This window comes from Acipenser ruthenus, chromosome 6 (assembly GCF_902713425.1).
Source record: "Acipenser ruthenus chromosome 6, fAciRut3.2 maternal haplotype, whole genome shotgun sequence".
NCBI lineage: Eukaryota > Metazoa > Chordata > Actinopteri > Acipenseriformes > Acipenseridae > Acipenser > Acipenser ruthenus.
In genome coordinates, this window is record NC_081194.1 from 36,957 (window position 1) to 108,540 (window position 71,584).

The following is a 71,584-nucleotide window of genomic DNA, read 5'->3' on the forward strand; positions in this document are numbered from 1 at the left end:
AACGCTGTGGCACTTTTAAAGGTAAGGTAATCATTTCGTAATCTCCCAATCCACAGCACCTGTTGATGGTGTTGATCAGCTACGCTAATTAAGCATCTAAATCAGGGTATTTTAGCAAATCAAGCCCTAATGTTCACTGAATATATTAAAATCAGTAGCATCCTCTACACATGCATTTCCTTGAATCCCTACTGCGTTCAGTTTGAGAATTAACAGTGGTAAATGCAATTTAGTTTTTCAATGCAGATTCCTTCTTCAAATATATTAAATGATTAGTTTTCACAAGTTTTTACAAAGGAGGATACAGACAACATTCCCCACATGTCGACCTGTTCCTATACAGTTTTAAATAACTTTAGCATAACAGAGGCAGAAGTGTTAAAGGGACTAGGAGCTCTTAAAATAAACAAATCCCCTGGGCCAGATGAGATCCTCCCAATAGTACTCAAAGAAATGAAAGTTATTTACAAACCGCTAACCAAGATCATGCAACAGTCTCTTGACACAGGGGTTGTACCGGCAAACTGGAGAATTGCTAACGTAATACCGATCCACAAAAAGTGAGACAAAACCGAACCAGGTAACAGCAGACCAATAAGCGTGACTTCTATTATATGTAAACTTATGGAAACTATAATAAGATCCAAAATGGAAAATTACCTATATGGGAGACAGTGAGCATGGTTTTAGGAAAGGGTGATCGTGTCTAACTAACCTGATTTTTTTGAGAATGCAACATCGACAATGGATAACTGCAAAGCATATGACATGGTTTATTTAGATTTCCAGAAAGCGTTTGACAAAGTCCCGCATAAAAGACTAATAATAACAAAAACAATAAAATCCACTAAAAAGACCACATCCAGTATGACACGCACTGTATTATTATTTATAACTCGCCATTTAAAAAAGACCCGGCGATTATTGGAAGTTTTACGGTGACAGAAATAAAACAAACAAACTACAGGAAAAGTAAAGGCATATATATATATATATATATATATATATATATATATATATATATATATATATATATATATATATATATATATATATATATATATATATAATTGTACAAACATAAGTTTAAAAGGTAGTTTTAAAAAAGTATGTTTTGAGATGGCTTTTAAAAATATTCAAAGGCTCAGATTCCCTGATCACTTTTGGAAGATCATTGGATTTTTGGATCATTTAGTACAGGTACTGTTTTCTTTAAATTCATTGGATCTTATTTGATTTCTAAAGCACATGATTGGCCCAAATTTGTACGTGCAATAAAAATAGTATGTGTAGTTAACAAAATAGAACGCTTAATGTCACAGTACTACACGTAGTAATTTATTTGAACGGTGTACTTTTTTTACCCAGATGGCCTTCCATAGGGATAAGGTAAATCTCATTTACCCGTGAGCATAATGTCAAACATGCGAAATACATGCCAATTCTCGTATGGAAATCCGCATTTCACGTAAAACTGTCCACTGCTCCCAATCCACACAGCTTTGGGAGCATATATGGAAGGTGTCTGACACAGATCTCTATAATCCCACGTCTCCGCTGCTTTTCAGCCATGGTGATCTGCAATACCTGGGTTGGACAGTTTCATTATATACCTCTGGGTTAATTATTTCCTTTTTTATTTAATTAATAAGTCGTGTGATAAATTACTTGAAATATTATTCACTACTAACGATATGCCACCCACCAATGGACAATTTAGGCAAGAGCAGTAAAACGTATTATTAAACAACCAGGCACGAGGAATTTATTTATTTATTTATTGCATTTATATAGAGCTTTTTATACAAAAGTATCGCAAAGCACTGTACAGTACATAGCAGAAAAAAGAACACGCCACAATACATTTGTATTTACAAATCACAGCTTTATTACATGAGCTTTACACTGCTTTTGAGTTGCATTCAAACAAGATGTCACCTGACAACCATGGATTACCAGGCGAGATTCTCTCCTGTATCTGTTCTCTGTGCATGGAAACCACGTTTTCCAGAGCAGTCTGCAAAAACAGCACGAGAACGCTACGCATGGCTAATTTGCATATCGATATCGGCTAATTATCAAATCTCTTTACTCACTGAGCTGAGACGGGACAAAGTAGGCTTACCTCTTTATATATATATAACAGAGAAAATCCAGCTAACAGCTTTGTAGGAAAGGACAAGACACAAAATATTCTATTCACAGTAACTGTTATTTAAATATACAATTTCAAGAAAAAAATTGAATTACAGATGAAGTGGAAATGAGAATGTTGAAGGAGGGGTGTCAGTAAGGCCAGGTCTTGCCCCTGAAATACTGAAGGTGATACAGTGTGAACCTATGTACTCAATGAAGTCTGAGACAGTGTGTACTCAATGAAGTCTGAGACAGTGTGTACTCAGTGAAGTCTGAGACAGTGTGTACTCAGTGAAGTCTGAGACAGTGTGTATTCAATGAAGTCTGAGACAGTGTGTACTCAGTGAAGTCTGAGACAGTGTGTACTCAGTGAAGTCTGAGACAGTGTGTACTCAATGAAGTCTGAGACAGTGTGTACTCAATGAAGTCTGAGACAGCGTGTACTCAGTGAAGTCTGAGAGTGTGAAGTCTGAGACAGTGTGTACTCAATGAAGAGTTAGACAGTGTGTACTCAGTGAAGTCTGATACAGTGTGAACCTGTGTACTCAGTGAAGTCTGAGAGTGTGAAGTCTGAGACAGTGTGTACTCAGTGAAGTCTGATACAGTGTGAACCTGTGTACTCAGTGAAGTCTGAGAGTGTGAAGTCTGATACAGTGTGTACTCAGTGAAGTCTGAGACAGTGTGTACTCAGTGAAGTCTGAGGTACTGCCATTACATTCTCCACCTTTGTGACCACATTACTGATTGGGACGCCAAAGTGTAAAAAGACCTCTGATCCAAATGAAACTGCCCTCACACAAGACTATCAAACAGTTCTGCATTACCAAGCAGTTTTATTAGTGCTGAAGGAAAGTGTGAGATCTTGTATCAGACCTCACAGTTCTGCACAAACACAGCCACGTGGTCACATTGATGGAAAATGTAATGACGGAACCTCAGGCTTCATTTTGTACGCTAGCTTCATCATTCAAATTGTGGGAACATTCAGACTTATTGTTTCATGAATTCTTCAGGGGCCCAATCCAGACTTTATCGGCAGTCTCCCGTCCTTTAACAGCAGTATCATTGACACAGTTTCAGTGCATCCGTAGAGCACGACAGGAAGGGGCAATGTTAAAATGTGATGTATAGTTCAGACCCTCCTCCAGTACTGTAACTCACTCCCAAGGGACTGGTAATCACAAACACTGCAGGATGTCAGCATGCAGGACCAGGTTTTTCTGGGTTATGTTTTGACATTCCCCCTTGCAAAGCTACCGCGATCGACTGCGTCGGTGAAACAGATTTTCAACCCCTTATTTGCTCTTATTTAACCCTCTTCTTTGCGTGTCGAAAGCTTCTGTTGTTCACAGCAGGGATTCTCAATGCAGGACACCATGGAAAGCAGACTGAGCTGTCTGGTAACTACAGGCTCCCAGACTGCATGGTGTCTACAGGCTCCCTGACTGCATGGTGTGTACAGGCTCCCTGACTGCATGGTGTCTACAGGCTCCCTGACTGCATGGTGTCTACAGGCTCCCTGGCTGCAGGTGTGTACAGGCTCCCTGACTGCATGGTGTGTACAGGCTCCCTGACTGCATGGTGTGTACAGGCTCCCTGACTGCATGGTGTCTACAGGCTCCCTGACTGCATGGTGTCTACAGGCTCCCTGGCTGCATGGTGTGTACAGGCTCCCTGACTGCAGGTGTGTACAGGCTCCCAGACTGCATGGTGTGTACAGGCTCCCTGACTGCATGGTGTCTACAGGCTCCCTGGTCCACTCACTTCACCAGGCTCGTACTCTGTGGGAATACTATGAGTTACCCTGTGAAAAAACCCCACTACCTCACATAGACAATCTCTCTCTGATTAAACATGGGCAGCTCTTCACTGGCTGTGGTGTACACTATGCTTCAGATGGATAGCCATGGGGTAAACCTCCCACAGAGGGAGGGTGGCGCTTATCGGGTTAAAAATCCATTCCTCATCTCTGAAATGAATCACAATGCAGTCACACAAGGGAATATGATACACATTTCATGAAAGAACGGGTTCATTTAGTTATTTGTGTTGTTCCTGTTTTCTGACTGAGGGTATTTCACATTGCAAAGCAAACCTTCTAGCTTTAAAGCAGAACTGTTTTATATCCCGGTGACGGGCTGAGAGCTTATATTAATGAGTGAGTGGCCGTGGGGGAATTACAGTCTATTCAATTACAGTGGGATGGATTAGAAGAACCAGATTTACAATATACACAGGTCTCTGGTTGACAAGAAGTCATGCTTTTTGCATTTATATTTTATACAGCATATATATATGTAAATATATTCATGTAGGCTCACATTCTACAAGGTGTAAAATACTTGTTCACTTTTGTGTGCAATTAGTTTCCTGGTTGTCTTGCTTCCCTCCCGCTCTCTGATCAGGGATTGGTCCCCCAGGCTGTCACTCCTCAGCTGACAGTGGCGACGGTCTGTGCCTCCCCTCCCCCGGCCTCCGCGTCGCTGTCCACCTGGTTCGACTTCGTCATGGACTTGAGGCCCTCGAGAAACGAGCTCACCGTCTCCTTCACACTCTTCTGCAGCAGCCAGCCTTCACTCTCACTCTCTGGGTCCTCCGGGTTCGACAGGCTCTCCAAGGAGGTGTGCAGGTACCGCAGCCCCACCATCACTGCCCCCTGCAGGTGGGGAGGAGCAAACACACGCGTGTTACACAGAGAGCCAGCAGGCAAACACATCCATTCCCCCGCCTCCCCAGCTGCTCCCCCCTCCTCTGCTTCCCCCACCCCCCCACTCTCTGCTCCCTCACCTCCTCACTCCCCACCTCCCCCACTGCTCCGCTCTCCATTTACCCACCTCCCCAGCTGCTCCCCCTCTCTCTGCTTCCTCATCTCCTCACTCCCCCGCCATCCCAGCTGCTCCCTGCTCCCCTGCTCCTCTGCTTCCCCCACTCCCCAACTCTCTGCTCCCCACCTCCTCACTCCCCTGCCTCCCCAGCTGCTCCCTGCTCCCCCGCTCCTCTACTTCCCCCACTCCCCCACTCTCTGCTCCCCCGCCTCCTCGCTCCCCGCCTCTCCAACTGCTCCCCTCCTCTCTGCTCCCCCACCTCCTCGCTCCCTCGCCTCCCCAGCTGCTCCCCCACTTCCCGCTCCTCTGTTTCCCCCACTCTCTGCTCCCCTGCCTTCTCACTCCCCCGCCTCCCCGCTCCCCCGCTCTCTCTTCCCCAGCCTCCCCACTCTCTGCTCCCCCACCGCTCCCACGATCCCTACTCCCCCCTCTCTGTTCCCCCACTCCTTGCTCCCCCGCTCTCCTGCTCCTCTCTCCCCCGTCGTCCGCTCCCCTCACTTCACCACTCCCCCGCCTCCCCACTCTCTGTTCCCCTGCTCTCCAACTTCCCGCTCTCTGCTCCCCCCACTTCTCCGCTCCCCCGCTCTTCAGCTCTCCCGCTCCCTGCACCTCTCCTCACCTCCAGGAGCAGGACAAGCAGCACCAGGATGCCGATGGAGTTCAGCATGCCGCTGTAGTAACTGAGCAGCGCCTCTCGACAGCCCCGAGTCCAGATGTTCAGCTCCTCGCTCTGGTGGTCGTAGCTGTAGTGGGCAGAGTTGTTGGTGATCTGGTACTGGATACAGGGCCGGGGCGAGCTGGGGTTACAGCAGCTGAAGGGGACCCCGTCCATCAGATACTTCCCATCCACGTTACTCTTAATGCGGCTGGAAAACAACAGTGAGAGAAGGTGAGATGCGACGCCCAGCACACGCTACACTGGAGCTGCAAAGACAACTAGAGCTTAGACCTACAGCGTGCCTGCGGAACAATATTTAACAGAGCCAATTGAACACATACATGATTAAGATTTAATTGAATTAGAAATAAATATAGCGTCCCTTAATTTATTGCATTGAAAATTTTACTAAATGGTAATTGAGCTCCAAGTGTGATTGGCTAACCTACAGAGGTAATGGGGCTTTCATTTTCTAACAGACAGATAATGTCCTCTAAAACTTCCTTTATTAATGGTTGTTTCTACTGTTATTCAGCTGACAGTCTTCGGATTGTCCAGTTGTTTTGAATTATGTGTATACTGTTATTTAAATGGTCTGTTTGTGGCAGTTGTATGTGTGACATGCTATACAAATGTATTGTGGTTTGTTCTTTTTTTCTGTACTTTACAGTGCTTTGCGATACATTGTATAAAAAGCACTTTATAAATGCAATAAATTAATTAATTAATTAATTAATATAAATAGGGAACACACATTCTATTACGAATTTAATTGGGATTCTTGGTCACGAATGAAGGCACAATATTCAGAATACAGCGAAGTGAGCAGCAGCACATAAGCTTCCTTGCAGAATTCAGAATATTACGCACTTCACGTAACTTTGGAAACTAAAAGGAATTCGTTATGCATATAACATAGACAACACCAACAAGCTAGCTGTGTTGAGAGGACCCCCTCCGTGAACAAGCTAGCTGTGTTGAGAGGAACCCCCTCCGTGAACAAGCTAGCTGTGTTGAGAGGACCCCCTCCGTGAACAAGCTAGCTGTGTTGAGAGGAACCCCCTCCGTGAACAAGCTAGCTGTGTTGAGAGGACCCCCTCCGTGAACAAGCTAGCTGTGTTGAGAGGACCCCCTCCGTGAACAAGCTAGCTGTGTTGAGAGGAACCCCTCCGTGAACAAGCTAGCTGTGTTGAGAGGACCCCCTCCGTGAAAAAGCTAGCTGTGTTGAGAGGACCCCCTCCGTGAACAAGCTAGCTGTGTTGAGAGGACCCCCTCCGTGAACAAGCTAGCTGTGTTGAGAGGAACCCCCCGTGAACAAGCTAGCTATGTTGAGAGGACCCCCTCCGTGAACAAGCTAGCTGTGTTGAGAGGAACCCCTCCGTGAACAAGCTAGCTGTGTTGAGAGGAACCCCTCCGTGAACAAGCTAGCTGTGTTGAGAGGACCCCCTCCGTGAACAAGCTAGCTGTGTTGAGAGGACCCCCTCCGTGAACAAGCTAGCTGTGTTGAGAGGAACCCCTCTGTGAACAAGCTAGCTGTGTTGAGAGGAACCCCTCCGTGAACAAGCTTTATAAACATCACAGTGTATAAACATATAAACATACGGTATCAAACAACACTTTTTATATAAATACAAAGTTACATGTTTTGTTTGCTTTTAATCTTTACGAAAAAAAGGAAACAGTTGATAGAAGTTGAACAAAACATTAGGCTCTTTGTGCAAGATATCCTAATTGTGCCATGAATAAAAAATAAAAAGAGGTTCAAACCAGCCATTGACACACAAACACATCCACCTGTTCTAACGGATCTAAAGCCTCCCAGCCGATCACCCAGCCTTCGATGTCATGAGAATATTCACAGGCTGACTGTGAAACAGTTTTATAAAAACATGAAGCCAACATGAATGCCTTCTACATTGGAGCAATACACTGCAACACAGAGCATCAAACAAGAAGCATATTAAAATACACTGCAACACTGAGCATCAAACAAGAAGCATATTAAAATACACTGCAACACAGAGCATCAAACAAGAAGCATATTAAAATACACTGCAACACTGAGCATTAAAACGAGAAGCATATTAAAATACACTGCAACACAGAGCATCAAACAAGAAGCATATTAAAATACACTGCAACACAGAGCATCAAACAAGAAGCATATTAAAATACACTGCAACACTGAGCATTAAAACGAGAAGCATATTAAAATACACTGCAACACTGAGCATCAAACAAGAAGCATATTAAAATACACTGCAACACTGAGCATCAAACAAGAAGCGTATTAAAATACACTGCAACACAGAGCATCAAACAAGAAGCATATTAAAATACACTGCAACACAGAGCATCAAACAAGAAGCATATTAAAATACACTGCAACACTGAGCATTAAAACAAGAAGCATATTAAAATACACTGCAACACAGAGCATCAAACAAGAAGCATATTAAAATACACTGCAACACTGAGCATCAAACAAGAAGCGTATTAAAATACACTGCAACACAGAGCATCAAACAAGAAGCATATTAAAATACACTGCAACACAGAGCATCAAACAAGAAGCATATTAAAATACACTGCAACACAGAGCATCAAACAAGAAGCGTATTAAAACACCCTGCAGGAGAAAAGCAAGAATAGGAACCTGCCTGGAGCTGCCAAGACCTCAATGCTGTTTGAGGAAAGGACGTGAAGCAGCATTTAATACAACTAATACTATAGTAATAAGAGAGGCACTGAAACAACACACACACACACACACATTACTAAACACAAAAATGAATGAATCCATGCATAGCAAGTGAACTGTTATGTATCAATAGATAATGTGTTAAAAGAATGCACTGAGCTTTCTACAGACCATGCACCTCTAGCTCTGGGTTTGTTTCTGAATCACTAATACAATATTTTAACATTCTACTCGTTTAATGTAATATCCAAATAAAACAACACTAGATGAATTGAGCTGCTCATGGCAAACAGCAGAAGAGCAGGAGGGAGACTTACTCTTTGACCTCCTTGGAGCTGAAGTCCAGGTAGCGGTTGCTGATCCACTGGATCTCAAACCAGTCCTTGTAGTTATTATTCCCGCAGCAGCGGAACTCGATCTGCATCATGTCCAGGGTGGTCTTCATGAAGCAGCGGCCGGGCGTGTCTGTGTCCTTGTAGTAGCGCATGCCGCTCTTCAGCCCGTGCATCAGCGTGCTCTCCAGGGCCAACCGCATGGTGAAGCACAGCCCAGCCGTGAGGAGCAGCAGGATGTTGAAGATGAAGCAGGTGGCCAGGAAGGGCTTCAGGAACGGCTTCCACTTGCTGTACTTGGCCAGGTCCAGGGAGTCATAGCAGATCTTGCCCCCGAAAGCGTTCAGGGCGCAGGCCAAGATCCCCACGCAGATCAGGGAGTTGGGGACGAAGTGGCTCTCGGCATTGTCCATCATCTCGCTCCGTTTGCGCAGCTCCACTTTGAGAACCAGTCCCAGGCTGAAGACCAGGACCCCGGCCATCACAGAGAACCAGTTCATCAGCCATAGTCCCTGGGCAAGCGTCACCCTCTTCTTCAAATCGAACTTCACCGTCATGAGCGCCATTCTGCCTTTCCACACTGTTCTCCAAAAATATGTATCTATATATTTATATATGTATTCTTTTAATTAAGAATTAAAGAACAAGAACAAATATAAATAACAAAGTGGCAGGGAAATCTAATTAAAAAGAAGTTTGTAATCCGTTCCATATAGCAGCTGCAAAAGGCAAGACTTGTTTGAAGTCCCAGGCTGTCCATCCATGCTGACCACCCAGTTTCTCGTAACCTAGAGCACAACAACCAAAAACTTATCACCCCCCCGAAATTTTTTTTTTATATATGCAGTATATGTATTTATTATTATTATTATTTTAATACATATAAAAGAACTGGCCAGTGGGCTTTACAGCTATTTCAGGTCCTTTTCCAGCAAAGGAGAACGATTGTCTGGGATCCAGATGATGAACCCTGAGGTTCAAGGACGTCATCCTAATTACACTAATCAGCCTCATCCCAATTACAAAAATCCCTGTCAGCAGATGAGCCAGGAAATCCGGTTTTACTGTTTAACTAGTTTGGTCATCTTGGTCACGTGGTCATCCTGCCTGTGCTGTAGGAGCGCACAGACCGTTTACAGCGGCTTGCTGAAACAGAGCAGTGGTTCTCAAACTGGGGCACGGCAGCTCTCGTCAGGGGGCACGCGAGAAAAATCCACTAATGGAGGACAACACATTTTCTTACCACGTTGTAGAACTGTAGAACATAGCAATCCAATCAACAATGTTGAATCTCCATTGAAATAAAACCACAGCCGTACTGGTGAACCTTTCCTTTCTGTTGTGTGAGGTTCACTCTGGTCGCGTTCTTGTCTCCCAGAGCTGGCTGCGCTTGCTTCTCCTGGCTGCTCTCTGTTTGACGTCACACGCAGCTACTAGATGAATGCCTTCACAGAGCTTGCTGCGCGTGGCTGCTCTGTTTGACGTCACTTTGCTACTAGTAACGCCTGCTCCAAACCTTTGGGAAACTAGCAACATCACCTATTTATACTCTAGTTGCATAATTAATTACTTATTCTATTTGTCTGATGTATATAATGAAACTGAATTACATGTAATTATTTCATTTATCACAATGTCACACATGGGGATTGCATTCATTTGCAGTGCATTATAACTTAGTTTTAATTTTTACACGGTCTATAGTTAGTTTCTGGCTTATCAGACTATACAGAGTCACTTTGATGTCATTGTTGAAGATTAACTTTATTGAAATAGTATACATTACTTCTCATGGATTAGTACATTATGTTTAATTTACTATTAATTTCTATTTTATATCGATTCATTCATTTATTTATGTAACACTTTCAAATAAGTGTCTGTGATTCATGATGAATTACGTATGAACTCATTTATCCGCATGATGTAATTTTTCATGCATCTCCTGAGAGCAGATTCTGCGCAGATCGCACATCTCCTGACAGGGCCTGCGCTGGAGCAGCCCCGGCTCAAAACAATAGACGAGCGTTGGCTGACAAAGAAGTATGTAGCAACCAGATGCAATCCTCACTCCATGTGCTACTGCCACCTAGCCAGGGGGTGTGAATCACCTTCCAGTCATGTCATTAATTATCTTATGAATGATGTGTAATACAAATTAAAATGATTTGACTCTTTTTCCACAGTTATTATACTTTTCAAATTTTCAGATATTTATTCTAAAGGTTTAAACATGTAAAAAAAAATAAAAAAAAATAATAATAATCCTAAATGGCTGAAATGAACCTAAAACCGCTCTGTTATTTTCAGCAGGTGTATGAAAGGCTATCAGGGACAGCAAATAACCTACTTTGAATTAAGGAAAATAAATCAGCTTTAATAACAGGTAGTTGAAGTGAGATATGTGACCATATGTGCAAGTATCTGAACTATTTCTGTCCCAGATCAAAATACAGTACTGTCTAACAACCCCTTAGTGAGAGGGTGGGGGGGGTGGGGATATCCTGCCTGTTATAATACTTATTAATTTCTCTCAACACCATCCCCATTTTGGTTCTGCTCAGAACTGTTGTTCATCTACCAAAGCTGTCCACGCTCCGTCTGCACAGACCGTGACGTTACACGCAGACTCCCGTCTGCAATCTAGACGGCAAAAAAGTGTTGTGAACACACCCATTGTCTTTTTTGGTTCACAGCCATGGAGAGCCTCCCGCAGCTACTTTTCAAAGCTGCACCTGGCTGTGCTGGATCTGCAGATTTTGTAGGGTGTAGCTTCGTGACGTCATGCAGCATGCCTCGCACAACGGGATTCTGTGCAGAACTGCAGATCTGTGGAAATCTGTGCTCCAAGAATGCACCCCCAGCCGGCTGCTGACAGTGAATGAGAGTTGAGCACACACATTGCTAATTTACATATTATAGCAGGGTGGTGGGACTGCAGTCTGTGGGCTAAAAACAAACAAACAAACAAACAAACAAAAAAAAAACCTCAAAGACTGTCATTGTATGATGTTGCTTCTTTTAAATGTGTAGTATTTACTAAATAAGATTACTCTCTGGAGTTTAAATGTTGAGTGTTAGTAGTTTAATCACTTCAGTGTTTCATCTACCTTTACGTTTTTAAAGAACAGTGTTATTGAGTTGAGCAGGCAGCTGGGCCGCCCTAGACAGTGAAATCACTCACTCGTTCTGCGCTGGAGCTGGAGCAACACGCCTGTTATCTTTACTTGCAATGCTTGCATGTGGTTTTTCATTATTAATTCATTTGTTGAAGAACTCCTTTTTCGTGTGAGTGCATTACCGTACGCCTTATTAATAAAAGCAAAAGCACGATTATTATTATTATTACAAAAATTGATTCCTGGTATTCATTTTTTTTTTTTTATCAATCCCGAAATCCTGGGATTGGGAAGTGTCCGGAATTGGATTTCCTACTCCAGACACAAGACACACAGCATTTTACATTGTCTCAGCTCAAGTGTTAAACGAGTTGAATAAAATTAAAAAAGCCTGTATTTGAACTTAAAAAAAAACAAAAAACAAAACAAAAAAAATCTGTTTTCTCTCTACACTTCTGCATTTGTTGGAAGAAATGCATGTCTTTTGTTGAGAATTGCGTTTTGATTTTGCTTTAACTTGAAATCTTAGTTTTGTTTTTCAGAAGCAGCACCTGTTTTTGGACTCATTTCAGCAGTTATTGGAGTCTGGGTTTTGAAATCATTCTTCATGCCATTTTTCTCATTTCTGCAGTTATTGGAGTCTTCATGGCATTTTTAGTTGGTGCATTTGCACCTTGGTTGTTAACTAATTGTATTTTATTTAGTTTGTTTTTAACAGCAGTTTTCCATTTACAGTACTTCATCTAGTAATTAGAAAAGACCAGATTTGGTCCTGTTTTCATAAGTATATTATGACCCCATCTCAGATGGGGGTACGTGGTAGGCTAGATTATTGGAAATGGGTACAGGGCCTAAAAAGTTCGGAAACCATTGAAACAGAGGATATGAGGGAAAGCCAGGCCATGTCTCAGTATATTAGACCCAGAGTAGTGAGCTGCTGGTTAGTTAGAAGGGTATCAATCAAGTCACTGTGACCTACAAACAAATCTGTTCAATAATTACTATATACTTTAAACCAGGTCACCATGACCTACATACACAGATATAACAAATACTCACCATACAATTCCATCAAAGCTGACAGATGGTTCTCAAGATGCAGCCTTCAATAGTTCAACCAATCAGCACTATGCAGCAGTTCCCCATACCTACACCCACAGTATGAGGAATAAGTAACAAACATCTGTGACAAGTTGCATCAAATTTGGGAGGATTTTTTTAGCCCAATTAATCAGGCAAGATCATTAGGTTTGAATCCCTGGATTTATAACCTACTTTTACTTACTTTTTACAGCCACCTCAGAGCTACAGCGTTATAGGACAACACAGCTCTGGACAGCTTACAAGCAAGCCCGCAGGCGCCTGGGCAGACTACAGGGGTCGCTGGTGCGATTGCTCTGGACGTTTGACCGAAGGGTTGTGGGTTCAATCCCAGGTTGGGGACACTGCTGCTGTACACTTGAGCAAGGTACTTTACCTAGATTGCTCCAGTAAAAACCCAACTATATGAATGGGTAACTGTATGTACAAAAAAAAAAAAAAAAAGTGATATCTGTATAATGTGAAATAATATATAATGTGATATCTTATAACAATTGTAAGTCGCCCTGGATAAGGGTGTCTGCTAAGAAATAAATAATAATATATATATATTTTTTACATCTGATTGTTTCATCATATATGCCATCAAATATCATTAGATTTGACCACTCCACAGACAGGCCAATCAACATCATTAGATTTGTCCAGTCCACAGAGGGTTGACAGGCAGTTGCAGTGAACTGTGAGGGATTTTTCATAAAGCACTCAGAACTGTGAAAGGCATTGAAATTCTCAGCATGTCAGTGCTATAATAATATTAGTATTGTTATTCAGAGTACTGACGAGCGTCTTCAGAATGCATGTAAAACTAATGTGATATCTTGTAACAATTGTAAGTCGCCCTAGATAAGGGCATCTGCTAAGAAATAAATAATAATAATTATTATTAATTGCAGCATTAAAGTAAAAGTTATATTGAAATCTTTAGCCTTTTTATTTCACATACATTTGATGTTTTTTATTATTATTTGTTTTCTCCAGAGATGAATCTGTACATCTGCTGAAGAGAAGTATATTGCACAAAGCAACACTTAAATATATGAAATAAAACACATAAGAAGTTACTCAGTGGAACAGACATCCGTCTCATTTTTAATTTAGTCTCTAGGAAGGACACAGTCAATGAGTTAACAAGTGACATCATCAATAACTACATAGCGCAAGCAAGCAGACATTTTTTTAATGGATTTCTAAAACAGTCGGTATATATCGTGTGTTGAATCATCACTGGAATAATTTGCTTCTAGTTTAACACTGAACAGCCAGGGAGTTTAGGGTTAAGCTGAGACATGAATACACACTCCAAGCTGCTTCAAAGCAAGTAACTACCATTGGCCACAAGTCACAATCCTACATGAGTTCAAGGTGTTCCACAAACATATTATTTGAGAATATTCTATACAGAACTGCTGCATATTATTAAATCCATATTATTTTTCAGTCCTCTGCATTTACATCACATAAACTGTATAGATCACTACATGCCAAATCAGCCAGTCGAGAGACATTGAATCAATCTAGTGTGACAACATGATCAGAGCTTGTCAATCTGTCATACTGTATGCTCAGAATTGCACTTTCCTATCTTAGTGACACACAAGCATGAAGAGTGATCATTAACCCATGAAAGCGCACAGAGTTCTAGAATGATATCCTTGAGAATGTCATCACATTATACTGAGATGGTGATTTAGAGTCAAGGAAAAACACATAGTACTGAGTACTTCTGGAAGATTCATATTTTACCAAATAGATACATTTGTATCATTTGCTTGAATATGCAAGGCGTAGGTTATACAGGGTTTTCATTATCAAAATAATATGAATAAAACAAAAGTGGGTTTGCACATTATTTTTTAAATATGAAGGACTGAAACAAATGAATAGCTACATCATACACTAATAAATAACGCTTTCATACAAACTCAAGTAGAAACAAACAATCAGGGTTTGCATTCATTCTAGTTCACAGGTGTGTGTGTGTGTGTGGTGCTCAGCAGTCAGCAGGTGGGTCTGCCTGCCGCTTCAGTGACAGCACAACACAGCAACTCCAAAGCGCTTGCGCTGTCTGGTCCATTACCTGAACAGGTTCGTGTTACTCTGTGGCATCCTGAAGTGCATACATGTTGTCAGGTGTAGGGCCCCTGGTATTGAAACCAGGTAGTGTAGCCATTCGTTTGGGTTTTAGTGCAACCCCTTTGCATGGCTTTAAACCCAGATAGTTTTCCTCTCCTCCTCGGGAATAACACTCCAGTTGGGAGAAGGGGCGTCACTCGACAGCCAGTTGAAATCGTCCACCTGGGTCCAGTTGTTTCTCTCCCTGTCTAACCCCGACACCTGGAAGTCTTCCTCCAGGCCCGGGTAGCTCCAGGTAAAGGGCGCAAACCGCACCCCGCTGCAGTCCTCTACAATGGCCCGGCTGGTGACGTGCAGGTACGCCCGGCTGTCGGTCGTGTTGTGGGTACGCAGTTGCTGGCACGGGAACGCGAAGGTGCAGCCCGAGCAGTGGTCGATAAAGACGGAGCTGGACACGGGCCCGCACAGTATGGTGGAGTCCCTGACGTGTTTGATGTGGAGGGTGCTCGGGGCTCCGAACAGCTTCACCGTGCAGCTGGACAGGTGTGTGAGCAACACGTCCCTCTGATTAATCTCATCCGCCCTCTTGATCAGAACCTGCGAGACCACATTGGAAAAGCCGCACAGCGCGCTGACATCATCGCTGTTACCTGGGGACGCCGTCACAGAGGCAGCTGTCAAATCAATGGGTCTGCTTGCTTGCTCGCCCCCCTTCCTAGGTTCGGGGGTCTCTTTGTTTGTATTATTAGCCCCGACATTGCGCGATCGGAAGGCAAACTTCTTCTTCGGCAGCAGCTCGCCTCTCTTCTCCGCCAGGTCACTGTGGAGCTTCTGCAAGGCGGCCTGGGCCTGCCGCAGCTCGTACTGGGGCAGGAACACCATGCTGTCGTTGAGAAACTTCTGCAGCTGCAGGATCCGAGCCGAGATATCCTCCAACCGGCCTGCCAGCGACCCTGGTTCCGCCTCACCGCCGCCCACCAGCAGCTCCTCGATATCCGCCTTCTCCTTGGAGAAAGTGCTGGTGAAGAAGTCGCTCTTTTCCTCCGTCACCTCCTTGCTCTGCTTTGCCTCTTTGCGCCTCTCCAGCTCCTCCTGCCTCTCCTGGTCCCGCTTCTGTAGCCTCTCTGGGATTCTCGCCCTCCTGTCCGTCCCCCCGACTTTGACAGAGACAAGCTGATCCATCTCAGTCTTTCAGTCTCGTCAATATTGTGCTGTTACAAGAATTAAAGAACTGCGCGGACAACCACTTCTGAATAAACGCGAATCTCACTGGACGAATCTGCCCGGTCTCTTCTTGTATGCGCACTTTTCATTGGTGTTCGTTTATTGTTTATGACTTCTTAAAGGCACAGCCCCCCTTTTATTAAAATATTTTAATGAGTCGCTTTGCCCCAGTATCACTGAGAAACCCTGCCGTTTCTTTTAGTAGTGGCCTAAAGTGTATTTATTGAGGAGACTGAGATGGCTGCTGCTAGACTCGTGTAGCTTTATCAATAAAATCATTTTCAGATTTGATTTGTTTATCAGTTCGGAGTCAATAAGGGTTGTTTTTCTCAGCTTGATTGCGTGTGTGTGTGTGTGCTGTGGAGGTTGCATACACACTTTACTGAATAGCGTGATCGTGTGGGTTTCAGAGAGAGGGGTAGTGAGTCCGGTGTGTACAGTGAGGTGGGGCGGGGCCAGGCGGGATCTAGCCAATGGAAAGATCCATGCCGTGTCCAGGAAGTGTCTCGACAGCCACCCTGTTTATAGGATGGCTCTTGTGTGAGGTGTGGTGATTATGCAAGGAGCTCTCTGAGAGGCGGGCTGACTGTTCCAGACAGGAGTGTTCCCTGAATACTCCGTTCATAGTACAGTGAGGACAGAAACCAGTGCAACGGCAGGGAAACAACCCCAGTAACACACACATCAATGCAGTTACTGTTACTTATTTTTCTTTAATTGTGTAAATTATTGGTACAGGTAAGATCAAATGTTTTACTTCAATGCTGTTTTGTAACCATGAAATAACATGAAAAGTGAGATTTATGAGCAAATCTTCCTTAACGTTACAATGAAAAGATCCGAAATGCACATTCCAGTTTGTTTACATCTCCTTGAAACCCCGCCGTTGTACTTTCTCATTCTAGAACCCACACTGCTGCTGCAGCACGTGGTACAGAGAGTCCTCTACAGCCCCGCCAGCAAATTACAAAGATGCGCTAACTGCTTACAGGAAACACCAGCAGCTCCATAACAACCACCTGCCATAGGAAACAACCCCTTTCTAAAGCTATTTTAATGTGTCTGTATTTCCTTGCCTTTTCAAAAATAACAAATACACGTTGCTATGTAATTGCATGCTGTTCTCTGTAGACAGCATCTGCTGACTGTACGTGCATACTGTTTTATTCCACGTGGCACTTTGATCCGTTTTGGTTTCCTTGCCTGTCTATTTTTATATTCAACATGTTTAACATGACTGTATAACACACATTTACAACTATACTTACAGAAGCACCAGCATGCATTTCTGAGCGCCTTTTCACCTTAGATAAATATCGCCACTTGAATTTTACTGGAGAGCAGCGTTTTCACACATTTTGTTGCAGACGTGACATGGTCTGTTTCATCAGGTTCTACAGATGTACTCGTATTTATGTTTTCAAAGGCAATGCACTGGTTTGGCTCCGTTCTCGGGGACAGTGGTATGAGACGATACTAAAATTGTTTTGTGAAATGAGAATACGCAAATTTAACTTTATAAAAAGCAGGTTTACGACTCAAAGGTGTTCCTAAATTGTTTTGCAACATTTTTATTTCAAAGAGAGTTCTGTCGATTGCCCTTTTGTGTAAATGGATCATCACATTCTGGTTTTATTTTCATCTGGTTTTATTTTACATCATAAAATGGATAATATCCAGCTGAAGAATAAACAGCTAACTTGACAACTGTTTTTGAATGGGTTGAGAAGTACAAGTCACCTAGCCTGCTAACTGAATACTGCGCGGCTAATAACAAAGAGGTGTGTTTGAGTTTCTGATCCGTCTCCAAAATAACGTTCTTCGAGGAGATGCTCATTTATTTAATGGAAAGCCGGTAAATTGCTGTGTTGAATGTACTACAGGAAAGCTAAAGCAAGCGTGTGTGTTTGTTTTTTTATTGCACAAACCCCACCCCCTCGCGTTTGAGTTTTAAAGTTTATTACAGCAGGGTTTTTAAAAAGCCTAATGTGATTCAAGAAAAAAAAAAAGCAAAGTTATTTTGTTGAAAATGGGGGACACTTTAGTACTGCGTGCCACACGCTGGATTGCTTTAACAACTTCCCCGGTTCCTTGTGTATGTGTGTGCAACGCTAGTGGTAGTAAGCATGGGGCTCCCGGCTCTGACTGCAGGAGCGGCACTGCCCTTGCGGCCCCTGATGTGATGGCGAGGAAACCCCGTTGACAAGGCACTGCTTTTTCATGACGGTGAGTTTCCCTTTGAGTGTATTATAATTTTGTGATAAAAATTTCAAGGAAAAAAAACACACAACCTCCTTCCTCCCCTTCCTTCGGGGAGGGAAGAGAGTGGGAAACAAAATCTATCCGAGACAGAAAAGGGAGAGAGAGAAAAAAGATATATGAGTGAGGGAGAGACAGAAGAGGGGGGAGCAAATTAAAAGTTGCCAAATGGAGATATTAGGTTTCAAGAGGGGTCAGACTGGCTTGCCTTCTTTTTTAAAACCGTCTTGATGTTATGCAAATTTAAATAAATATTTATGGCTGGCCATTATTTAGCTCTGTTTTGGGACGGTGCAGTAACCTGAGGTTTCCAAATAAAAATAATGGGAAAGACCACGTTAGGTTTTCAGGGCCAAATTAGAAACGAGAGATCGAAAAAGAAAGATTTTCGCCACGTTACACCTGTGCTCAGGAACGTAAAGGATTTATTTAACCTGGCAGTTATGTATTTCGACAAAATATTTTACGTAGTTTCAAACAAGGAAACAAAAGCGAGGAAAGCTTTCGGCGGAAGACTGCCATCACCTCGGCGAAAGAAAAAAGCGTATGTGATCACAGGGCGACTTTCTTTGTGTGATCTGTCAATTGAGTCTATTTTTGGACATTAAAAATTGCTACACATTACATTTCTAAAAAGCGAAGACAGAAATAGGTTTCCGATCTAGATTAGAAGGGAGAGTGAGTGAGTAAATTAGAGAGAGAGAGAGAGAGACTGACCGAGAATTTTTTGCTGATGCGCACCAAATTGAGTAAAAAAAAAAAGAATTTTTCAATGACTCATTGAACTGGTTTAAAATTCGTTTTCTTTTTATTTTCCACCCCCTTGATGAGGTTGCGAGAGGAAGGGAAAAAAAGAAAAATAATCTTTTATAATCTCCTCCCTCTTTTTCTCTCTTCTCTTTCTGGTTAACGCGCTTTTTTTTTTTTTTTTTAATCATGTTCGCCGATCTCTCGGGTGTTTCGATTTTCTCTTCCTGCGTGTGCAAGCTTGTTTTTTTTTTAATTTTGTTTCTATTTTTTTTTATCGAAAATCGTTTGAGGTTGTTTACCGCAGCGAAATGAAAGATGTTTTAAAATGGCTGCATTTCTAAAGACTGATGGCTTAGTTCTGGGTTGTTATGTTTACTTACTGTGCTGCTACAGATAAGTAGAAAAACAAACACGTCTTCTCCGTTTTATAATGTTAAAATGTAATCACTATCGATACCTTTTTAACGTTTGTTTTATTAGGGATGATTTACAACATCGAGGTCTGTTTTTTATTTGTAAAATAAAACGTTTAAATTAAATTTATGTTGGGAGTTTTATTTAACAATGGGTTCCAAAAAGAAACGATTATTATTTTGAATGTATAAACATTTTTTTTAAAAAAAATTGTGCAGGGTTATTGTGTTTTTTGTGCTGTTTTTGATGCAACACTAACATATTTATTTTATTATACCTTCTTTAAGTGATCGTTGTATTTGGATTTCATCACGTTGTATTTTCTCGTTGTTTAGTATACTTTTTACAATCTGAGTAGTATTTACAAATTTTAAAGCTGCCAAAAAATGCTCTTTGGTTATTTAGATGGTCTGTTAAATAATTCAAGATGGGAATACAGAAACATGTTCTTGGTTGGGCCTTGGAACAAAACACCTTTTGTTCGGATTTACGTAGTGATGTGTGTTTTTTTTTAAAACAGTGTACGGCAGATGAAGTACCTTTTGTAACATGTTATAAAAGTGTATTTTTGTATTGACTCGCCGGCGTTATTATATTAATATTAAAATTAATGTTTTTGAAAACGGCTTTGACTGGCACTATCACAGGGTGTGTGGCGCAGTTATTAACGACCGCCATCATTTTAAGACAAGCAAAAAAAAAAAAAAAAACAATACTATTGTATTCTTTCATAACGTAAATATTATGTTTCAATTCTTTGAATAAACAGTACATTTTGCGAAACGGTTACACTGAATTACCTGTAGTTGTAAAATATAAACACATCCTGAGTAGACTGCTTTTTGTACATTGGTAAGGCAGTTATTTGGTACAGTACACATATATTTGTTTATAAAGCACGATTGCAGTGTGTGTGTATGTATGTATGTATGTATGTGTGTCTATCCTATCTATCTATATACACACACACACACAAACAATTCATTTTGCTATATGCCCACGTGGGGGAGGGGATTCAAACACCTGGAAACAATTTAATTCCTAATTTAAGAATTCTAATAATAGCTATTTATTTTCTTTTCTTCATGACCTCTTATATTCAGTTTACTGTTTTTGTAAAACTAGTTTCATGGGCTCCTGTTTTTTGAAGTTCCGCTATTGTACAATACTTTTGACCTGTGTCAGTATTAATAAAGTGTTCTTAATTAGCCTAATCCAGGGCTATTAGGTTTTATGGATTGGTACTTCTCAGCTAAGAGCTCTCTGTTTGCATCCATCAAGCTATTGTATTTTGTGATCTCCAGAATGAGCATAGTGCTACTCTACCATATGTGTCCGGGTAACCCACTGCTCTCATCAGAGAATACCCTGGATACAAACCCAAGTTCCCCATTAGGCACACATTTACTACCATAACAATGACCAGCAGTGCCTGTTCTTTCCTTGTCACTAGTAAATGCAGGGGGCTTAAATGACCCAAAAGTCTTCTGTTTTTCTGTTCTGTAACACATTCCTTTTTCACGCATGCTCATATCTGTGTTATAAACCACTGGCTGGCAAATGGATAAGGGTGTCGGCTAATAAATAAATAAATAATAGTAATAATAATAATAATAATAATAATAATAAATGCATCCTAATTGGCTAAAACAAAGGTTAATAATCTTTGGTATGCGTCCCGAGATCTGGTCACCCCCAAACATATAATTACAAAGTACACAAAGCATGTCAAATATTTTCATTGACTTAAGTGTAGTCACAATGCACAGAGGGCATTACCAGAGGCAATGGACTGGTTTGGCCAATAAGCCCATCCATGTTTCAGGGAGTGCTTTGTGTACCTCATCTGAAATGATACCGAAGCAATGCGGACAGCACAGGATTGGACCTGCGAGAGCAGCCCTGTGGCTTCATGGGGCTAATAGGTAAAGATTGTGAGATTTCAAAACAGTCACAAATGAAAGGTAGAATTTACAGCACTGAATTGTTGATGCTTGTTACCAATTTAAAGTTATAAAACTTGCAATTTAGGCAAGTATAAAACAAAAGTGTAGAACATAAATGTTATACATAATGGGGATTCTACGTCATGTGTTTGTTGCAACACGGTATTGAAATATAAATCTATTTAAATTGTGCTGGGGTCCCAGACAAACAAATACTGTGGCATGACCCAATAGTTAAAATATTCAAATGAACAAAGTGGGTACTATTCAGATTTAACAAGCTGCTTAAATAGGGCTAGTGTTATTACATGTACATCGCAGTGCTTACAAGTGAGCATTTCCCAAGTCACTTTTATTGTGTATATTCCAGGAAAAATAAAGTTTAGTGAAAATTTCAGCACTAAAGTAACTTATAAGAAAGGCTACTGTAATACAACTAACGAAATAGTGTCACGTCTTGTACTGAAGAATAACTAGAATTAGGCATATCAATATTAGTATATTACAGTTACTGCTCTGCAGTGTTGAATGGAGTTGTCATTCATATACTACTAGAGCGCTCTGCAGTGTTGAGTGGAGTTCTCTTTCCTATACTACTAGAGCGCTCTGCAGTGTTGAGTGGAGTTCTCTTTCCTATACTACTAGAGCGCTCTGCATTGTTGAGTGGAGTTCTCTTTCCTATGCTACTAGAGCGCTCTGCAGTGTTGAGTGGAGTTCTCTTTCCTATACTGCTAGAGCGCTCTGCAGTATTGAGTGGAGTTCTCTTTCCTATACTACGAGAGCGCTCTGCAGTGTTGAGTGGAATTCTCTTTCCTATGCTACTAGAGCGCTCTGCAGTGTTGAGTGGAGTTCTCTTTCCTATACTACTAGAGCGCTCTGCAGTGTTGAGTGGAGTTCTCTTTCCTATACTGCTAGAGCGCTCTGCAGTATTGAGTGGAGTTCTCTTTCCTATACTACGAGAGCGCTCTGCAGTGTTGAGTGGAATTCTCTTTCCTATGCTACTAGAGCGCTCTGCAGTGTTGAGTGGAGTTCTCTTTCCTATGCTACTAGAGCGCTCTGCAGTGTTGAGTGGAGTTCTCTTTCCTATACTACTAGAGCGCTCTGCAGTGTTGAAAGGGGTTAATCCCAAATGAGGAACACCTTTTTCGTTTCTGAAATCTGCTCTCACATATTTGCCAAAGCTGTGTCTTGCTGACCATGACATTTCTTTATATAAAGACAAATATATAAAGTACTGGAACCCAGTGTGAATCCTTGCTTCAAATGTGAACCCTCCCCTTAAAGCTGTTTGGATTGGAAATGGGGACAGGCGAAGGGTTGGGCTCTTGGAAATGGGGACAGGTGAAGGGTTGTGTTTAGAAATGGGGACAGGCGAAGGGCTGGGCTCTTGGAAATGGGGACAGGTGAAGGGTTGGGCTCTTGGAAATGGAGACAGCTGAAGGGTTGTGTTTGGAAATGGAGACAGCTGAAGGGTTGGGTTTGGAAATGGGGACAGGCGATGGGTTGGGTTTGGAAATGGGGACAGGCGAAGGGTAGGGTTTGCTTGACATCATACAACCACCACCTTCCCACCTGTGGGGAGAGTAAAATATATTTTATGTAAAGTATGAAACCAAAAATACTCTCTGGATTGCAGAAATGACTCTGGACCCTGGAGTCCAGTCTATTTTCCACACTAGATAGTGATGGGAACAATCTGTAGAATCTGATTTATATTCACCCTTAAGACAATAATTGTAACAGCTTTTAAAAAAACACTTTAATGCAACAAATAAAACAACAGTGATGAAGATATGCATTCAATATTAAGAATTAAAACTATTATTAACTTACGGATGAGTTAAAAACTGAAAAATCGAATGTGTTGTATTGAATGCAGCAATGTGATGTGTGTTGTCTTCCTGGACAGTTCCATCAGTTTAAACTCTTTTCTTCACACAGGAACTTAAAGGTGTTAAATGAATATCTTCAGGTGCCACGCTATAACTCAGTAAGTGGTGCTTTTTGTTCAATTGTAAAAGCGTTCTTTCTTTTGGTTATTGTTAGTTTAAGGGTCCCTCCTGGTAAACCATATCATTAGTTTTATCTTCCTGGTGTGGGAGAGGCGTCAGGTTAGACTTGCCTGCAGCAGAACACTGCTTGCAGATTGGGAGTGAATTGGAGAGCTACAGTACAGTACATCAAGTGGCTTTGTTATTTGAATCCATCAGAAATCCTGCTTGAAACCCTGGGCCCTTTAAATGAAACACAAAGCTGTAAAATCAGTCTAGAACAGTTTCATTCTTTTAAGCCATTTCGTTAGGCCCATCCGTCTGTTTACTGAAGTTTCAATGTAACTACAGTATATACAAAAGGATGGCACTTTTACAAGGTGTGGAATTGCAGACGGAAAGCAAACATTTGTGATTCTTCTCAAAACTCTTATCTCAATATATATCTGAACCCCGGATAACCTCTGTTCTGTGTCTGGCTCTAACAGCTCAGATGCTAACACTGTTCTGTGTTTGGCTCTAATCGCTCAGATGCTAACACTGTTCTGTGTTTGGCTCTAATCGCTCAGATGCTAACACTGTTCTGTGTTTGGCTCTAATCGCTCAGATGCTAACACTGTTCTGTGTTTGGCTCTAATCGCTCAGATGCTAACACTGTTCTGTGTTTGGCTCTAATCGCTCAGATGCTAACACTGTTCTGTGTCCGGCTCTAATCGCTCAGATGCTAACACTGTTCTGTGTTTGGCTCTAATCGCTCAGATGCTAACACTGTTCTGTGTTTGGCTCTAACAGCTCAGATGCTAACACTGTTCTGTGTTTGGCTCTAATCGCTCAGATGCTAACACTGTTCTGTGTTTGGCTCTAATCGCTCAGATGCTAACACTGTTCTGTGTCTGGCTCTAATCGCTCAGATGCTAACACTGTTCTGTGTCCGGCTCTAATCGCTCAGATGCTAACACTGTTCTGTGTCCGGCTCTAATCGCTCAGATGCTAACACTGTTCTGTGTCCGGCTCTAATCGCTCAGATGCTAACACTGTTCTGTGTTTGGTATCATAATACAGTAGTCTCCACATATAGGAACACCTCCTAAGGGAACACTTCGCCTAAGGGAACACTCTTGCGGTGAAACTGATTTTTCCCATTGTAAAGGAACAGGAACTTCGCTTAAAAGAACACCTTCTTGGCACCGATAGCAATGAGTTCACAACTGGTACAGTACTGTTTTGCAACCTGATAACTCATTATCATCAAACTTAAAATGGTTTATTAACTCTTTTCAAAAGCAACTTGTCATCGCGGGAGTTTCTTGAGGCACACTGATTGGTTTATTAATCTTTCCAGAACTGTCATCATGTCATTGCCTCGTTTTGTATTCAGATTTCCACGAGTTCACCTCATCGCTACAAAATGGCATGTAAACAAATGGCGAAATGCGGCACTGTTTCTCTTGCTACAAAAAGTTGGAAATTGTTCGAGCTCTTGAAAAAAACCTGAATCACACACAAGTCGCCGAGCAATTTGGCGTTTCCCATTCTGGTGAGTTGCTTCACCATTCTGTTAAATAATGTGCATGTCTTGTATAGTGCTGCTGCATTTTGTAACGTGTGTCGCGGTGCTGTGTTAATCTAGTTTGACAGTTTATTAACGTTAGTTTGTCTGTTACTTTATTATTATATTTTAACATACACTTGCCTATTGCTTTTCTTTTACTTATTCAGTTCATTTCATATGTTGATACACATGCATCACGTACAGTGTTCTCATGGAGTGTGTGCATCGTGTGATGTGTTTTAAGCAGTGTTCTCATGGAGTGTGTGCATCGTGTGATGTGTTTTAAGCAGTGTTCTCATGGAGTGTGTGCATCGTGTGATGTGTTTTAAGCAGTGTTCTCATGGAGTGTGTGCATCGTGTGATGTGTTTTAAGCAGTGTTCTCATGGAGTGTGTGCATCGTGTGATGTGTTTTAAGCAGTGTTCTTGTGTTCTCATGGAGTGTGTGCATCATGTGATGTGTTTTAAGCAGTGTTCTCATGGAGTGTGTGCATCATGTGATGTGTTTTAACCAGTGTTCTCATGGAGTGTGTGCATCATGTGATGTGTTTTAAGCAGTGTTCTTGTGTTCTCATGGAGTGTGTGCATCATGTGATGTGTTTTAAGCAGTGTTCTCATGGAGTGTGTGCATCATGTGATGTGTTTTAACCAGTGTTCTCATGGAGTGTGTGCATCATGTGATGTGTTTTAAGCAGTGTTCTCATGGAGTGTGTGCATCATGTGATGTGTTTTAACCAGTGTTCTCGTGTTCTCATGGAGTGTGTGCATCATGTGATGTGTTATAATCAGTGTTCTTGTGTTCTCATACTTTCAGTTGTCATGGATGATGACGATGACCGTCGTCTTCTAGATATAATAGGGTAAGTGAAACCCTAATGAAGTATATGCAGCGCTGACAGTCATTTGGATTCATTTGTTTTTGAGCAAAGCAACTCCGAGGGGGTAGTGAAAGGTATTTGATGATGTCACAGGACAAGCCATTGGGAACACAAGGGTGCAATAAATAACAATACCTGTAGTGGGTGCTCTTGAATCCCTAATCACATGGTTTACTGACTATGGGCCATGTTTTCAAAGAGTTTCTTCCATTATTCAATTAACTTCTATTTTTTGAAAGGAGAAAGAATCATGTTTAAAACAAAACACACTGAGAGTGCTTAAGTGGACTTTTTTCAGTACAAAAATTTATCTTGGTGGTTTGGTCCTATTTTTTTTGTTTTAAAGAAACAGGCATTAATAAAAGACTGGAGTGAACTCTTTGGAAGTATGGTCCTGTGAGCATTACATCACCAAGTGATGTCCATAGAATATTATACAGGGCTACTGATTCTCCATTGTGGTGAATAAAACCAAATTCCACTGTTCAGAAATGACCAAGTCCGCTTTTCCCACTGTGTTTTTTTCAATGTATTGAAATAATTAAACATGGCATTTGAACATAAATATAATGTTGGTAGTTAAAGTTCAATTACAAATATTACCACAATTTTCTTTTTCTTTTTAAATGTTTTTTATTAAAGCCAAGATTTTCAATCAGACTCTTGCCGCTATAATAGTAACTAAAGCACCTGAAGGCACTTCAGACATGTTATAATGTTAATTTATTTATTTTTCTTTTTTCTCTTTTTAAAAAATGTAGTCATCGTCAATGGTTTTTACCCCGGTTTTCTCCGCAGTGTGGAATGCCCAATTTTTTTTATCCAGGTTCACCGCTGCACCCCCCACCCCCCCCCACCCCCCCCCCCCGATTCCTGCCAATCCGTCATTTTTCGCACTGCGGATCCACAGCGAAGCAACCAGACCTATAGTGCCGGAGGACAGCACAGATCTGAACGGCTCCAGTGCAGACCCGCAGGCGCCCTTTCAGCCGTTGCGCGGTGAACCGTGGATTCCCCTGCCGACCAAAGCCCTCCCTACCCGGGCAGCGCTCTGCCAATTGTGCGCCGTCCCCCAGGAACCCCCGGTCACGGTCGGATTCAAGCCTGCGGTCTCCAGGCTATAGGGTGCGTCCTGCACTCCACGCAGAGCGCTTTTACTGAATGCGTGTGACAAAGTGGTTGATTGTGATGCAGTGCAGGAATAACACAGACAGAGAATGTAATCCGGTATGGAAAAGGGGTATTTTATTTTTATACTCCAGGTCTGGTGACCAAAGCAATGATCCCCAGCAATGTGTAATCTAGATATAATAGGGTAAGTGAAACCCTAATGAAGTATATGCAGCGCTGACAGTCATTTGGGGTTAAATAATAACAGGTTGCAGTCCCAAACAATAAACACAGGTATCCCTCCCACAATATACAACCACGGTCACCAGTCCTGGGTGTGTGCTGTAGTGCTTGTGGTGGGTGATACAGTTTAATGAGTGACAAATACTGCACTGCTATTCCAGGTTTTATGCTGGCCCTTAGCGACAGCTCCGGAACGTGTTAGCTGTCTATAAAACACAAATAACAATTACAGACAAGACAAACAAACACCCACAATATTTTATAAAATGCTGCACGGGTCCTTCTGGGTTATGTTTCCGTAACCAAAGCGAAGGAAAAGATTTGCGATTCTCCGTCCCCTTTATGCTGTCACGCATGACCCCTTGGTAAACGAGTGCAGCTGTCTCTACTGTCTGCAGCTGCTACGTCATTTACCTTCCGGGTCAATACATTCCTGCTACAGTCTCTCGCCTTCTTCCAGACTGACCGACTTCCCGGCCCGGAGAAAGAACTGTCAGGCCAGCCTGTCCAAAGACTTCTCCTTTCGCTGCTTAGCGCCCTCACAGGTCGGGAGGGAGATTTACAACCTAAACTCATTGTATTTCTGTCACAATGCGCCACTCGGGAGCCCTTCTCATAATGTTTATAAACATCACTTGGCTCATTGCTGGCATTAAAATAAGAATTATTTACAGCAGTTCAGAAAAGTCCAGCACTGCTGTGAGAATCATATTTACAGTCTTCCACTAACACTGGCATTACAATAACACTAAATCATATGAAACAGTTTAGTAACAGTCCAGCAATGTCATGTGAGAGAAATCCTATATACAGCGACACAAATGAAGTTTAGCGTTTTACTGGCATTTCAATAACTAGGATAATGAAACAGTGCTTGACTGACTGGTGGCTCTAACAGGTTCAGTGCTGTACCACCCCATTCTAATTTAAATAGCGCCTGTTTTAATGTTTTCATGTTATTTGCTAAGTGGAACAAGAGGCGTCTTTATGAAACAAACGGTGTGTAGTGTAGTGACCACATCCTTTACACAGTGAAGCGATCACTTTCCTTTAAGGAACGTATTGCTAGAAAAAGCTTTAAGCTTGTTTCTTCATTGTCCGATTATATCATTTCATTAAGAAACGGTCATGGTTTAACATTGCTAATTATAGGGTTATTAAATGCAGGTAGAGTGTAAAGAAATAAACTAAACAACTGGCAAAGTGATCTGGTATTGACATTATCAATCGAATGACACACATTTTCAGAACAGTATCGCACCACCCTCATATAGACAATGAGAAAATGGTTTTGCTCTGTCTTCTGCTGAAACATTGCATTTTTTTTCTTCATTGGTGCAGCCACCATGTTGAGTTCCAGCAGAGACGTTCGAGTGAAGTCACATGATGAATGAACTCAGCTTGGCTGGGTGGAGTGCAAAAATAGAAAATATAACCGGAGTTGCGAGGTGAAAAAGACAACATTGAAAAGTGCCGTTCCCAAAATGTCTAAATCCATTCCCAATGCCTAATTCTGCGATTCCGTCCCAGATTCCGCGATTGCAGAAAATCACTAGCGCTAATTATATAGGGTGCTGTTTGGTGCTGATATAAAAGATGCTTTTAAAATGCTGTTGGAATTTGCAGGTCTGTGTTTTGCTCTGGACTTTCAGCTTCATGTCTTTCTTACCCAGGATGTGCAGGCATTAAATGATTATCTTCATGTCTTTTACACAGGGATGTGCAGGCATTACATGATTATCTTCATGTCTTTTACACAGGGATGTGCAGGCATTAAATGATTATCTTCATGTCTTTTACACAGGGATGTGCAGGCATTAAATGATTATCTTCATGGCTCAAGCAGTAAATCAGTAAGTGCCTCTCTTTGCATTGTATGTATGATCCTCCTGACGAACAACACTTAGGAAGGATGTGTTAAATATGTTCTTCCATGTCAACACTGAATAGGGAAATGCAGCCCGAATATTTTGGATTATTTGATTATTTTGGTTTTATTAACCCCACCCTCTGTTCTTGGAGAATTATGTATTGTATCCAATGTGCTTGAATGAAGTCTTCACTGTACACCGCTAAACATAAATCAAATAAAAGGAGTTATCCACAAAAAAACAATAATAAAAATGGCATGCAGAAACACTTCATGGATGCATTGTACAGTGTGTAAACCACACTGGCGAGCTAGAGTGAATGCGTTGTACTGTGTGTAAGCCACACTGGCGATCTAGAGTGAATGCGTTGTACTGTGTGTAAGCCACACTGGCGAGCTAGAGTGAATGCGTTGTACTGTGTGTAAGCCACACTGGCGAGCTAGAGTGAATGCGTTGTACTGTGTGTAAGCCACACTGGCGAGCTAGAGTGAATGCGTTGTACTGTGTGTAAGCCACACTGGCGAGCTAGAGTGAATGCGTTGTACTGTGTGTAAGCCACACTGGCGAGCTAGAGTGAATGCGTTGTACTGTGTGTAAGCCACACTGGCGAGCTAGAGTGAATGCGTTGTACTGTGTGTAAGCCACACTGGCGAGCTAGAGTGAATGCGTTGTACTGTGTGTAGGCCACACTGGCGAGCTAGAGTGAATGCGTTGTACTGTGTGTAAGCCACACTGGCGATCTAGAGTGAATGCGTTGTACTGTGTGTAAGCCACACTGGCGAGCTAGAGTGAATGCGTTGTACTGTGTGTAGGCCACACTGGCGAGCTAGAGTGAATGCGTTGTACTGTGTGTAAGCCACACTGGCGATCTAGAGTGAATGCGTTGTACTGTGTGTAAGCCACACTGGCGAGCTAGAGTGAATAAATAAAGGTAGAAACACTGTCTTTCCAGATTGAAGAAGATGACCTGGCCAGCGCTGCCTTCGGTTCAGCCAACTCCCTGTTTGCCAGTTCCACTGTGAGTACAGAGGAGCCTGCTTCACTTCTCTGTGCTGTGTTGTAGTTTTACCTCTGGATGTTATACCTGTATTGCTAATTTTATATAGCTCTTAATATAATGTTTATAATGCACAACCAGGCATAGTGGTACCACTTTACCCCCCACAAATTAATTAGAAATCTTGACCATTTACTGAATTCATGGTACTAACCTTCAGAAGTGTTTAAATTGTTCAAAGATGGCAAGGTGGAGTGGCTGCAGACACCATACACTTGTATTCTGTGTGTTATATCCAATCAGCATATCTAGAAATAACACTTCCTCTGTAAATATGTTATACATACACATCATTGGGTCCCCTTGAACTGTTACAGTGGGGAGTAGGATGTAGTCATATGACAAGTGTTGGCAGAAAGGTTTTCTATACACTGAATGTTCAAGTTAGATATTGACTGGATTCTTTTTCTATATATATTGTTGCAGAGTGCCGGCCCCCCGATCCTGAAGGATGTGAGTAACCACCTGGGGGGACCTGCGGAGGCGGGGCTGCAGCTCTCCAGCAGCCTGCAGTTCCTGGAGGACGAGCTTGGGGGCGCCTCTCCCCCGATGGGGGGTGAGCTGGGGGAGGAGCAGCCCTTCGACATCCTGCAGAAATCCCTCCAGGAGGCCAACATCACAGAGCAGACCCTGGCTCAGGAGGCCTTCCTGGAGTCGTCCTCCCTCGGCCCGGGCCAGCCCTTCCCTCAGCAGCTGGGGCTGTCGCACCTCCCTCTCCTGCAGCAGCCTACGGGGGGGCACTTCCCTAACATGCAGCCCCACGGCTTCATCCAGCAAGTCCACCCCCAGCACCTGCGCAACGGACACCCAGCCGGCCACATCCAGCTGCTGGGCTCCTTCAATACCCAGCCCCCCATGATGACCATAAACAACCTGGAGCGACCCCAGATCATCCTGAAGTCGGGCCAGCCCTCCTCCCCCGGTATGGGCAGCGGGCTGCTGGTCCAGAGGCAGCCCAGCAGCAGCAGTGCCGGCTGTGTTCCCATGTTCAGCCGCTCCGTGGGCACACAGCTGGCCATGCCCTTCAAAGGCTGTGGGCGCCAGACTCCCCTGCCGCTGCAGAACATCATCATACAGAGGGATCCTTCTCAGTCTCTGGGGGGGAACGCTGCCATGGCTGCAAACCAGAGCCAGAAAGGGCCCATTAGCATTCAGCCCAAGCCCCTGCAGGTGGGCCATCAGACTGTGTACAGTGTGAACAGCATGGGAATCCAGTCCCAGCAGCAGCAGCAGGGCAGCCCCTACGTCTCAGACAGCTCTCCCCAAGCAGGCCAGCAGCAGCAGCAGATGACAGTCGACATCGCCAGTCATCCAGGGCTGCGGAAAGCCACGCCCGGGCACCAAGGGATCAACCACTCTGCCAGCAGTATTGTGATCCACTCTCCCATGGGAGGGCAGCACCAGCAGCTCCAGCAGCAGCCCCACTTATCTCAGAACCAGTTCCTGCTCCCTACCTCCCTCTCCGTCACCCCCAGCTCCATGGGACACAGCGTCCAGGCTCTGAATGGACAGATCCTGCACACCCAACAGGGCCAGCTGCTATCTAACAATGCCGACTCAGCCTTCAGCAACCAGACTTCCGCTAACCCCTCCTACTCTGGCTCCATCCTGGCCAATCACAATGCAGCTGTGCAGCTGGTTTCCGGGCAGAGCTTTGCAGCCCCTGGAGGGCAATTCTTAGTTAATCAGCAGCTACAGCAGGTCTCTCCCACTGTGCTGCATCTCTCGCCTTCCCAGGGGAACATGCCTACAGCCCGGGCAGGGTTCCCCATGAGTGGGCAGCCGGGATCCGTGATGGTCCAAGGCGTTCAGATCCAGAACAGGTTTGCTGTCATGAACTCGACTGGCTCCATGCATACTGGCTACGGAGCTCAGAGCCAGCCGGGGGTTCAAGGAGGCACTGCCCAGCAAGCCCTGCAGCAGCAGATACAGGTCAGGCAGCAGGTACCCGTCAGCATGGGCCACCGCTTCCTCATCCCTGTGTCCCAAGCATCCAGCACCAGCACTCTGCACGTGGGGAATCAAGTGGCACAGCAGCAGCACTTTGAAACACAGCAGTTTGGGCAGAATCAGGTACAGCTTCCCACTGCATGTGCAGTGCTGAGTGTTACTCATTTGCATTTTTTATTTTATTTATGAAAGTGGCATATGTACGACTTGTTTCACAGGCCCTGATTAGCACTAATTGTGAAACTAGCCTTTGCAGGTGAGTGATGCTAATACTGCAGGAAAATGTTCAATTTGTTTGTTAAAAATGATTCATTTGTCTTGTATACCTTGTGCAGCAATCAGAAGAGTTTGATCATTCACCCCTACAGTTTTACAAAACTAATTAGTCGAGGCTTTTGAACAGGTCTGCAGGGTTAAGTTCATTCCAGCTCCAGTGGACTAACGGGTTATTCACCCTCTTATAGCAATTCATTATTTCATGTGGGGCTGGAGTGACACAGATCATTGTCATGCACACAACACCTGGCACCCTTGCCACCATCATACATGGTTTGTGTCTCATCAACCACAGAAGGAGGAAACATCGTCCTCCCCAGAATTCGGTCCACTTGAGCTGGAATGACCCAAGAGATAGCCAGGGTTTTAAAATCCATTCTCACCTCTTGTTAGCATTATCAGCAGCATGATCACATTATCACTTCTGGTGATGCAGTACCTCTCTCTATCCCACTTGATTTAATAGCTGTTGTTTTATCTGAACTAACTTTGCAGGTTCAGAAGGAATCAATGATTCAGACATCAGCAGGATTTGTTTCAAAGCTGCAGGATGGCTCAAGACAACCTCAGTTGGCCAACCTCCTCAGTAACAAAGGCAAGACTTCTTTTCAAGGGATTATAGTGGAATATCCTATCCCTCATTAATTATGCCTTTTGTTTTTTTTTTAATCCATCTATTTCATGAGCATAAAATTAATATTTCCACTTTGTTCGTAGCTGGTAAGGTCTTGGGTGGATCATCGACAAACTTAGAGAATATACTGCACCTGCAGAACAGAGTGTCCGGACAGACTCCCCTTCATCAGAGCACACAGGTACCAGGCTTCAGATACTTAGAGAATATACTGCACCTGCAGAACAGTGTGTCCGGACAGACTCCCCTTCATCAGAACACACAGGTACCAGGCTTCAGATACTTAGAGAATATACTGCACCTGCTTAATAGTGTCCAGACAGAGCCCCCTTCATCAGAACACACAGTTCAAATGCTTTGGCACACGTGGGACAAATGCATTCGGAAGTGGTTTTTTACCAATGTGTGTGTGTTGTTTGTGTGAATGAGGAAACGTCTTGTGTGTTTGCACAGTCTCAGACCTGTTCCTTTTAAAAGGCTGAATGCTGCCCAGCACGACGACACTGTGTGCTTGGTGCCGGTGACGTCGTGCCGGGCTGTGTGCTCGGTGCCGGTGTCGTCGTGCCGGGCTGTGTGCTCGGTGCCGGTGTCGTCGTGCCGGGCTGTGTGCTCGGTGCCGGTGTCGTCGTGCCGGGCTGTGTGCTCGGTGCCGGTGTCGTCGTGCCGGGCTGTGTGCTCGGTGCCGGTGTCTTCGTGCCGGGCTGTGTGCTCGGTGCCGGTGTCGTCGTGCCGGGCTGTGTGCTCGGTGCCGGTGTCGTCGTGCCGGGCTGTGTGCTCGGTGCCGGTGTCGTCGTGCCGGGCTGTGTGCTCCAACTCATTCTATTTGGGGGTTTGGTTCTCTGTTGGGTGGAGGAATGCTGGATGCTGAGGTAACACACAGATTGTGTGGAAACTGCTGTTGACACGGCAGGATCTGAGTTTTAATTTATCTTCTGTGTTGTTCAACATTGTCTCACTCTCAGGTTGGTACACAGAAGAGGCCAGCATCTCAACAGCTAACAAAAGGAAGCTTGTGAGTAAACTATGCTGATTCATTTATGCATTTACTGTCTCATCTACAGCTGACACTTTTATAAAAGTTTCCTGAAGCAAAAGCATAGCTGAGTGAAATTAAGCACAGTGTAAACATAGGTAAGCAATGTAAATGACAAAGAGGTATGTTAAAGCATATTTAAAAGAGATAACTACAAGAAAAGCATCCTGAGCACATGTACTGTGGTAGACTTTTTTAAGGTTGTATCTTCTGGTAATGCCCTCATGTTGAGTTCTTTGTGTCAAAGACATGTTTCTAGAGACCAAGTTGGCAGTTCATCTAAACTTAAGATTTGAATTCCATCTTTATGACTTCTTTTTTTAAGTTGCACACAACACTGCAGTTATGAGGGGTGCTTGTTATTCTTGTCTGAGAGCAACACAATGGTTTCTGAAAGTTCCACTGCTTACCCAGGATTCCAGTGAGCTGGTCCTCATCTCTGGTGTGTTTTGTGATCAAGCTTCATGTCTTCTTGCAGTATCCTACAACAGCTGCACAAGAACCAGACCTGCGTCCATGCAGCCGACCGCTCCCCCTTCACTTGTGTGGACGAGGCGATACACAGACTGCTGCCTTACCACGTCTTTCAGGGATCGCTGCCCTCCCAAGAAGAGTTTACAAAAGGTACAGTGCGCTTGCATCAACCTCTTTGTATTCAGTCTTTATAAATGTGTACTGTCCAGTGCACAGTGGTGTCTGTGCTGAGCAGTGCTTGCACGGTGGTGTCTGCTGAGCAGTGCTGTCTGTGCTGAGCAGTGCTTGCACGGCGGTGTCTGTGCTGAGCAGTGCTTGCACGGCAGTGACTGTGCTGAGCAGTGCTTGCACGGCGGTGTCTGTGCTGAGCAGTGCTTGCACGTGGTGTCTGTGCTGAGCAGTGCTTGCACGGCGGTGTCTGTGCTGAGCAGTGCTTGCACGGCAGTGACTGTGCTGAGCAGTGCTGTCTGTGCTGAGCAGTGCTTGCACGGTGGTGTCTGTGCTGAGCAGTGCTTGCACGGCAGTGACTGTGCTGAGCAGTGCTGTCTGTGCTGAGCAGTGCTTGCACGGCGGTGTCTGCTGAGCAGTGCTTGCACGGCGGTGTCTGTGCTGAGCAGTGCTTGCACGGCGGTGTCTGTGCTGAGCAGTGCTTGCACGGTGGTGTCTGTGCTGAGCAGTGCTTGCACGGTGGTGTCTGTGCTGAGCAGTGCTTGCACGGCGGTGTCTGCTGAGCAGTGCTTGCACGGCGGTGTCTGCTGAGCAGTGCTTGCACGGCGGTGTCTGTGCTGAGCAGTGCTGTCTGTGCTAAGCAGTGCTTGCACGGTGCTGTCTGTGCTGAGCAGTGCTTGCACGGCGGTGTCTGCTGAGCAGTGCTTGCACATGGGGTGTCAGCACAGTGTTTATTAATGCTTCACTTATTTCCTTTGTTCCTTCCTCCAGTGGATGATGAGTTTGAGGCTGTGTCCACGCAGTTACTGAAGAGAACACAAGCCATGCTGAACAAGTACAGGCGCTTACTATTGGAGGAGTCTAAGGTGATTCTGTCTTCTGTCTTTCATCTGGACATCATTAGCAGAGCATTTCACCATCACCTGGGAGCCACATATGGCTGTTTCATTATGTTAAAGAAAAATGTGCAGAATGTATTTGCTATCAGCCATTTCTTTTAACTGTTAAGGTTGAGTCTATTAGGTTATCTTGTCATGTAATTAAGTTCATGTGTCAGAGAGAGTCCCGCACTGGAGCAGCACAGCAGTTCTGTGCATGGAAGCATGCTTGTGAAGTGCTGTGAGCAGCACTGTGGGGTTTATCAGTCTGGAAATGTAACTCCCTCCCCATTCCTTTCTGTTTCTCTGTAGCGGCTCAACCCCTCCTCAGAAATGGTGATGGTTGACAGGGAGTTCAATCAGGAGGAGAGAGCCACTCTGACTCGGGGGAAGCGGCTGTCTCTCATGGACCCAGGTGAGACACAGGATCGGGAGACAGGCGTGTTCTTATTCTGGATATCGTCCAATGAAAATGGTAGAGACCCAGTGCTAAGATAATGTTTTCGGACTGTAGTGTGTGATGCGAATGTAGGTCACAGGCTGGTACTGACACCTGCCTGGGTGAATAGTGGTGTTTAATGCACGACACACTGCCTGGGTGAATAGTGGGGTTTAGTGCACAATACACTGCCTGGGTGAATAGTGGTGTTTAATGCACGACACACTGCCTGGGTGAATAGTGGGGTTTAGTGCACAATACACTGCCTGGGTGAATAGTGGGGTTTAATGCACGACACACTGCCTGGGTGAATAGTGGGGTTTAATGCACGACACACTGCTTTGGGTCTGTTCTAGTTTTAAACCAAGGTTAACACCCTGGGCTTTTTCTTAGAGATTCAGGTACAAAAATACATGGGCCCTGGTGAGATACAGAGACAGAAGAGGCTTTGTTGTTTATGAAACTAGTGGAGTTGAAGATTTTCTATAGGGTTATATATCTTCCTATTAAATTTGGTGGCTTTGTGGCTTCCATCGGATACCCAGGTTAACACTCAATACTAAATATGTAAATCCAGATACATCCTGCGGCATATCTTCATAATATACAGGAGCAAAAATACCTACAAATGCATGCACACGAATGCACTTCAGTGCAACCGCTACTCCTTTACATTGCCCTGCTTACAGGGCTTGTTTGAATGCAAAGCTTTGAAGACATTTCTGATCTCTTATCATTTCAGACGGCTTCCTGGAGGACTTCTGTTGCTTGGCCAAGCCTGCAGAGCAAAGTGCTGGTGAGGAGCCGGCGCCCCCTGACCTTGCTGTCTCCTCCCCGGGCTGCGCATCTCCGAGCCAGGCCAGGCTCCCGGGACTGAGGGCCGAGCCCAGGGGATCCAGCCCAGCTCCACGCAGCTCGTTACAGTGCGAAGCAGCAGGCAGCCCTGAGCAGACGAGAAAGGACTTGCAGACTGCCAAGCCCAGTGAGACTCTGCCCAAGGGCCCCGGAGGGGAAGCCCCTCCCCAGCAGGAGGTTTCTCTGAACCAGCACCTGGAGACGGCAATCAAGAGCATCCTGGACCTGAAGAAAAACCAGAGACTCCCACTGAGCAGTAACAAGAGTAATAATAACAATAATATTAATAATAACAATAATAATAATAACAGCAGCACTGCCACGCCCCCCGCACCGCCAGCACCCCCCCCACCCATCAGCACAGCACAGCCCAGTTCCACATCCGCTGAGCCACCAGCAGGGCGGCGCTCCGACAAGCCCCTCACTCCTCGGGCTGGCCAGGGTGCAGCAGACACAGACTCGGCTCTCGAAGCAGCTGTTAACAGCATCTTAGAATGTTAGGGGGGCCATTCCCTCCACCCCACTGCTACCCGCCAAGTGCAGGAGTGCAGAGGCACTGGAGAATGGAGAGAACACAGCGTTTCAATGCACTTCAGCACAAAGGGACTTCCTGTCGTATGACGGGAGAAGGGAAGAGGTGTTTCTTTATTAGTGAAGAAACGTGTTTTTCTTGACTTTGGAGGTAAATATCTTGCCAAAAGGAGTGTGTGTCACGTCTCTATCATACTACCATACTGTGATACGGAAAAACAAGACTGTGGAGATAGCAGATTTACAAATACGTACATATGTAAGCATATGTATCTGTGGTAAAGTGTATTGAAACAGCCCTGCTTGACCCAAGCAAGCCATGTATTGTGTTCATGTTGTCTGAACTGTGAAGGGGTTCAGCCTGGGACACTAAACATGTCTGAGAAGGGCGGAAAATAACTTCTTGACCAAGTATATGAAACAGGAGCACTTTTTTTTATTTGAAGAACAGTATTTTTGTTAGTAAAATGTTTTTTTTTTTTTTTTTTGTACCTTAAAGGTATGTGAAACTCAAACCCATTGTAATGAAAAGAGGAGCTGTGTAATCTCAATTTGAGGTTCAGATGCATTGTAATGAAAAGAGGATGCTAAGGGGGCATTGCCTATAATACATTTTGAGTTGTTTTATTTTGTAGTTGAATAACCTTCCTCTGAATTCACAGCGCCCTTTTGCTGCAGGAGGTCTGGAGCGTGCCTCATTCTCTTCATGGAAAGGCTGCAGTCTTGTTTCACTCAGTAGCATGCTGGACTCCACTGAGCTGTTACTGCTCCGGATCCGCAGAGCCTCTCTTGAGCTGGTGCTGCGCTGGATCCGCAGAGCCTCTCTTGAGCTGGTGCTGCGCTGGATCCGCAGAGCCTCTCTTGAGCTGGTGCTGCGTTGGATCCTCAGAGCCTCTCTTGAGCTGGTGCTGCTCTGGATCCGCAGAGCCTCTTTTGAGCTGGTGCTGCTCCGGATCTGCAGAGCCTCTCTTGAGCTGGTGCTGCGCTGGATCCGCAGAGCCTCTCTTGAGCTGGTGCTGCGCTGGATCCTCAGAGCCTCTCTTGAGCTGGTGCTGCGCTGGATCCTCAGAGCCTCTCTTGAGCTGGTGCTGCGTTGGATCCTCAGAGCCTCTCTTGAGCTGGTGCTGCTCTGGATCCGCAGAGCCTCTTTTGAGCTGGTGCTGCTCCGGATCTGCAGAGCCTCTCTTGAGCTGGTGCTGCGCTGGATCCGCAGAGCCTCTCTTGAGCTGGTGCTGCGCTGGATCCGCAGAGTCTCTCTTGAGCTGGTGCTGCGCTGGATCCGCAGAGCCTCTCTTGAGCTGGTGCTGCTCTAGATCCTCAGAGCCTCTCTTGAGCTGGTGCTGTGCTGGATCTTCAGAGCCTCTCTTGAGCTGGTGCTATGCTGGATCCTCAGAGCCTCTCTTGAGCTGCTCAGCCTGTGTGATACAGACTTGCCTGCTCACCCCACACGCATTATTGACTGAACAAGATCTACATTCATACCTTGTCAAACTCCCAGGTCTTTATGCCGAAGTGTAAAATGCACACGTTTACGGTGAGAGGTAGAACAAAGTTTTCATGTTACAAAACTAGTTACAAACAGCGTAGGGACACTTTAGAGGTATAGAATTTTAGCTTTCGCAAGAAAGGTGCAAATTGCAAATTGGCATAAGGAACTTCCAGCTGATCTTCATTTAAAAAAACATTTATTATTATTTATTTATTTGAGCCAAATCCATACTTGAAATAGCAGCACTTTTTCTGAGGATTGACATGTAGTTGGGAATTGATATTTTCAGGACGATGTCATGTTCATTTACCATTCCACAGTCTCAGAATGAGACCTGAACTCTAAGAGCTTGGTCAGGCACTTTTATAAGCAACCACACTATTAATGGACTGTTCCTAGAGCTTGGAGGTAAATCCAAGGTGAGGAGTGAACAGGGTAGCCGAGTTAAGAGTTTCCCACTGCATTGAAATGTGAGATTCAGCGCAGGACCATATCAGAGAGTGTCTGGTTGGTGGAGAGCTGGCTGGTGGCTAGCTGGTTGGTGGAGAGCTGGCTGGCTGGTGGAAAGCTAGCTAGCTGGCTGGTGGCTGGCTGGCTGTTGGAGAGCTGGCTGGTGACTGGCTGGTTGGTGGAGAGCTGGTTGATGGCTAGCTGGCTGGTGGCTGGCTGTATGGTGGAGAGCTTGCTGGTGGCTGGCTGGCTGGTGGAGAGCTGGGTGGCTGACTGGTGGAGAGCTTGTCTGTTGTAGGGGAGAGCGCCCCCCTCTGGTTCTTTGTGGATCATCAGACTCAGTTGATGATCCCAGAAATTCTCTGTATTTTTCTTTTATAGTGGAAGGATATTAACCCTTTGCGGTCCTATGTCGGACCTGGGCCGACATTGCAATTTTCCCTTTCCGGTCCAATGTCGGACAGGGTCCAACATCATCAAAAAGACGTAAAAAACAGGTCTCTAGTCGTTTTTTTCTCCGGAAAAAGCAGAGAAAACCATTCAATGGCCGAGTGAGACCGATAGGAGCCGAGAGAAGCCAAAAAAAAAAATTACAAGAAATTTAATCTCATGAATACAGATAGCCCCGGCACCACATAGATAACACAGACATAAACAAACAAGATAGCTGCTTCTGCATCCAGCGCTCAAACAATATCACAGACATTTGCAGAGCTTTTATTAGATGTTATAGTAATAAAATAATGACTTGGATCGCATTATTGAGGAGTTTGGTGATAAAACAAGTGATCAGGAGATGATTTATCAGTATGCACTACTATGAAGAGGTATGTGAAAAATACAGCGAACAAGGGATGGGGCGGGGCTGGAGATGCAGTACTGAGTGTCCTGTTGATATGCAGTACCTTTTAAACCCGTTTTACTGTAAAAAAAAAATAATAATAAAAAAAAAAAAGACTTTTAAACAGCGCGTCTAAAATAAACTGCGCATGTGAAAATAAATTGGACCTGACGCGCCTGAGACGCGCTGAATAAATGGACCACTAAGGGTTAATATATTTATACAGTTTTTTTTTTAATTTTTAATCCACACTTCAGTGAACATTTTTTTCAATGGTTCTTTGACATGTATATACCATAGAGCAACATCTCCACTTTGGTCAGTTTGTTTGAGTGTTCAGCTCACACTGGGAAGGCTGCAGTGCTCTTCAGCTCACACTGGGAAGGCTGCAGTGCTCTTCAGCTCACACTGGGAAGGCTGCAGTGCTCCAGCTCACACTGGGAAGGCTGCACTGTCCGTTGGTCTGTGCTCCAGTTCACTCCTCTGCTTCTTCTAATATGGGCAGGATTGTTTTTCTTTGTTTTAAGAGGTTGCAGTTTTGGGACAGAGATTGTCATACATAAGTCACCATTGATACTCACAGGGGTCAGGCTGCATTAACAGCCTGAGCAATACTGCATCGCTGTGTGCAGGAGGAGTGAGCATCACCGCACGCGAGAACAAACCGCAAGCGTGGAGTGATGTCATCACTCATGCCTGTGTGTAAGGCCAGGCAGAATATACAGCAATGCAATCCATGCTTCATTTACTGTGGGCTCAAAGTCTACACTACACCAGCTTCCCTTACTTCAAGACTAGAGATTAAACATTCTCTTCTTTTAGGTTTTGACTTTTTTCTGATTCATTTTGCTGCTTGTTTTTGTAAAAGAAAGTACTTCTTTGGCCTTAACAGAGTGACTTCATGAGGAGAATGTATTGCTTCACATGTGATACACATTCTTTGCTCTGCGTTTATTGGTCTCACTTGAAACTTGATTTGTAATAAGTTTTTTGTATAAAAAAGAAAAATAGAAAAAATATTTATAATGAAATGGCAGTTATTTTTGTTATGTTGGATATAAACTTTGCACAGAGTTGTAAGTATATGGTTCACTCTTAGGTTATACATTGTTTCATTGGATGTTCACACACAAAAAAATGTTGAAATTTAATATTCAAATACAGCCAAAGACTTGAAGAGACTCCTGTGTTCTGTTTATTGTACGGAGTGAGTGGGTGTGTGTGTGTGTGTGTGTGTGTGTGTGTCTGGGTGTGTATCGCTGTGTGTGTGTGCTAGGTCTGGGTGGGTGTATGTGTGCTGGGTCTGGGTGTGTGTGTGTGTGTGTCTGGGTGTGTATCGCTGTTTGTGTGTGCTGGGTCTGGGTGGGTGTGTATCACTGTGTGTGTTGGGTATGGGTGTGTGGGTGTGTCTGTGTGTATCACTGTGTGTGTGTGCTGGGTCTGGGTGTGTATCACTGTGTGCTGGGTCTGGGTGGGTGTGTGTGTGTGTCTGGGTGTGTATCGCTGTGTGTGTGTGTGCTGGGTCTGGGTGGGTGTATCGCTGTGTGTGTGTTATTATTATTATTTGTTTATTTAGCAGACGCCTTTATCCAAGGCGACTTACAGAGACTAGGGTGTGTGAACTATGCATCAGCTGCAGAGTCACTTACAATTACGTCTCACCCGAAAGACGGAGCACAAGGAGGTTAAGTGACTTGCTCAGGGTCACACAATGAGTCAGTGGTTGAGGTGGGATTTGAACCGGGGACCTTCTAGTTACAAGCCCTTTTCTTTAACCACTGGACCACACAGCCTCCTGTGTGCTGGGTCTGGGTGGGTGTGTGTGTGTGTGTGTCTGGGTCTGTATCGCTGTGTGTGTGTGCTGGGTCTGGGTGGGTGGGTGTGTGCTGGGTCTGGATGGGTGCATGTGTGTGCTGGGTCTGGGTGGATGTATATCTGTGTGTGTTTGTGTCTGGGTGTGTATCTCTGTGTGTGTGTGCTGGGTCTGGGTGTGTATGTGTGTGTCTGGGTGTGTATAGCTGTGTGTGTGTGTCTGGGTCTGGGTGGATGTATATCTGTGTGTGTTTGTGTCTGGGTGTGTATTGCTGTGTGTGTGTGTATGGGTCTGGGTCTGGGTGGGTGTCTGGGTGTGCTCCACAATGCTCAACTGACACCTCCTGCAATCTGCATGTGTTTGACTACGTTTCTTTTTTTCCCTGTCTCTGCCGATCTGAACCCAGCTGTTTAGACCCGCCTATCTATCTCTCTGCTTGCTTTCAATCTGTTAGGGGTGCAGACTTCCATGAATTGTGGGTGTGCCAGCTCCTCAAACTCTTGTTGCTGTCTTATTTCCTGCAGCTCCATTTCTAACATACTTACTCGTTTAAGCAAGTCCTGGATCTTGCAGCACTTTACACACACTTGGTTTAGCTCTGCTGGGTTTTCTCGGATTTCCCACATCATGCAGGTGTCACAGATTACTGGCTTGAAGGCCATGTTAAATTATTATTATTTTTTGGTAAGTTGAAGTTTAGTTTTCTGCAGCTGTCAACTTGCTTTCAAACTGCTTCTAAACTGCTCTGCACTTTTCCATTAAGCACTTCTCCACGCTGTCGCTCCCACTAAGTACTTCTCCACGCTGTCGCTCCTACGAAGCACTTCTCCACGCTGTCGCTCCCACGAAACACTTCTCCACGCTGTCGCTCCCACGAAGCACTTCTCCACGCTGTCGCTCCCACGAAGCACTTCTCCACGCTGTCGCTCCCACGAAACACTTCTCCACACTGTCTCTCCCACGAAGCACTTCTCCACGCTGTCTCTCCCACGAAGCACTTCTCCACGCTGTCGCTCCCACGAAGCACTTCTCCACGCTGTCGCTCCCACGAAGCACTTCTCCACGCTGTCGCTCCCACGAAACACTTCTCCACGCTGTTGCTCCCACGAAGCACTTCTCCATGCTGTCGCTCCCACGACTCCACGCTGTCGCTCCCACGAAGCACATCTCCACGCTGTCGCTCCCACGAAGCACTTCTCCACGCTGTCTCTCCCACGAAGCACTTCTCCACGCTGTCTCTCCCACGAAGCACTTCTCCACGGTGTCTCTCCCACGAAGCACTTCTCCACGCTGTCTCTCCCACGAAGCACTTCTCCACGCTGTCGCTCCCACGACTCCACGCTGTCGCTCCCACGAAGCACTTCTCCACGCTTTCGCTCCCACGAAGCACTTCTCCACGCTGTCGCTCCCACGACTCCACGCTGTCGCTCCCACGAAGCACTTCTCCACGCTGTCGCTCCCACGAAGCACTTCTCCACGCTGTCGCTCCCACGAAACACTTCTCCACGCTGTCGCTCCCACGAAGCACTTCTCCACGCTGTCGCTCCCACGACTCCACGCTGTCGCTCCCACGAAGCACTTCTCCACGCTGTCGCTCCCACGAAGCACTTCTCCACGCTGTCGCTCCCACGAAGCACTTCTCCACGCTGTCTCTCCCACGAAGCACTTCTCCACGCTGTCTCTCCCACGAAGCACTTCTCCACGCTGTCGCTCCCACGACTCCACGCTGTCGCTCCCACGAAGCACTTCTCCACGCTGTCGCTCCCACGAAGCACTTCACCACACTGTCGCTCCCACGAAGCACTTCTCCACGCTGTCTCTCCCACGAAGCACTTCTCCACGCTGTCTCTCCCACGAAGCACTTCTCCACGCTGTCGCTCCCACGACTCCACGCTGTCGCTCCCACGAAGCACTTCTCCACGCTGTCGCTCCCACGAAGCACTTCTCCACGCTGTCGCTCCCACGAAGCACTTCTCCACGCTGTCGCTCCCACGACTCCACGCTGTCGCTCCCACGAAGCACTTCTCCACGCTGTCGCTCCCACGACTCCACGCTGTCGCTCCCACGAAGCACTTCTCCACGCTGTCGCTCCCACGAAGCACTTCTCCACGCTGTCGCTCCCACGAAGCACTTCTACACGCTGTCGCTCCCACTTCTCCACGCTGTCTCTCCCACGAAGCACTTCTCCACGCTGTCGCTCCCACGAAGCACTTCTCCACTCTGTCACTCGTCTTATGCTGTTTGACGAATAAAAAAAAACATGGTTATTTATTTAGATACTGCCAGAAAAAACACACTGTTGTGTTTAATTGATGTACACAATTAAATAATTATGAAAACTGAGTACTGAGGGAAATTGAAACCGATAGAAGATGGAGTGGCTGATGCAGCTCTGACAAGTGGTTGCTGGTGCCCTCTGCTGTTTACAATGGGTAGTACAGGTAGTGAAATTCTGCAATGGCTTCATTATTTATATACAGCGTTCTCCCGGTTATACTGTAAATATTTTCTTTTTTGGTGTATTTTAAAAATATTTCAGAAATATCTTTATATTTGAACAGGGGTTAAGTTAAATCAGAGTCGTTTCAAAGGGCCACTGAGCTGTTTAGATTTTAAGTATAAAATCTGGTTTTACTGGAACCAGAAGTTCTACTTAATGGCCGCACGATGGCAGCATTAGACAAGGAATGGAGAAAGCTAACGTTATACCTGTGTTGCTGAAGTTCACTACCTGCATTCTACTTAAAAAATACTAATGTTTTAGTTTTTCGGTTTGCAACCCCTGTGGGTTTTACTTAATACATGGTATCTAATATGGAACAATAAAGTTTATGTGGTGCCACCAGGGCCAACGATTCAATCCAGAGAAGCCTGGATAGAAGCGTCCGTAACAAGCACGTCTTCCAAACAATTTCAGAGCAGTCGGCTGAAGTTGGATTTAATAGGACGCCAGTCCAGTGCAGAGAACTTAAAAACAGATGAAAGTATGGTCATGTGAACGTTGCTGCTTCCGGGGCATTGCTACGCGCATTGTGTACTTCCTTCTGTCATCCAGGTCAACCCAGCTTCTTCAGAAAGCAGGACACCGGCCCGACCCGGGTACAGCATGCCAGTGTGAAAGAGGCTCGATGTTCCTGAGTTCAACACAGACTCAGATCTGAGTCCGACCCGGGTACAGCATGCCAGTGTGAAAGAGGCTTGATGTTCCTGAGATCAACACAGACTCAGATCTGAGTCCGACCTGGGTACAGCATGCCAGTGTGAAAGGGGCTCAATGTTCCTGAGATCAACACAGACTCAGATCTGAGTCTGACCCGGGTACAGCATGCCAGTGTGAAAGGGGCTCGATGTTCCTGAGATCAACACAGACTCAGATCTGAGTCCAACCCGGGTACAGCATGCCAGTGTGAAAGGGGCTCGATGTTCTGGAGATCAACACAGACTCAGATCTGAGTCCAACCCGGGTACAGCATGCCAGTGTGAAAGAGGCTCGATGTCCCTGAGATCAACACAGAATCAGATCTAAATGATCCAATTAAAAGTTGTTTTACATCTGCCATTCCCCTCCAATTCATGTCGGTATATGGACTTGGCATTGGGTGAAGTCTAGTGAAAGATGGATAGACCCGGAATCTCCGAGAAGAGCATCTACCAGCGGTTTCAGAGCCTCAGAAATCGCTTTAATTCAGTGGTAACCCCACTGTAATTAATATGCAATTAAATGTATTATTAATAGCTTTTTTATTCAATTATACCAAAACACGTTTTTATTTACAGTGAAGGGAAAAAATAATCCATGGTTTCATTAGAAGAATTTGGGCGACACAGTGTATGATCTCTTCATTGTAAATAAAAATGTGATTTGGTATAATTTAATTAACGCTATTGACCAGACTGCACCCAGCTACCTCCAGACCCTCATCTCTCCCTACACCCCCACTCGACCTCCTGCACTAGAAGACTGGCTCTACCTCCTCTATGCTCCCCTGCCTCCAGTCGTGGAATGACCTTCCTACAGATGTCAGGACTGCCCAGTCCCTGTCTATCTTCCGGCGCCTCCTCATGACTCGCCTCTTCAGACAGCACCTGTAGAACTCCTCTTTTCCCTCTGGACACTTATCCTTAAATGCACTTTACTTGCTCTTATCTGCTCCATATTTTACTGCATTTAATCCTGTACTTTAGAGTACTGTAATCTGTCAAGTGTCATTTAATCTGTAGTATTTTGTATTTAATTATATCCTGATGTAACTATCACTGACACTGTTATCTGCTCCGTTATTGAATCGTATTTTGTCACACTTGTACTTGCTAGAACCAAAGTCATTGTATTTTATCTTGCTCTTAATTGTATTAATACTTGTACTGTGATTCTTGAAATGTATTTTTGTTTACGACTGCAAGTCGCCCTGGATAAGGGTGTCTGCTAAGAAATAAATAATAATAAAATGAGTCATGGTTGTAGCAGCAGTTTTTAAGTATTCTGTAAATATTTAGTGTAATAGTTAAAAAGTACCGTGCTTATGGCGCTGTCAGGGCTTGTTTTCAAAAGATATCGACACGGGCATTGTATACAAACCAATGGAATACCAATGTACAAGTGAAAAGCATGGAGGTGACAGATCAGACCTACAGTGCAAAACTGTAAAAATGTGGCTTTAAAGGGTTTGAATGTATACTGTACTGTGCAAATAAACCACAAGGGGGTAGAACCTCTTCAAACAATAACCCACAACCCTGAATGGAGACTTTTTAATTTTTTTGGATAGTTTTCAGTTGGAGCTGCTTAAAGAGTTCTGTGCTTGTGGTGGGTTTTTAAGTTCATTCAAGTATTATTATTGTGACTCCATGTGAAAAAGCAGTGTGCCCCCCTACCGCCCCTTACTACCCCTCGTATAAATAAACTGTAGATTGCAATTGTCTGTTGCTTATTATCACTCTTTCTCTCTCTCAACTTGAGCTGCATGCACTTCAAAGGAAGTCGTCTCCTTCCATTCAGTTATTCCTTTCAGTTTTAATGACTTTTTAATTTGAACCAAACGTAGACTGGCATTCTGATCCAGCAGAAAAGAGAAGGAATGTGTTTATTCATAATGAGCTTTTGATAGCTTGTGATTCATGGGGTCTGGCAATCGCAAGGGAGTGGAGCATGAGGGAGTAAAACATACATAAGAGCGTAAGAAAGTTTACAAACGAGAGGAGGCCATTTGGCCCATCTTGCTCATTTGGTTATTAGTAGTTTATTAATCCCACAATCTCATCAAGCAGCTTCTTGAAGGATCCCAGGGTGTCAGCTTCAACAGCATTACTGGGGAGTTGGTTCTAGACACTCACAATTCTCTGTGTAAAAAGTGCCTCCTATTTTCTGTTCTGAATGCCCTTTTATCTAATCTCCATTTGTGACCCCTGGTCCTTGTTTCTTTTTTCAGGTCGAAAAAGTCCCCTGGTTCGACATTGTCAATATTTTAGAATTCTGAATGCTTGAATCAGATAGCTGCATAGTCTTCTTTGTTCAAGACTGAATAGGTTAAATTCTTTAAGCCTGTCTGCATATTTATTTATTTATTTATTTCTTAGCAGACGCCCTTATCCAGGGCGACTTACAATTGTTACAAGATATCACATTAAACATTATTTCACATTATACAGATATCACATTATTTTACATACAATTACCCATTTATACAGTTGGGTTTTTACTGGAGCAATCTAGGTAAAGTACCTTGCTCAAGGGTACAACAGCAGTGTCCCCCACTGGGGATTGAACCCACAACCCTCCGGTCAAGATTCCAGAGCCCTAACCACTACTCCACACTGCTGCCTTATACATATGACATGCCTTTTAAACCTGGAATAATTCTGGTCGCTCCCCTTTGCACTCTTTCTCGAGTAGCAATATCCTTTTTGTAACGAGGTGACCAGAACTGAACACAATATTCTAGATGAGGTCTTACTAATGCATTGTAAAGATTTATCATTATTATTATTATTTATTTATTATTTATTCCTTATCCAGGGCGACTTACAATTGTTACAAGATTGAACATTACTTCCCTTGATTTAAATTCAACACTTTTCACAATATATCTGAGCATCTGGTTGGCCTTTATTTATAGCTTTCCCACATTGTCTAGATGAAGACATTTCTGAGTCAACATAAACTCCTAGGTCTTTTTCATAGAAGCCTTCTTCAATTTCAGTATCTCCCATATGATATTGTAACAATCCTGGTTCCTGCAGGCAGGCGCATCACACACAGCGAGGCAATCTACACACAGGCGGAGGGCGGGCGCGAACCCGGGACCTCTCGCACTCGACGAGTGCGTACCGGGGTACCTGCATCCACTCTGACACCAATGTAGCGATCTTGGTTCCTGCAGGAAGGCGCATCACACAGGGCGAGGCAATCCACACACAGGCGGAGGGCGGGCGCGAACCCGGGACCTCTCGCACTCGACGAGTGCGTACCGGGGTACCTGCGTCCACTCTGACACCAATGTAGCGATCTTGGTTCCCGCAGGCAGGCGCATCACACACAGCGAGGCAATCTACACACAGGCGGAGGGCGGGCGCGAACCCGGGACCTCTCGCACTCGACGAGTGTGTACCGGGGTACCTGCGTCCACTCTGACACCAATGTAGCGATCTTGGTTCCTGCAGGAAGGCGCATCACACAGGGCGAGGCAATCCACACACAGGCGGAGGGCGGGCGCGAACCCGGGACCTCTCGCACTCGACGAGTGCGTACCGGGGTACCTGCGTCCACTCTGACACCAATGTAGCGATCTTGGTTCCCGCAGGCAGGCGCATCACACACAGCGAGGCAATCCACACACAGGCGGAGGGCGGGCGCGAACCCGGGACCTCTCGCACTCGACGAGTGCGTACCGGGGTACCTGCGTCCACTCTGACACCAATGTAGCGATCTTGGTTCCTGCAGGAAGGCGCATCACACAGGGCGAGGCAATCCACACACAGGCGGAGGGCGGGCGCGAACCCGGGACCTCTCGCACTAAAGCATAAGCACTGATGCCGCTGTACAAAAGAGCCGGCTCCCTTGCAAAGAGCGTATATTGGTCTTATGTCTTTGTGTGTGATTACTTCACCTACCAGCCCTACTGCTGCCTTCCCCCGTGCAAGCTACACTATTTATAATGCACATTTTTATTGCCTGCGTGCAGTATCTCATTTCCATTAAGTCTAAAGCAAAGCTAAACCATGGCATGACGGTGAGTCCGGCGTTTGAGTCCTCCTCTGTTCAGGTTGCAATAGTCACGTTTACAATAAAAATGGAAAGCTGACGCGATTATAGTGGAACTGAAAAAAACGACTTCAGTGGGCCCTGCTTCTTAGCACACCGAACTTGAAGTGTTTTTCTACTGCAAGTCCTTGTTTCCAGTGATGAAGGAGGAGTCGTGCTAATAGCAAGGTGCTGTGAACTAGTCCAGTATTGCCTTAAAAACACGCTGGCATGAGAGAGCAGAAACGCTCCAGTTCGAATTGCCTTATCCCAGCCATCTGGGTTCACAACACAAGTAAGAAGTATTCTCTCTCTCTTTGAGGATGGTTAAATGCAATTATTTAATTAACAGAGAAAATGATTTGTTAATATGCTGTGCTAAATTTGTGGTGATGCTACTTATTCCATTACTTATTTCTGTTAAAATCTTTGTTTTCGGTTTTACATATACACAACATGGGCTAAAAGAGGATAGCAATTACATGAATGAAATGTAGTCCTACCTAGGGCTCCGCAGTACAAGATGTCTGTATGCAGTTAGGCCCCTTGCCTGTGGGTGGTGCTGCTGTTACACAAACTGAATTGTCATTCTTGTGGAAGCTGCCAGGCCTTGGTTGAAAGTTCAGGTGAAACCAGCTTGGAGAGAATGATAATTACACCTGCTGCAGGGTTTCAAGTGTGACGTCGGTGCAACTTTCTGTTCAGGTTACATCTATTCCTGCTAAATGTATCATGATGATTATTATTCTGTGTAATAATGTGACACATCATCACCATTTCCAGTTTTGAAAAATATATTGTAAAATAAATATACACCAAACAGGGATTCAATAGAAAGTGAACTGAATATATGTGATGCATACATCATTATTACAATTACTAAGCAAGATTAAACAGAAAGATTGTCTGGAGTTGCAGTGTGATTTCTTAAATGAACTGACTGACCCCAGTGTCCTGGATTCCTCACAGACCTGTGTTAATGGAGGGATGCATATTGATATCACAGACCTGTGTTAATGGAGGGATGCATATTGATATCACAGACCTGTGTTAATGGAGGGATGCATATTGATATTACAGACCTGTGTTAATGGAGGGATGCATATTGATATCACAGACCTGTGTTAATGGAGGGATGCATATTGATATTACAGACCTGTGTTAATGGAGGGATGCATATTGATATCACAGACCTGTGTTAATGGAGGGATGCATATTGATATCACAGACCTGTGTTAATGGAGGGATGCATATTGATATTACAGACCTGTGTTAATGGAGGGATGCATATTGATATCACAGACCTGTGTTAATGGAGGGATGCATATTGATATTACAGACCTGTGTTAATGGAGGGATGCATATTGATATCACAGACCTGTGTTAATGGAGGGATGCATATTGATATCACAGACCTGTGTTAATGGAGGGATGCATATTGATATTACAGACCTGTGTTAATGGAGGGATGCATATTGATATTACAGAGTTGCAGTTACAATTAAGCAGAAATGCATTTTCCACTCTCCCCTATTAAATCCAAATGAAGGACTTAATAAGGGAGTTTAACTGCCAAGTTTAAGAGACATGAAATATACAGTGAAATGTCATTTAAAATTCAAATGTTGTTATTATAATGTACATTTTTGATCTTACTAAGTTAAATTAGTCATGCCTTACCATTAAGCACAGTGGGAAACAGGGCCGTTGTAACAGATGCCTACAATTATACTGCTGTCTTTCACAATCCATCCCTCACATACTAAGTAATGGCAAGTCATGGATGTCACACAAAGGTAATCTGGGTCATGTATGAGGATTGTGGGAAACATAGACCTCCAGGTCAAGGTCACAGAATACTTGAACAGTCCTCTGTTTTCAGAACTGATTACACATATCTTTCCAACAGTTAATACAGAGGTGTTTGATTCCTGGAATATTGCTTTAGAATATACGTGAATCTGAAGTAGATCAGGGGGACAGCCATCAAAAATATGCCTGGAACCTTAATTTCGGAATGGTCCCATCTTGTTTGAGGTTTCTGTATTCGAAGATCCTGTATTCCCATCTCATTTGAGGTTTCTGTTTTTGAATGATCTTGTATTCCCATCTCGTTTGAGGTTTCTGTATTTGAAGATCCTGTATTCCCATCTTGTTTGAGGTTTCTGTTTTTGAATGATCTTGTATTCCAATCTCGTTTGAGGTTTCTGTATTTGAAGATCCTGTATTCCCATCTCGTTTGAGGTTACTGTTTTTGAAGATCCTGTATTCCCATCTCGTTTGAGGTTTCTGTTTTTGAATGATCTTGTATTCCAATCTCATTTGAGGTTTCTGTATTTGAAGATCCCGTATTCTCATCTCGTTTGAGGTTTCTGTTTTTGAATGATCTTGTATTCCAATCTCATTTGAGGTTTCTGTATTTGAAGATCCCGTATTCCCATCTACTTTGTGGTTTCTGTTTTTGAATGATCTTGTATTCCCATCTCGTGCGAGGTTTCTGTATTTGAATGATCTTGTATTCCCATCTCGTTTGAGGTTTCTGTTTTTGAATGATCTTGTATTCCCATCTCGTGCGAGGTTTCTGTATTTGAAGATCCTGTATTCCCATCTCGTTTGAGGTTTCTGTATTTGAAGATCCTGTATTCACATCTCGTTTGAGGTTTCTGTTTTTGAATGATCTTGTATTCCCATCTCATTTGAGGTTTCTGTATTTGAAGATCCTGTATTCCCATCTCGTTTGAGGTTTCTGTTTTTGAATGATCTTGTATTCCAATCTCATTTGAGGTTTCTGTATTTGAAGATCCTGTATTCCCATCTCGTTTGAGGTTTCTGTTTTTGAATGATCTTGTATTCCAATCTCATTTGAGGTTTCTGTATTTGAAGATCCCGTATTCCCATCTCGTTTGAGGTTTCTGTTTTTGAATGATCTTGTATTCCCATCTCATTTGAGGTTTCTGTATTTGAAGATCCTGTATTCCCATCTCGTTTGAGGTTTCTGTATTTGAAGATCCTGTATTCCCATCTCGTTTGAGGTTTCTGTTTTTGAATGATCTTGTATTCCAATCTCATTTGAGGTTTCTGTATTTGAAGATCCCGTATTTCCATCTCGTTTGAGGTTTCTGTTTTTGAATGATCTTTTATTCCCATTCACAGAACAGAGGGGACCATTGGTTTCAGGATGAAGAAGACAGCAGGAAGGTGTCTTGCTGGTTTTAAAGCCCTAGCTATCCTAATGTAGGTTTAAGTCTGTGATATTCAAGTCTAGAGATGTGCTGCAGTTTACACAGCATCAAACAGAATTTGGGACTCAAGATGTATTTGCAGTTTACACAGCATCAAAAACAATACCAGCGAGGATGGAAACACAGCATTGTGATACACCAGATAGGGAAGCAGTGTGGAGTAGTGGTTAGGGCTCTGGACTCTTGAACGGAGGGTTGTGGGTCCAATCTCAGGTGGGGGACACTGCTGCTGTACCCTTGAGCAAGGTACTTTACCTAGATTGCTCCAGTAAAAACCCCTGTATAAATGGGTAATTGTATGTAGAAATAATGTGATATCTTGTAACAATTGTAAGTCGTCCTGGATAAGGGCGTCTGCTAATAAATAAATAGATAAATAAATGAATGATACCAGCGAGGATGGAAACAGCAGAGCATTGTAATAACAGTGAGGATGATACCAGCGAGGATGGAAACACAGCATTGTGATACACCAGCGAGGATGGAAACACAGCATTGTGATACCAGTAAGGATGGAAACACAGCATTAATTTCATTTGTAGTATTGCTTTCCTCTCATATATTGCCATGTCAAAGTAACAATCTGACCCAAAGACAGTGCATATGGCTGCTGTACAGACACTCCAGTGAAGAACACGTCAAATTAAAATGATCATTCTCCTGTATCTGCTTGTCACTCATCCATCCGTCTATCATTCTCTGGTATCTGCCTTTCACTCACCCATCTGGCTATCATTCTCCTGTATCTGCCTGCCTGTCACTCATCCATCTGTCTATCATTCTCCGGTATCTGCCTGTCACTCATCCATCTGGCTATCATTCTCTGGTATCTGCCTGTCACTCATCCATCTTGCTATCATTCTCCGGTATCTGCCTGCCTGTCACTCATTTATTTATTATTATTTATTTCTTAGCAGACGCCCTTATCCAGGGCGACTTACAATTGTTACAAGATATCACATTATACATTATACATTATTTCACATTATTTCACTCATCCATCCGTCTATCATTCTCCTGTATCTGCCTGTCTGTCACTCATCCATCCATCTATCACTCTCCTGTATTTGCCTGTCACTCGCCCATCTGTCTATCATTCTCCTGTATCTGCCTGCCTGTCACTCATCCATCCATCTATCATTCTCCTGTATCTGCCTGTCACTCACCCATCCGTCTATCATTCTCCTGTATCTGCCTGCCTGTCACTCATCCATTCGTCTATCATTTGGTACAAAATGATTCCTATCTTTTAAAACTAAAATGAAAGATGATTGCAAATGGATTTCTTGGTACCACTTTGGATTACAGGGCAGACATAACCATGTAATGCCATAGTAATAACTGAGTAACTATCAATGGTTCAAACACATAATTCCATGGCAATAACTGAGTAACTACCAATGGTTCCAACTACCAGTAACTACCAAAATAACTGAGTAACTACCAAACAGATCCTACATGGAATAAGGATGTAAAGCCTGTTAGCGAGCTGTTCACAAGATTATTCCCATGTAGTTACCACGCTAGGTATTATTATTATTATTATTATTATTATTATTATTATTATTATTATTATTATTATTATTTATTTCTTAGCAGATGAGTGACTTACAATCGTAAGCAAAAACATTTCAAGCGTTACAATACAAGTAATACAATAAGAGCAAGAAATACAATAACTTTTGTTCAAGCAAAGTACAAGTTTGACAAACCACAATTCAATAATACAGCAGGTAATAGTGATAGTTACATCAGGATATGATTAAATAGTGATAGTTACATCAGGATGTGATTAAATACAAAGTACTACAGGTTAAAAACTTGGCAGATTACAGTATTCTGAAGTACAGGATTAAATGCAGTAAAATTGGGGCTGATAAGAGCAAAATAAAGCACATTTACATGAAGGGTGATAGTGTCCCAGGATACAAACAGAGGAGTTCTACAGGTGCTCTTTGAAGAGGTGAGTCTTAAGGAGGCGCCGGAATGTGGTCAGGGACTGGGCAGTCCTGACATCTGTAGGAAGGTCATTCCACCACTGCGGAGCAAGGGTGGAGAAGGAGCGGGCTCTGAAGGCAGGGGAGCGTAGCGGTGGTAGAGCTAGTCTTCTAGTGCAGGCGGAGCGGAGAGGTCGAGTGGGGGTGTAGGGAGAGATGAGGGTCTGGAGGTAGCTGGGTGCAGACTGGTCAAGGCATCTGTAGGCTAGTACAAGAGTCTTGAACTGGATGCGAGCGGTGATCGGGAGCCAGTGGAGCGAGCGGAGTAGTGGAGTAGCGTGGGCGAAGCGAGGCAGAGAGAACACCAGGCGGGCAGCAGAGTTCTGGATGAGCTAGAGCGGACGGGTGGCGGACGCAGGGAGGCCAGCCAGGAGGGAGTTGCAGTAGTCTAGGCGGGAGAGTACCAGGGCCTGGACCAGAAGCTGGGTAGCATAGTTGATGAGGAAGGGTCGGATTCTTCGGATGTTGCTCAGGAAGAATCGGCAAGTGCGTGCCAGAGTGGAGATGTGCTGGGAATAAGAGAGGCAGGGGTCCAGGGTGACTCCAAGGTTCTTAGCTGAGGAAGAGGGAGAGAGTGTGGTAGATTCCAGAGGAACAGAGATGGAGAGATCAGAGGAGGGGGAGGAGGAGGGAAAGAAAAGGAGGTCAGATTTAGAGAGGTGAGTTTGAGGTGATGCGAGTGCATCCAGGAGGAAATAACAGACAGACAGGTAGAGATACGGGAGGAGATGGTGGAGTCAGAGGTGGGGAAGGAGAGGAAAATCTGAGCATCATCAGCATAGAAATGGTATGAGAAACCATAGGATGCGATGAGGGGGCCCAGGGAGCGGGTGTAGAGAGAGAACAGGAGAGGACCCAAGACTGACCCTTGGGGGACTCCAGTTAAGAGAGGGTGAGGTGTGGAGGTTGCTCCACGCCAGGTTACCTGGTAAGTGCGGTTGGAGAGGTAGGAGGAGAACCAGGCCAGAGCAGTGCCAGAGATCCCCAGGTCAGCAAGAGATGATAGTAGAGTAGAGTGATCAACAGTGTCAAAGGCAGCAGAGAGGTCGAGGAGAATTAGGACAGAGGAGAGAGAGGCAGCTCGGGCACATTTAAGTGAGTTGGTGACAGACAGGAGGGCGGTTTCAGTAGAGTGAGCAGAGCGGAAGCCAGATTGGAGAGGGTCAAGCAGAGAGTGGTTGGACAGGAAAGCAGAGAGCTGGCGGTGTACAGTCCGCTCGAGGGTTTTGGAGAGGAAGGGTAGGAGGGAAACAGGACGGTAGCTCTGGAGGGAGGTGGGGTCGAGGGTAGGTTTTTTGAGGAGGGGAGTGATAGAGGCTTTTTTGAAGGCAGAGGGGAAGATACCAGAAAGTAGAGAGGTGTTGAGGAGGGAGGAGATGAAGGGGAGTAGAGCAGGAGCAGCAGCTTGAAAGAGGTGAGTGGGGAGGGGGTCCAAGGCACACGTGGTGGGTTTGTGACCCTGGAGCAGGGAGGAGAGGTCAGAGTCTGAGAGGGGCAAGAAGGTGGAGAAGGAGGGTGAGTTAGTAGGGGTTGCAATGGGTGTAGGAGTTGGAGCGGGAGGGGGTGCGGGGGAGGGAGAGGTGTTAAAGAGTTTGCGGATATCTGATTCATGCACTGTGATTCATGCACTGTGGTCGAAAGAGCTACTCATATGTTAAACTATTTACCTGCCATGTGAATTAAGTAACTATTGACCGGTGGTGAGCAAGTTATATAATCCTGATTGTGTTAACCATCTTTATTATACACTGCAGAGCATCAGAGACAGCCCATGAAGTCTTTAACACACAGTTTGAACAAGCCACACAGTTTCAATGGGGACTGATCTTGCTCGCTCAGTGTGCCTCAGTCCCAGCAGATGCAATTCATCTGCAGTGCAGATACTACATGCTTTGGCATAGATAGGGCTCCGTTTTATCATGTATGTGAGTGCAAAGGTTTAGGTGTGTGTCTATATAGCGCTCAAACGTGTCAAATACTGGCAAGTCTATAGTTTAGTTTAAACCACCTTCATTTTAGTGTATGCCTCATTAGCAACAGTGCAAACAGTGCTGGTAAGTAACCTCATTGAAAATGTCCTCTCTGAAGCTGCGGCCAGATGAAAGGCGCCCTCAATGAGGAAGGTACAGCTCCACGCTTCATTAATGACTGCAAATATCAGACTCACTAATGACTGTGCAAACACCAGGCTCATTAATGCAAGGGCTCTGTGCAAAAAGTCAATAATTTGATAAAGATGGTATATTTGCACAGGGGACTCCAGGGTACCGTGTTCAGTGTCCAATACCTCTCTGTGACAGGCCTGTGATTCACAGGTACAGCAGGAGACAGGCTTTGGAGATGCTGCACTCAAGAATCTGCACTGCACACCTACCTGAATGAGATCAAATATGAGGAGTCTAATGTGAAGCACTCAGGATAGAGATCAATCAACTAATATGAGAAGTCTAATGTGAAACACTCTGGACAGAGATCAATCAACTAATATGAAAAGTCTAATGTGAAACTCAGGATGGAAGAACATCACCACTCAGAAGAGCTGGTCACACTGGGGTATGTCAGTGAGTCTTGAGGAACACTGCCATACAATAAGATGGAAGCTTGTTAGTGCAGGAAGGTTTGGGTATAAGGTCTCAATCCCACTGCAGACCTCCCTCTATTTCACAGTCATGCTTAAAACGTGTCTTTCCGAGGCACTTTTTTGAGGCTGCATCATCAATAGCATCAACCGCCCAGTTTCTTCTGTTTGGTTAACTAACCTTAACCCTAACCCTAACCCTAACCCTAACCCTAACCCTAACCCTAACCCTAACCCTTAACTGCAGATTTTTTTTGGTAACAAAAAAAAATCCCCCTGGAAAATACACCAATCTTATTGTATTACTTGTATTGTAACACTTGAAATGTATTTGCTTACGATTGTAAGTCGCCCTGAATAAGGGCGGCTGCTAAGAAATAAATAATAATAATAATAATATAATACATTATTATTAAAAAACAAACACATAGAATTCAGTGGGTATAAAATACCTAAACAAAGAAACAGAGCATTGTATTGTCAGAATCTGCTTGAGATCAGCCAGTGCTGATGAACACTGAGCTTCCTCACACTGAGCTCCCTCACAAAGAAACAGACAGAGCATTGTATCATCAGGGTCTGGTTGAGATCAGCTAGCTCTGGTGAACACTGAGCTTCCTCACAAAGAAACAGACAGAGCATTGTATTGTCAGAGTCTGTTTGAGTTCAGCCAGTGCTGATGAACAATGAGTTTCCTCACAAAGAAACAGATAGAGCATTGTATTGTCAGAGTCTGTTTGAGTTCAGCCAGTGCTGATGAACACTGAGCTTCCTCACACTGAGCTCCCTCACAAAGAAACAGACAGAGCATTGTATCATCAGAGTCTGGTTGAGATCAGCCAGCTCTGGTGAACACTGAGCTTCCTCACAAAAAAACAGACAGAGCATTGTATTGTCAGAGTCTGTTTGAGTTCAGCCAGTGCTGATGGACACTGAGCTTCCTCACACTGAGCTCCCTCACAAAGAAACAGACAGAGCATTGTATTGTCAGTGTCTGGCTGAGTTCAGCCCGCACTGGTGAACACTGAGTATGCTTAGGCTGGTCCTGGGTAGCAGGAGCGGATCCTGTAAAGCAAGGGGGGGGGGGGGGTGCTGCCAATGTGGAGCAACAAGTCAAGCACAGCGTGGCTGGAAACCCCTGGGACTTGCATGGCTATGGGAGAATGTACTTTCTCATTTTAAGGAAAAAAAGTTACATTACAAGAATTTCATAGCCAGCATAAAACCATTGATGTGTCAGGGCTTCATTGGAAACAGATGTGTGATTTATTTTTACAAGCTGGTAGTCAAGGTCGTTGGAGCAGGCTTCCTTCCTCAGCTTTACTGCGCTTTTCTTTGGGCCGCCTCACAGCGGCCAGCATATCTGCTTGTGGTTTTTCTGGTGTTGGATTTAGGGCTCTGAAACCAGGGGGTTTGAGAGGGCAGAGGAGGGCACAGCTCCCCAGAGCCCTGCGTTTCACTGCTGAAGCTCGTGTGGGTAGTGAAGACCCCTCCCAATCTCTACATTGAAATTCAAACAGAGAACTGTCTCAGCTGCAGCTGCTGAAAAACAGAAAGTGTACAGCACACCCAACAAGCTCCAGTGCTGTACTGACACAGGGTCCCAGTACCTGTTTGAGGGTAGTGTATCTCTGAAAATACACAGTGTACGTAAGATATTTATCATGTACAGATGTTACATTCAACCTAAAATACTAAACAAAAAGTTTGACATTCTAAAGACCACCAAAAATTAGCCGGATATACTATACAATAATTTTTTGTATCAATTGTATGAAATTCTTGAAATGTAACTTTTATTCATAAGAACATAAGAACATAAGAAAGTTTACAAATGAGAGGAGGCCATTCGGCCCATCTTGCTCGTTTGGTTGTTAGTAGCTTATTGATCCCAGAATCTCATCAAGCAGCTTCTTGAAGGATCCCAGGGTGTCGGCTTCAACAACATTACTGGGGAGTTGGTTCCAGACCCTCACAATTCTCTGTGTAAAAAGTGCCTCCTATTTTCTTTTCTGAATGCCCCTTTATCTAATCTCCATTTGTGACCCCTGGTCCTTGTTTCTTTTTTCAGGTCGAAAAAGTCCCCGGGTCGACATTGTCTATACCTTTTAGAATTTTGAATGTTTGAATCAGATCACCGCATAGTCTTCTTTGTTCAAGACTGAATAGATTCAATTCTTTTAGCCTGTCTGCATACAACATGCCTTTTAAACCCGGGATAATTCTGGTCGCTCCCCTTTGCACTCTTTCTAGAGCAGCAATATCCTTTTTGTATCGAGGTGACCAGAACTGAACACAATATTCTAGATGAGGTCTTACTAATGCATTGTAAAGTTTTAACATTACTTCCCTTGATTTAAATTCAACACTTTTCACTATATATATAAGAAACTTGTTGGGCTTTTTTATAGCTTCCCCACATTGTCTAGATGAAGACATTTCTGACTCAACATAAACTTTTTCAAAGATTCCGTCAATTTCAGTGCAAGCAGGCCCCTTGTGAGCACCCTTTGGCGGAGCTCTGCTTTCCCAGTGGAGTATTTCTTTCAAAGCAGACAATGGTGCCCTGTGTGGAGTGTGAAGGCTGCTGTGGGCTCAGTCCTGTCTCCAGGCACCTGTGTGTTACCATTTGGCTGACCTGCCCACCATTATCCCATCACTGTCACGACTCCCGCCAGGCTTCAAGCGTGAGGATCTGAAACGCTTTCAAAAAATCCAAAAGAAATTAGGCTGAGCGATTAGGCCCCGGCATGGGGAGCTGACAAGCTGTCTGTTCGCTGACATGAACACGGCGTGCAGCTCACTCGCTCCGCTCTTCTGGTGTTAGCATGTCAAACAGCGGGCCAGCCAAATTGCCCTTAAGTGAGGAAGAAGGCCATTATTTAATCAATAGAATTGCGTCAATTGAGGACAATTTGTCTCCAGTAAAAACAAACGAGATGCCTTTGCACTTTGGGAAAACAGAGAGGAGACAACAAAATTGCTTGCAGATCTAGAGGGAGAGAGAGGCGAAATATATATCCCTCTTCTGTAGGTGATGAATGGAGTGTGCCACTGTCTCCAGAGTTCACGCTCTATAGATGAAGTTAACATTGCTTAAGATAAGACCAGGACCTATGTCTTCTACCTATTATTGTCTGTCCTGAAAGCTGAGGGAACATGGAGCCACTTTGTGGTTTGGAACTGATTTCAGGAGACTAGGATTCAGGCCACTGCATGACACACCAGGGGAGACTTGAGGTTTGATACAACAAAGTTGCCTCAAACTAGGTCTCCCAGTTTCCTGGAACCAGGTTTCAAGCCACAAAAGTGGCTTTGTGTTCCCTCAACTTTACTAATGTCCTGGTGAGTCCTGGATAGATCTTAACTTCTACATGACTCTTACTAAGAGCGCAAGGAAGGCTCAAAGATCATTATTTATTGTTTTTTCAGTTGTGTTCCTTTGCAGAAATTACCCTTCTTTATTCTATTATTTTACTCTGTATTTCAGTTTGTTACTTTCCTGTCCTGGGCCCAGGACATCCCCAGTGTTTAATGCTGTGTCTGTCATTCTGGAAACGATAGCATTCCATTACTTTTTACCTGTTTTCAGTCTGGACAATCTTGCGTTAAATAAACACCTTTATTAGAATACAAAGTCTTATATGTATCAAAAACATGGACCCAGCAATGGGGGAAGATAAAAAATAAGCTGAGTAAAAATAGTTGGAGCACAGCCTCATCCCTTGAAGCATCTCGGTGCCACCTGCTAAAAAAAAACCAATAAAATAATTAATCTATGTGACGTGTTCTATGTGAACAAAAATATTAGGCAGAGGAGCATCATGTACTCCCCCCCCCCAAGGAAAGAGAGGCTGAGAGATTCCAGAGATCCCTGTTTGCTCAATTGATGTGCTGTGTTCATCCTGGTGCACAAAAAAACTGAAAAACAAAAACATATGTAAATACATATAGATGTATTATGGCCATTTACACCACCTCACATATTTTGCTGAATGCAAGGAATAGTTAACTCCCCCAAACAAAAGAAATAATATCACATAATGCAATATCTATTTTTAATGGAGGGAAGGAAAAAACCTAAAAAAAGGAATAAATCTCCAGGGGCCTGTGACAGAGAGTGAATGAATCTGAGTCAACAATCTCCCTCCTGATCTGGGAGGGCGCTGTGTAACAGGAACAGTGTGCCTCGTACTGCTTGGTCTGGCAGTCCATTCCAGTGTCAGTCGGAAGCCAGCCATCCAGGAAGGGGACGGAGTCACAATTCCTGAAGTCATCGCCCTAATGCGGTACGTGATGTGTGAGTCATGGATTGGAGGAGACGTGATGGATCTAGCTATCCCAGGGGGCGTGACTGAGGGTATATCTGGGGATGTGATGCTGTAATATGTTCCTTTGTTATGGTTATCACAAGGACCGAGAAAGGAAACGGACCATTACTATACACATCATGAGTGTTAAGTGTTTTGTTTGTTGCTAACTGTCTGCGTTTGTCATTGTTAGATGGATAACATGAACCCAGGAGCTGTCGCTATGAGCCAGCACCAAACCCGGACTAGACTGCACCTCTAAAATATACTTGTTGTCTTACACCACACCTGCACCAAGATCACTCACTATCGGGAGAAGTGTCTGTATTTGTGCTGTGTGTTACTATTATTTTGGGACTGAACCCCGTGGTTTATACGCTGGCAATACACATTGTTGTGTAGAGCCAATATTACTATTTAACGGTCTCAGATCACCACTACACCTGCACACTGCAAACCACTCGTTCACAGGGCCCTAGACCTTCAATCACCTCTCCTCCAGGCCTGAAAAAAAATATAGTATATTAGGTGGCATCGTATAGCAATGCAGTTTGTTTGTTATTTCTTTCACTATAACAAAGGACATGGTAGGGTTGGATCCTGGAATAAAGTCCTTCTTCAGGATGCTGGTTCCAGATGTTGGGCAATGAGAATGTCTTTAATATTGTTCCTTTTGTAGATGTTATAAGCATCTGAAGACCACCAACCAAGCGTTTTCTATGACAGGAATGTTTTGCTGAGCAACTGTGGTTGCAGCAACCAGCAACCCACAACCAGCAACCCACAACCAGCAACCAGCACCCAGCAACCAGCATCCCGCAACCAGCAACCAGCAACCAGCAACCTGCAACCAGCAACCAGCAAACAGCAACCCTCAACCAGAAACCCACAACCTGCAACCAGCATCCCGCAACCAGCAACCCTCAACCAGAAACCCACAACCTGCAACCAGCAACCAGCAACCCGCACCCAGCAATCAGCAAACAGCAACCCACAACCAGCAACCAGCAAACAGCAACCAGCAACCAGCAACCAGCAACCAGCAACCAGAAACCCACAACCTGCAACCAGCAACCAGCATCCCGCAACCCACAACCAGCAACCAGCAACCAGCAACCAGCAAACAGCAACCCTCAACCAGAAACCCACAACCTGCAACCAGCAACCAGCAACCCGCACCCAGAAACCCACAACCTGCAACCAGCAACCAGCAACCCGCACCCAGCAATCAGCAAACAGCAACCCACAACCCACAACCAGCAACCAGCAACCAGCAACCAGCAACCAGCAACCAGCATCCCGCAACCAGCAACCAGCAACCAGCAACCAGCAACCAGCAACCAGCAAACAGCAACCCTCAACCAGAAACCCACAACCCGCAACCAGCAAACAGCAACCAGCAACCAGCAACCAGCAACCCACAACCCGCAACTCGCAACCAGAAACCAGCAACCCGCAACCCGCATGACACTCTACATGCTCTGAATGCACGGAATATGTGACCTAAGACCGAAGATCAAGGTCCACGTAACTGCAGAAAAACGCCTCGACAGGCAGCTAGAAGCAGTTATGATATTTTTTACTTGCTTTTACGCTCCTACTGCCCTTAAGCTTGCCCGAGTTACGTCGGGACTCAAAAAACCCTCCCTTGACCGGGTTGACTTATCTAATTTCTGTTCTATCTCCAATCTCCCTTTTCTCTCAAAAACTCTCGAAAGGGCTGTAACATCTCATGGATAACAATCTGCTTGAATCTACAGTCTGGTTTCCAGTTGCATCACAGTACAGAAACTGATCTGCTCCAGATTGTGAATGATCTCCTGCTCAATGCTGATGCTGGTGCTTCCTCTGTGCTTGTCCTCCTTGACCTAACAGCCGCTTTTGACAACATAGATCATGGCATTCTTCTTGACCGCATTCAGAAGTATGCTGGAATCTCTGGAACCTGTCTCTCCTGGATGTCCTCTTACCTATCCAGGTGCATGCAGTCTGTTTTCTATGCTGGACGCAGTGGCGTTGCAGACCCAGTCACTTGTGGTGTCCGGATCTGTTCTTGGGCCCCTTCTCTTCAATATCTACAGACCCTTCTCTTCAATATCTACAATATCTTCCCTTGGGTCACCTCATCTGCCAACACAGCCTCATGTTTCATTCCTATGCTGATGGCACCCAGCTCTACTTAAAACTCGACCCTGAAAGCCCCTCTGCCATGGTCCGGCTCTCGGCTTGCATTCAAGACATTAAGGCCTGGTTGTCTGCCAATTTTTTTCAGCTGAACACAAGCAAATCTGAACTCCTTCTAGTATAATCTAAAACTCAACTTAAGAATCTCAATATAGCTGCCCTGAGCCTCGAAAACTGTCTGCTGCTGCCTTCCCCCACAATACGAAGCCTTGGTGTACTTCTTGACAGCAACCTCTCTTTTGATGCCCACATCTCCTCCGTGGTCAAATCTTCCTTCCACCATCTTTGAAACATCAAGTCCATCCCTACCTTTCCCTCACGGATGCGGAGATACTTTGTCATGCATTTGTCTCCTCTTGACTCAACTACCGCAACTCTCTCTATGGTGGTCTCCCGGCATGCACCATAAACTGACTGCAGCTAGTTCAGAATGTCGCTGCCAGGATCCTTACCAGATGTTAAGGATTATTTTCAAAACTCTCCTGCTCACCTACAATGCCCTTCATCACACAAGTCCCGAGTACCTCCTCAACTTGCTGACTCGCTATGTCCCTGCCCGCAAGCTGAGGTCCTCCGACTCTGGCCTGCTTGTTATCCCCAAGCAAAAGTGCACCACACTTGGAGAACGCTCGTTTAGCTTCATGGCTCCAACTTTCTGGAACTCCCACCTGTTCTCTCTTGCTTTCCATGCTCTTTAAGCCTGATATCTGCTATTAGCTGCTGTGTTGCTGCTACTATTTCATGTATTATGTTACTATCATGTATTATGCACTTTCCACTGTGTTTAATGTACTATGGAATTTTTTTATTTTTTACTGTATAGCATGTATTATGCATTTCTCTGTATTTAAAGTATTATGGATTTTCTTGTTGTTACTATATCTTGTAAGGTGCTTTGTGATGGTGGGCCACTATGAAAGGCGCTATATAAAATAAAGGTTGATTGATTGATTGATTGATTTGAAGAATTTGCTGTTTGATATTTAGAGAAATCTGGCACATGGAATGGAATGAACATCACAGTATGATGAAACAGCGCTGTTTGCATTTATAGCTGAACATTATATTATGGTTAAATACTGGGAACACCTGTTATAACTGAATCACGGTCGAAACATTTTCATTGACTATAAATCAGAATTTTGGTCTTCCTATTTTGACCTGACCTCATGATCCACTTCATATCACGCATGCAACATGCCCCCAAATAAACTCCATGCCGTTATTACCGTTCTGCCCTCTGGAAACCCAACTGGAAGCAGCTCTGGCTCGCAGAGCACTAAAAACAATTGAAATATTCGCTGTATTTCAAACCACAACCACCTACCAAATCCACCAAAGTACACCACTGGCCACCGTGCAGAACCAAGAATTGATCCCGACAAAATACAGACAATCGAAAAGTCAAACCAGACGTATAATTAACAAATGGGATGATGCGTATTTCAAAAGCAATATATGCTTATAAAAAAAATGAAACACGGGATTAAAAAGAGCCCAGACCACAGTGAAGATCTTGTGACTTGATGATCTCAGGGTCTGTGATGCAGTGTGTGGCAGTCCCCCCAGACCCCAATGAAGATCTTGTGACTCGATGATCTCAGGGTCTGTGGTGCAGTGTGTTGCAGCCCCACCACAGTGAAGATCTTGTGACTCAATGATCTCAGGGTCTGTGATGCAGTGTGTGGCAGTCCCCCCAGACCCCAGTGAAGATCTTGTGACTCGATGATCTCAGGGTCTGTGATGCAGTGTGTGGCAGTCCCCCCAGACCCCAGTGAAGATCTTGTGACTCGATGATCTCAGGGTCTGTGATGCAGTGTGTGGCAGTCCCCCCAGACCCCAGTGAAGATCTTGTGACTCGATGATCTCAGGGTCTGTGATGCAGTGTGTGGCAGTCCCCCCAGACCCCAGTGAAGATCTTGTGACTCGATGATCTCAGGGTCTGTGATGCAGTGTGTGGCAGTCCCCCCAGACCCCAGTGAAGATCTTGTGACTCGATGATCTCAGGGTCTGTGATGCAGTGTGTGGCAGTCCTCCCAGACCCCAGTGCTTTCGACATACATGGAAAGCCGCAGTAAAGTGGTGCACTTAAATGGTCCTGACTCTATAACTGCTGTGAGGGTCTCTATAACTGCTGTGGGCGTTAGTGTGACTTTCTATGGCAAGCGACAGTGGTGTGAATCGGGCAGGATCCTGGATCTAGGTTGAACTGGCTTGGTAGTTTTTTTTTCTCTTGCTTTTAGAAAGTATGAACCCTGTAATAGTTGGAGACACAGGAAACACCCAGTCCAATCATTCTTACCTCCACTACACAAATAACAAGTAATAATCTCATATCATGGAAAACAATTACATGGTTTAACAAGTGATCGCATTGCAAGTGATTTTAATTCAGTTCCAGCCTCGGCATTCTTCACATTACTTGGCAACTTATTCCTTCCAGGTGCTCGGTGCTTGGTATGAAAAGACTCCAAATTCAGATTTAACAGCTGGACATCTGAAGGACTTATTATCATGAGACCCCAATCTCTAATTTTAGCTGTCATGCTGAAACATTTCCAGTATTAACATGTCAGCCCTGTCTGGTTTAATCGTTGCAGGGTGATACGAATGGGAGAATGTACCCATTTGTTTACCCAAAGATCCTTGTCATGATTTGAAAAGAAGCTAGTGCTAAAAGGGTTTTTGTCTCTTATTGATGAATCCTGAAGAAAGTCACTTCAGGTGCCACTCTGTATGTTATCCATTCAGTTTGACCAGCTCTTGAGTGCTTTGAATTCAGAACGCCTTCTGCTTGAAGGTGAAACACAGGATTGCCGCCAACAGGGAGATATATTAAAATGCATTGTAAGGAGTGGGGTTGAGAGCCTGAGCACAGAAAGCTGGCATCCTGGGCCGTATTGCACTCATAACAAGTGTGATCATTTCCTGGGGTAACAGCGGCTAGACGAGGATGAGGAGACTGACAGACTTATAGCCACTTTGTCTAAGAACACGCGCGCTCAGCACACAGCGAGGGGGTGGCAACATAAAGAACTCATTCTTCTGACTGAAGGAGGGACAGTAGGCCTGTTGAGTTTGGATGACAGTTCTTATTCAATTTGTCAAGGCACTGACTAGAGGGGAGGCATGCCTTGATTTAGTCTTTTCAAATAACGAAGACAAAATGACTAAAACAGAGGTCAGAGAGCCATTGGCAAACTCAGACCACAACATGGTCTCATTCGAAGTGTTTTTTAAAACCCAAAAAGTAATGACTAAAGTTAAGGATTACAATTTTAGAAAAGCAAACTATGAAGGTATGAAACAGAAACTAACAGAAGTAGATTGGAGTAAAACAGAGAAAACATCCACAGAAAAAGGATGCCTGTTTTTTAAAAATGTAGTACTAGAGGTGCAAGACATTTACATCCCAAAAGTAGACAAATCTAAATCTAAAACAAAATGGCCAAAATGGATAGATCAATTAAAAAAAATATTCAGCAAAAAAAGGCACTTTACAGAGCGTTTAAAAGGGACCAAAAACAAAGTACACAGAAAGAGTACTTGGAAATGCAAACACAAGTCAAAAAGGAAGTTAGAAAGGCCAAGAGAGAGATAGAAATCAATTTTGCTAAGGGGGCTAAAACCAATTCCAAAATGTTTTTCCAATATTATAACAGCAAGAGAACATTCAAAGAGGAGGTTAAATGTCTAACAGACACAAATGGCAAAATCATAGATGAAGAAAAAAAAATAGCAAATATATTAAATGATTACTTTTCACAGTTTTTTACAAAGGAGGACACGGACAACATGCCCCACATGTTGACCTGTTCCTATCCAGTTTTGAATAACTTTAGCATAACAGAGGCAGAAGTGTTAAAGGGACTAGGAGCTCTTAAAATAAACAAATCCCCTGGGCCAGATGAGATTGTTTAGGGCAGTTTCTCCCAATATGCCCTTCTTTGCCACACTCAAAACATTTAATATTTTCAGTTGTGACAAAAACATTGTAGGTGCTTCAGTCAACAGGAAACTGTAATGCACTATTAATTTCTAAGTGCATTTCATTCAGAATCATGGATACCTGCCGACGAAAAGACACCACATGTCTGATCTCCGGATTTTTAAACCCCAGCATAGGCCTCCTAATCAGGGACATGATTTTACCGTAATACACAAGCTCTCTTTCCAGGAGCTAATTTGTTATAAACAGGGGAACATTCTAAATAGTGACCCTAGTCACAGGTGAGGAGAGCAGCAGCACAGAGACTAACGCATTTTTAATCACAATCCCCTCCTGCACTACTTTCCACACCATCGCCTCCTCACTGAGAAATATAACCACAGCTTTACTCATTCGAGCAGCAGCCTTCACATTATTAAAGCCTACTAATTTACGCACTACCATCACATAGTCCTCCACCAACACATATTCTTCACTAACTATTCTGATCCCGTTTCCAGAAGACAAAAATTCAAAAGAGAACGGGGGGGGGGGGGGGGAACACCCGAAAGTGTTCAAAAAGCACACGAGTGACACTTAAAAAACGTTAGTTAAACAGTATGGAATAAAAGTGTAAAGGAAACCCACAGCGTCTCACACGCCCCACCACACTCACTCACAACCACCCCACACTCCCAACATGCAGAGTGAGAGAGAGAGAGAGACAGAGGGAGCGAGAGAGGCTGTCAGGATGTGGTGCTGATTCCAGCGGAGGCCCTACTCAAATACAGCTCGTACTTTTTATGGGATTCATGTTTTTTACAAAGCTTGTTTTCAGATTAAATATTTGAAATATGAAATAGAACCCCGAGCTCCAGGTTTTGTAATGGCTTTTTTTAGCAAGATCAACACAGCTTATTTCTTCCGGGACCCAAGCGTGCCGATGTCTCGTATCTCTTCTGGAATGTTTCATTAGTTGATGAATAAATAATTTGTTGCAAAGATATTATTATTATTATTATTATTATTATTATTATTATTATTATTATTATTATTATTATTTTAAGGATTTTGAGGACTTGCATTTCACTGCACAGAATGAACATCTCAGTGTACAGCTATGGCCAAAAGTTTTGCATCACCCTATAGAATTAGCTAATTTTGCTTCATAAAGTCGAATGAAACCTGCTGAATAATGTCACGTTAACATATTGAGTTACATACTACTTTGCAGTTTTCCATATACTTAACAAAAAACTGAAAAATGTCAAAATGTAACATGAAATACTGTACTACTATTATGACTACTGGTAGACTTTTTGCAATATCATTTTTTAGTTTATTTGATTACATGACGTTAAATAAAGATCTAAATTCTGTTCCTGTAGCTGTTTTTTTAATGATGTCTCAATCCTAAAATTCTCGGTGATGCAAAACTTTTGGCCAGAGCTGTAGTGTAAAATATGAATAATATAGACCTGTTGTCTAGTCTAAGCTTTAATAAATAATCTGTTGCATGAGCTTCGTGAATGAACATTTGTTTACACACAGCAAATAAAATGTTGCCATACAAACAGACTAGCTCCATTGAAAGGGAGAAATCTACAGAGAGAAAATCTGCTTTGAGGTACCTTGAGTTAGGCTTATAGTCCAGACTCATCAATATTCAACTAGAACATCACTTCTATCCAGCTGCACTGTCACTGCTATGCTTAAGACAATGATAAAATGCCTGACCTGCATACTGTTTATTTTTAAATGCCAGCAGCCTTTCAAATGAGAACTCATTTTTACCGAGATGTAAGCAGCACGATATTACACCCCAGTTCACTAAACTACAATAAAGAGCTTTTTTTTCCAATACATTTTTTAGATGAACTTTGTTGAAAGCTTTACGGTATCACATTAAGCCAATGCTCTCTCTGCTCTCGCAGTGGGACATGTAGAAAGGCACTGCAGTGTTTTGCATCCTGCTAGCCCTCAGTTAACCCGTCCCTTCCTCCTGAAGCATGCTGATCCGTGGCCTGGCTGTGACAGGCGCCCCGCTGGGCTGATTGCCCTGGCCTGCCACTCACAGCGAGATGCAGGCTCCTGCAGGCCTTAGATTTTGGCAGGCCGGCTTTAAATGGGTTCGCTGCTTCATTAATGCTGGAGATGAAAGAGGAAGCAGTGGGACCATATACAGGGCTCCCAGCTCACACCAGCACTTTCCTCCAGTGGGACACCGTGCACGGGGCTCCCAGCTCACACCAGCACTTTCCTTCAGTGGGACACCGTGCACGGGGCCCCCAGCTCACACCAGCACTTTCCTCCAGTGGGACACCGTGCATGGGGCTCCCAGCTCACACCAGCACTTTCCTCCAGTGGGACACCGTGCACGGGGCTCCCAGCTCACACCAGCACTTTCCTCCAGTGGGACACCGTGCACGGGGCTCCCAGCTCACACCAGCACTTTCCTCCAGTGGGACACCGTGCACGGGGCTCCCAGCTCACACCAGCACTTTCCTCCAGTGGGACACCGTGCACGGGGCTCCCAGCTCACACCAGCACTTTCCTCCAGTGGGACACCGTGCACGGGGCTCCCAGCTCACACCAGCACTTTCCTCCAGTGGGACACCGTGCACGGGGCTCCCAGCTCACACCAGCACTTTCCTCCAGTGGGACACCGTGCACGGGGCTCCCAGCTCACACCAGCACTTTCCTCCAGTGGGACACCGTGCACGGGGCTCCCAGCTCACACCAGCACTTTCCTCCAGTGGGACACCGTACACGGGGCCCCCAGCTCACACCAGCACTTTCCTCCAGTGGGACACCGTGCACGGGGCTCCCAGCTCACACCAGCACTTTCCTCCAGTGGGACACCATGCACGGGGCTCCCAGCTCACACCAGCACATTCCTCCACTGGGACACCGTGCAAGGGGCTCCCAGCTCATACCAACACTTTCCTTTTAGAATACTGATGCCAATTATCACACATTTCCTGGATGTTAGGCAGAGAATTCCTGCTATAATTTTCCTGTATCTTTTTAAAAATATATTTTTAAAGCTAATCATGCCAGTTGGTGCATTACAGCTCTTGCACTCTTCATCAACATGCTTGGCACTCTATTAATCTCACCTGTAATCATTTAAAGGCACTACTAAGCCTCCTTTCTTACTGCTAATTTGCTTATGTGTTTACGGACAGTTTCTTTCCTAATTCTGTCCCTCTGCAACACTGCAGCACATTTGCAGGGTCTGGACCCCTGCTGGGAGGGTCTGGGAGGGGTCCAGGCCCTCAGTGTTTCAGTATCTGCCCCTGTGTGCTTCTTTATCTGTTTCTGTGTGCTTCTCTATCTGCCTCTGTGTGCTACTCTATCTGTTCCTGTGTGCTTCTTTATCTGTTTCTGTGTGCTTCTCTATCTATTCCTGTGTGCTTCTCTATCTGTTCCTGTGTGCTTCTCTATCTGTTCCTGTGTGCTTCTCTATCTGTTCCTGTGTGCTTCTCTATCTGTTCCTGTGTGCTTCTCTATCTGCCTCTGTGTGCTTCTCTGTCTATTCCTGTGTGCTTCTCTATCTGCCCCTGTGTGCTTCTCTATCTGTTCCTGTGTGCTTCTCTGTCTGTTCCTGTGTGCTTCTCTATCTGCCTCTGTGTGCTACTCTATCTGTTCCTGTGTGCTTCTCTATCTTTTCCTGTGTGCTTCTCTATCTACCTCTGTGTGCTTCTCTATATGTTCCTGTGTGCTTCTCTATCTGCCTCTTTGTGCTTATCTATCTGTTCCTGTTGCTTCCCTATCTGGCTGTGTTCACTAATCCTTTCTTGTAGGGATTAAAACCGCAACACCAGACAGCTCCCTGTGGCACAGCTTTATGGAGCCTTTCCATAAACTAGCATTACAGACTGTAATATGCAGTGTTACACAGACTGTAATATGCAGATCGCACCCCAGTCACTCCACACAGACTGTAATATGCAGATCGCACCCCAGTCACTCCACACAGACTGTAATATGCAGATCGCACCCCAGTCACTCCACACAGACTGTAAGATGC

General features: G+C 44.3%; 3 protein-coding genes across 4 annotated transcripts; 1 reads left to right on the plus strand and 2 right to left on the minus strand.

Moving 5' to 3' along the window:
* Positions 1–1,755: 1,755 nt before the first annotated feature.
* LOC117971251 (peripherin-2-like) lies at positions 1,756–9,631 on the minus strand. The gene is made up of 3 exons (XM_034919349.2): positions 8,638–9,631; positions 5,581–5,827; positions 1,756–4,792 (listed from the first exon to the last, which is right to left on the minus strand). Exons 1-3 carry the CDS (start codon positions 9,216–9,218, stop codon positions 4,568–4,570), a joined length of 1,053 nt encoding a protein of 350 aa, XP_034775240.1. The 5' UTR covers positions 9,219–9,631; the 3' UTR covers positions 1,756–4,567.
* A 4,306-nt stretch (positions 9,632–13,937) lies between these two features.
* Positions 13,938–16,465, minus strand: LOC117410733 (tubulin-specific chaperone C-like). Its single transcript, XM_034017503.3, has one exon. It carries the CDS (start codon positions 16,128–16,130, stop codon positions 15,081–15,083), a length of 1,050 nt encoding a protein of 349 aa, XP_033873394.3. The 5' UTR covers positions 16,131–16,465; the 3' UTR covers positions 13,938–15,080.
* A 131-nt stretch (positions 16,466–16,596) lies between these two features.
* LOC117411325 (BRD4-interacting chromatin-remodeling complex-associated protein-like) lies at positions 16,597–41,440 on the plus strand. 2 transcript variants are annotated; one of them, XR_009328819.1, is made up of 16 exons: positions 16,597–16,910; positions 17,078–18,398; positions 23,483–23,531; positions 24,911–25,069; positions 25,897–25,942; positions 29,118–29,166; positions 30,137–30,202; positions 30,668–32,314; positions 32,963–33,062; positions 33,185–33,282; positions 34,064–34,113; positions 34,613–34,758; positions 35,548–35,642; positions 35,967–36,069; positions 36,836–37,630; positions 38,142–41,440. XR_009328819.1 is itself a non-coding variant. In XM_059024804.1 (15 exons), the coding sequence occupies exons 4-15, from the start codon at positions 24,964–24,966 to the stop codon at positions 37,447–37,449; spliced, it is 3,120 nt and encodes a 1,039-aa protein (XP_058880787.1). In that variant the 5' UTR covers positions 16,597–16,910; positions 17,078–18,398; positions 23,483–23,531; positions 24,911–24,963; the 3' UTR covers positions 37,450–41,440. The 2 variants fall into 2 exon arrangements, 1 of the variants encoding a protein (XP_058880787.1); XM_059024804.1 differs by having other exon boundaries at positions 36,836–41,440.
* Positions 41,441–71,584: the final 30,144 nt, after the last annotated feature.

Bases quoted from the DNA above. Each gene is read 5' to 3' on its own strand.
- LOC117411325 (XM_059024804.1), top strand. From the start codon at position 24,964: ATGCGGCACTGTTTCTCTTGCTACAAAAAGTTGGAAATTGTTCGAGCT. The intron at 33,063-33,184 runs GCAAGACTTCTT...CTTTGTTCGTAG, and splicing joins CAACCTCCTCAGTAACAAAG to CTGGTAAGGTCTTGGGTGGA. The intron at 36,070-36,835 runs GTGAGACACAGG...TTATCATTTCAG, and splicing joins GCTGTCTCTCATGGACCCAG to ACGGCTTCCTGGAGGACTTC.
- LOC117971251 (XM_034919349.2), bottom strand. From the start codon at position 9,218: ATGGCGCTCATGACGGTGAAGTTCGATTTGAAGAAGAGGGTGACGCTT. The intron at 5,828-8,637 runs GTAAGTCTCCCT...GTTGTTTTCCAG, and splicing joins AGCTCCAAGGAGGTCAAAGA to CCGCATTAAGAGTAACGTGG. The intron at 4,793-5,580 runs GTGAGGAGAGGT...CCCCACCTGCAG, and splicing joins TGCTTGTCCTGCTCCTGGAG to GGGGCAGTGATGGTGGGGCT.
- LOC117410733 (XM_034017503.3), bottom strand. From the start codon at position 16,130: ATGGATCAGCTTGTCTCTGTCAAAGTCGGGGGGACGGACAGGAGGGCG.